The sequence below is a fragment of the Tenrec ecaudatus genome, chromosome 4, assembly GCF_050624435.1.
Source record: "Tenrec ecaudatus isolate mTenEca1 chromosome 4, mTenEca1.hap1, whole genome shotgun sequence".
Classification (NCBI taxonomy): domain Eukaryota; kingdom Metazoa; phylum Chordata; class Mammalia; order Afrosoricida; family Tenrecidae; genus Tenrec; species Tenrec ecaudatus.
This window is the reverse complement of record NC_134533.1, coordinates 104,500,462-104,572,550: the sequence shown is the minus strand read 5'-3', so window position 1 is coordinate 104,572,550 and position 72,089 is coordinate 104,500,462. Positions and strand designations below refer to the sequence as shown.

Here is a 72,089-nt window from a genome sequence, read left to right as displayed (position 1 = left end):
GAGTACCCTTCTTGGGGTTCAGCCCACATAAAGGAAAAGAAGAGATGATTGACAGACCCAAGGGGAATGCCGGAAAAAAAGCATCTTTAAGGTCCCAAACCATACACTTGATGTTCTGGGAGAATTTGACCGAGCAGGGTATAGGGGTTTAGGAAGGTGGGGTGGGTGGTTTCTACTCTTTTGTTTACTTCTCTTAAGTCTTGGACTGGCCTGTAGTCTTGGGTGCCAGGCTTCTGTACTGGCAAAAGTGGGGCATTACAGGGAGAATGGCAGAGTACGAGGATTTTTGGCTGCCATTAGTTTGTTACGTGTCCCGCTATCCCTGCTCTGGTTTCAGGCTTCATAAGATATTGTATAAGGTGAATTCTCATGGCTCTGAACACCAACTGGACCACAGTGTACTGGGGTGGGGTGGGGTGGTAGAGGGGGCAAGGAATGAGATGCCAGGCCAGAGGGGTTGGTTTTATCCCAGACTAGTGGAAACTTGGTTTGTAGCTCAGCCAGGTAGGAGATCTGTAGCAAATTGTCTGACCGTAAAAAGTGATATTCATCTTACAAAGGACAAGACACCAGGATCTTTGCAGGTTTCTGGTAGGATAGTTGAACTGATGACCCTCAAAGGCTCTGGTAGCATGCTTTCTATGTAGCAGGTTCCTTCCCAGCAGGGGATAAGGATAATTGGGGATGACTGAAAAAGAATGGGTAACTTGTACCTTCCCTAACTGTACAATCCTCTCCTGTTGTCCACGGATATGACTTGATTTTTCCAGTGGGTTCCTTGTGTCTGGGAAGCTTGAGCAGATACAAACCCAAAGGGGTGCTGTACTACCGAATGTGTAGCACCTGTGTCAATCAAAAAGTCCAAAATTGGGTGCCCCAATTTTAAATGTTACCACGGGTTCCTTGGGGCATAATGGGATGGAACACGACCCCTTCGATTTTGACCACTGAGGGCCAAAACAGTCTTTTTCTGGGGAGTCTTCTGGCAACACTCATTTTTCCAGTGCCCAATTTCCTTGCACTGATTTTTGCCAAGAGGTGAATGCTCGTCTGGGAATATTTGTCACTCCTGCCCTCAGGGAGGGCCAGGCTGTCCATTCAAAGCTGCTATGGTCACTTTTCCCAGCTTCTTTGCCATAACTTCTTCTGGGGTATCCTGCTTGTCAAAATTTTTCTGTGCTATTGCAACTAATTCTGACCTGTTCTTTCCATCAAATCCCTTCAACTTTTGTAACTTTTTTCTAATGTCTGGGCCTGACTGGGCAACAAAAGCCAAGTTGATTCCCTGCAAGTTTTCTGGTGGCTCCGGATCTATAGGTGTAAAGGTCTGATAGGTCTCCAGAAAAGCCAGAGGGGACTCTCCAGGCCATTGTATGACTGCACTTACTTTAGAAAGGTTGGTGGGTTTATGAGCTTCCCGTTTAAGTCCTCTTACCAGATCCTGGCAGTAGGCGTCTGGAACCCCTGTTTCCTGGTCACTATTGGGGTCTCACTCAAGACAGGTTTGGGGGGAGTATATGTGCCAGTCACTGCTTACGGTTTGGCAGAGTATCCCCAGATGGACCTATCACTTCTTTTCTGGCCTTGGACAGGACACATTCCCTTTCTTCAGAAGTAAAAAGGATGAACAATAATTGCTGACAGTTGTCCCAGGTAGGCTGGTGTGTAAAGAAAGTAGACCTCAACAAGGAAATTAATGTCTGGGTTTTTCTGAGAAAGTGGGATTCTGGACTTTACAATTGTACAAGTCAGAGGTGGTAAAAGAGACATACACCACGGTTGCCCCACCTGCCTGATGGGGGGGCAAGTTGGGGGCCACTTGAGGGAAGACTGAAAAAAAAGCCCAGATCAGGTATGGGGTGGGGACACCACTGATGGTTGATTTGAAGACAAATTGGGGGAGTAGAAACAGGGCCTGTCTCTTGAGGAGGGGTATGTGGAGGTGGCAAGGTTTTGGGTCATGTCCTCTTCCTTGGGGTCTTCCTGCAAAATGGGGGTCTGGTGTTAACCATCTCGCCTGATTTAAAAGCACTGTCTTTTGCCACTAAAATTTGGGTCCCCATTTCTAAAGAACACGTTTTTAACCCTGGAGGAGGGCTCAGAACTAAGTTGTAACAAATATCAATGTAAGAAAACTTATCAGGGTGGCCATGTCTTCCTGTGACAAAATGCCAAACCCGCTTGCTTAGTCACAGAAAACCAGGTCATTCCCACGTCTGGACGGCTAACATTCAAGTTTGGCTACTCAATTCTGCATAGAGTTGGGAGATGTCCTTTTGAAAACTTTACTCCGCAAATGCCCTCCTGCTCAGATCAACGGACCTCAAGGGAAACACGATACAGGCTAAGGGTTGTGATGATGAACTGCCGGTGGTGAGACCTGAAAGCAAAAGAAGCAGCAGACAGACAGTGATGAGGAGACAAAATAGACACGGCCAACAGAAACCAGTGTGAACAGGTAGGTGCCTCAATCATGGCATGGAGACGAAGGCTAATGGGGCCTTACCTCTGGAGGTGTTTTAGTAGGCTCCTGGTCCCACCCAGTTCAGGTGGCATGGCAGAAGAGCTGGAAGGTTTTCTGGGGCCCTGGAACATTTTAGGGCATGCGTCCTCTAGGAGGGGATTGAGGGTGGGGGATGTGAGTCAAGGGTCTTAATCTCACTGGGGCCTCCAAATGTTGGTACGAAACTGGACTCGAGAGACCACTCAAGACTCAAGATGTAAAATCAAATCATTGTGAATGAGAGGGAGTGCAGATTGGAGACCCAAGACCCATCTGTAGGCAACTGGACATCCCTTTCCAGAAGAGTCGCAGGGAGGAGATGAGCCAGTCAGGGTGCAGTGTAGCAAAAATGAAACATACAACTTTCCTCTAGTGCTTAAATGCTTCTCCCCGTACCCATCCCCCTATCACGATCCCAATTCTACCTAACAAATCCAGCTAGACCAGAGGATGTACACTGGTACAGATAGGAGCTGGAAACACAGGGAATCCAGGGAGGATGATTCCTTCAGGACCAGTGGTGAAAGTGGCTATACCAGGATGGTGAAGGGAGGGTGGGGTAGAAAGGGGGAACCGATCAAAAGGATCAACATATAAGCTCCTCCCTAGAGGATGGACAACAGAAAAGTGAGTGAAGGGAGACGTCAGACAGTGTAAGATATAGCAAAGTAATAATAATTCATAGATTATCAAGTGTTCATGAGGGAGGGGGCAGGGAGGGGAAAAATGAGGAGCTGATACCAAGTGCTCAAGTAGAAAGCAAATGTTTTGAGAATGGATGAGGGCAACAAATGTACAAATGTGGTTGACACAATGGATGTATGTATGGATTGCGATAAGAGTTGTATGAGCTCCCAATTAAATAATTTTAAGTTAAGAATCATATATATACACATACATACACACACAAATAATATTAACCTTAAAAATAAAGACTCAAGATGTCCAACAAATGAGTGTTTATTACCTGGCCAGTGGGAACAACCTGACTGTGACTTTTCGAGCCTCTCAGGTCGATGCTGCCTTGTGATGCTCCTCAAGCTGTCTTTATATTTAGTTTACATCTTTCTGAGCTTGAGAGTGTCTAACCACAAGATACTGTTATTCAGGGTTCTTGCAGAAAGAGGTTCAGCTGAAGCCGATTACAGAAGCCAAAATATGCAGTGGTTAGTATAGATGCAAGGCACAGGTGGGGGTTTTACTGGGTATATTTAGGTGCAAAAATGTTCCACTAAGCTAGCTCGCTTGGTGGGGTGGGGTGGCTGGGAAGTTTAGCCAAAGCTTATCGTGGAGTTAGGTTTGCTCAGACCTAACACAACATGAACTGAGTTGAAAGGATTTTTTTTGGTCCTGGAACTTTAAAAAAATATTATTGATTCGTTGGGATTTAATACATATATCATATCATTCCACATTGTTTGGAAACTGATTGTGGTAGCAATTGAGGGTATTTATTTTAATGAATGTTGATTTTTAAAAAAAGCAAACACCTTTTTATTGAGAATTGGGTGGAGGTTTGCACAGCAGGTCAGTTTTCCATTCAATAATACGCGCATGCTGTGCTTCATCCCATTGACTGCAATCCTAACAGTGTGACAGCAACTAGCCCACTTCCTCCCCGTGGTTTCCGTTTCCATTCCTCCTTCTTTCCTACCCGTTCTCAACTCTGGCCTTGGGGAAACGCTGCCATTACTGTCTCAGATGGCTGATTATTTTAAAGTGTGTGTACTTGTCTAGTGCTATTATTTCCCTTAAAGGGCTTCCTCTTGTTTGGCTAAAAATTGAGCCACTGAGGCGAGCTCATTTCCAGACTTGAAGGGGGTTGAAGGGTCACGGTTTTGTGGGTTCTACCAGTCTCAAGGTGACCAGTAGGTCTGGTCTTTCTAATGATTCTTCAGTGTTTGGGTGCAATTCAAGACAGGTAGGTTTTTTTTTCTAACTGTTAAGTAACATAATTTGTTTCTCCATCTGGGTGCCAACTGAAAATGAACTCAGCCCTGTACTAGGTTACTATTATAATTGCTAGTGTTTATAAACACCCATTAGAATGGCTTATATTTTTCTGGACAAAGAAACCCATTTCCTCAAATTTTGTTTGACTGCCACGTTCCTGAAGCTGTTGGGTTCTGTGGGCACTTTAGTTAAGGTTCTAGTGATGTTTATAAGTCATTGTCTCTTTTCCTGTATTTATGATTTAAAGGAAGATATTTAAAATCTATATTCTGCTGTTAGTTTTTCAAACTGTAGTCTCATCTTATCTTGTAATAAATTGCCATCAAGTGGATGCCAGCTCATGGTGACCCTACAGGAAGGAGAGGGTAGAACTGCCCCGAGAGGTTCCAAGACTGTAACTCCTTAGGAGTAGAAATACCTGTCTTTCTCCTGTGGAGTGGCTGGTGATTTCGAACGGTTGAACTTTCAGATCGCAGCCCAACATGTAACCACTATACACCACCCCACCAGGGATCCTTACTTTGTAATAGTGGCATGAAAATCAGAACCAGAAATTTGAAAGTACAAGTGTTGCCATCTGTAGGCACAAGACAATCTTTCTTAGAGATACTTCAAACAAACAAGCAAACCAACTCACTGCCTTAGAGCCAATTCTGACTCACAGCAAGCCAATAGGACGGGGTAAAACTGTAACTCTTCCCCAGAATAGAAAGTCATATCTGTCTCTCATGGAGCAGCTGGTGGTTTTTAACTGCTGATCTTGTAGTTAACAGTCCAACATGTAAGCCACTATGCTACCAGGGCTCCCCATGGATACTTAGGAATAACATGTCTGCCAGCATCAAGTTATTAACATATTAGTTTTACTGCACACTAGATAAAGAATTACAGATAAAAGAGAAAGAAATTTCATAATAGGGCTCACAATTTCTAATCTAATTTATACTAAATATTTGCTAGTTTTTATTTTTACCTATTTCAGGACCTATTTATATGAATAAGTGGCTGTAAGTGGGTACAAATTTTGGTATATCACCATTTGTCTTATCTCTTTCATCAGCAAAATCTCCTGGATCAAATTTTAAATGATTGGTTTCATTACTGGATGACTGCAAAATGTTTGAGATCAAAACCTCTGTGATTATATCTCTGTGGTTAAGTCTCATGTCGAAATTGAGGAGGTGATTGAGGCTACCAACAACCTCCTTCAACTGCAGACATGAAGAATGTTAAATTGGCAGATGTATTCTTTATTTTTTACAATAAAATACTTGAAGGCAATTTTAGCCTCTTCCCCTCCAGCCCCAACACCCCAAAGGAAAAGTAGAGAAGGACAAAGGGTATGGCTTGTAGTTTCCTGTTTAGATGTGGGGGAGCCATTTAGCTTACAAAAAGTACAGAATCATTTCAAATGAAAGCAACATATTGCGTAATATCCAGTATTTAAATTAGGACGCATGGTGTGCACACAGTGACAACCGAGAGGCCAGAGAGGCACTTCTAGAATAACTTGGGGTTCATTTCAAACAGAGAGAGTTTCCAGATTACCAGGCCTCCAGTCAGTTTTCTGGAACATTTCAACTAGAGAGGATTTCTTGATTCAACTGTACAATTTTATAGAGGAGACACTGAGGTTTAGAGATGTTAAGCAAATACCTATGCATTGTTAGTAGAAATGCTGGAGTGAGAAGCCAGATCCCTGATCTTTAGGCCGACATTTTTTCTACTGGCAATTCTAGATCACTGGATTCCTTTACTGGAATCTGCCTTCACAACTCTCAGATGGAGTGGGAAGGAGGAGGAGGCAAAGTCTTAGGCTGTGATCCAACAAGCATATCTCATTCTGCATGTAAACAACTGACGATGTGGGAATGTGTGTCATGCTATGGACAGGCAAATGCATTGTCACTTCTTTCTATCTAGATGTCCAGACACTTCTACTAAATATTCAGTGTTCCAGTAGCGCAGTTAATGTGAAAAAGGTAGGTTCAGGATTGTCGGAGTCGAGACTGCTGAGCGGTCTCAGATTCTTGCTTAAGGATATTTAGTGATAAATACTTTAGCTATCCATAGGACTGGAAGGAGACAGAAAATTTCAGCAAGAGTTGAAAATGTAGGTATGGGAGGAAGAAACAGGTCCCATGACCTCTGAGGTTTCCTACAATATCGTTGGATAGTTTCCCTAAGAACTTTCTTGACAGCCCACCGATTCAGCAACCAGCTGCTTGTAGATATCTTTCCCTACTCTCAAGGAACATGATCTGTATATGAATCATCACAGGCACCGAGATTTTGGCTAGAAAAATCTTCCTACTAACACAGTGTTCTACTCCTTTAGATGTGCCAGAGGAATTCTTTCCACAGCTTCTTCCTCAGAAGGGAAGCAGTTGGGCCTAGTGGAAAAAAAGACACTGGATTTGGCAATAGTTAGACCTTGGTTTTAATTATACCTAGGTCACTAGTTTAACTCCCTAAGCCACAATGATCTCATCCACGCATAAATGGAAATAAAATCATCCAACTAAAACCTGAAGAAGAATTCATGTATTTTAAGTACGATGTTGGTGAAGAATATTGAACATACCAACGGCTATCAGAAGAATGAACCAATGTGTCTCAGAAGAGTTACAGACTAAAAGTGCCTAAAAAACCAAAACTAACCCTTTATTGTGATTTGAGTGAAGGCTTATAGAACAAATTGGTTTCCCGTTCCATAATTCATACAAGTTTTGTTTTGTGACATTGATGGCTGTCCCCGCAATGTTACAGCACACTTCCCTCTTCCTCCCTCTGGGGATTGTTTCCATCTGCTCTTCTTCCTCTTCCGTCCTGTCTTCTGAGCTGGAAACCTGGAAAAAACACTGCCCTTTGCTCTCTTATGGTTACTTGTTTCTAGGGAATACGCATCTCCCTGGTGTTAGTCTTCACTGTATTGTTGTTGTTAGGGACCCCTGAGTCAGCTCCGACTCGTAGGAATCCTATGTACAAAAGAATGAAATCTTGCCCGGTCCCACGCCATCCTCAAAATCATACTATGTTGAGCCCACTGTTTCAGCACAGTGTCAACCTATTTAGTAGGGTGAGGTGTCTTCTTCTTTTTGCTGACCTTCTACTCGACCTAGGACACTCCTGATGACATGTGCAAAATACCTGCGATGAAGTCTTGCCAGGAACATTCTGGCTGTACTTCCTTCAAGACAGATTAATCTGTTCTTCTGGCAGGATTCTTCACCAACACCAAAATTAAAAAGTATCAATTCTTTCGTGTCCACTGTTTACCTTTCACTTGCCTATGAAGTGACATCTTAGCTTTTTAACACTTTAAAAGGTCTTGGGTAGCAGATGTTCCAAGTGTAACAGACCATTCTCTTTCTTGACTGCTGCTTCTATGATCGTTGATTGTGGATCCAAGCAAGAAGAAATCCTTGATAACTTCAATGTCTTCTCCATTTACCAAGGTGTTAACTATTGGTCCAGTTATGAGGATTTGGGTTTTCTTTCATTGAGTTGTAATCCATACTAAAGTCAGTAGTTTTTTTAAATCTTTATCAATAAGTGCTTCAAATTTTCTTTACTTTTAGTACATAAGCTTGTGTCATTTTCATATCAAAGGTTAATGTGACTTCCTCCAATCCTGATGCCATGTGCTTCCTCATATTTTCTAGCTTCTCTGACAATTTGCTTATAACCTGGACTCACCTTTCATGATTCTCTTTTTCCTTTTTAAAAATCATTTTGTTGGGGTCTTGTACAACTCTTATCACAATCCATACATCCACCCATTATGTCAAGCACATTTGTACATTTGTTACCATCATCATTCTCAAAAAATTTGTTTTCTACTTGATACCTTGGTATAAGCTCCTAACTTTTTCCTATCCCTCCTGCTCCCCCCATGAACCCTTGATAATTTATAAATTATTATTATTTTGTCATATCTTACACTGTCCGACATCTCCCTTCATCCACTTTTCTGTTGTCTGTCCCCCATGGAGGGGATTATATGTAAATCCTTGTAATTGGTTTCTCCTTTCTACCCCACCTTCCCTCCACCCTCTAGGTATCACCACTCTCATCACTGGTCCTGAGGGGATCATCTGTCCTGGATTCCCTGTGTTTTCAGCTCCTATCTGTACCAGTGTACATCCTCTGGTCTAGCCAGATTTGTAAGGTAGAATTGGGATCATGATAGAGAGGAAGCACTTAAGAACTAGAAGAAAGTTGTATGTTTCATTGTTGCTACACTGTACTCTTCTGACTCATCTCCTCCCCTTGACCCTTCTGTCAGGGGATGTCCAGTTGCCTACAGATGGGCTTTGGATCCCCACTCCCCAGTCCCCCTCATTCACAATGATATGATTTATTGTTCTTTGATGCCTGATACCTGATCCCTTCGACACCTCATGATCACATAGGCTGGTGTGCTTCTACCATGTGGGCTTTGTTGCTTCTCAGCAAGATGGTCACTTGTTTATCTTCAAACCTTTAAGACCCCAAACACTATATCTTTTGATTGCTGGGCACCATCAGCTTTCTTCACCACATTTGCTTATGCACCCACTTTGTCTTCAGTGATTATGTCCAGAAGGTGAGCATCATGGATTGCCAGTTTAATAGAACAAAGTATTCTTGCATTGAGGGAGTACTTGAGTGGAAGCCCAATGTCCACCTGCTACCTTAACACTAAACCTATAAATATATGCACATACATGTACTTCCCCATCATCATATATATATTTACATATTTATATGCCTGTATTTAGACCTCTACAAATACCCATTATCTCCTAGTTCTTTCCTCTATTTCTTTTTACTTTCCTCTTGTCCCACTATCATGCTCAGTCTTCATTTGGGTTTCAGTAAATCTTCTCAGTTATATTGCCCTTGATTAAGCCCAACAAGGCCTCTTACTCACTCCTCATCACCAATTTTTGATTACATACTGTTCTTTCTCCCTGGATTTGTTAACACCACTTCCTTTCCCTTCCTCTCCTTCTCCCAGGTCCCCGCGAACCATTGATCCCATTGTTTTCTCCTCCAGATTGTTTATCCCACCTATCTTACCTAGATAGACCTGCAGAGATAATAATATGTACAAAATCAAGATAGAGCAAAACAAAGCAACAAAAGAAAAAAAAACAACAATAACAACAACAAAAATACAACGACAAAAAAAAAAAAAGAAAAGCCTATAAATAGTCCAAGGTCTGTTTTTTGACCTTTAGGAGTGTTTTCCAGTCGAGTCTGTTGGGGTGCCATGCCCAGGCCCCAAAGTCTATTTTTAGTATTCCCTGGGGACTTCCTTGCTCTGCTCCCCTTGTTGTTCTGTTGCATGCCCTTAGTGTTTTGCCTCAAACATGTGCCACATGGGCTTGAAAAGAAAGTGACATTTTTTATATTTGGGTGGAGAACTCTGTAAATATCTATCAGGTCAAATTATCTAGTTGTAGTGTTTAGATTTCTAGCCTCCATGTTGAGTTTCTTTTCTGTGATCTATCTTTCTCAGAGAGCGGTGTATTGAAGTCACCTACTATAATTGTTGAGGCTGTGATTTCTTTTTTTTTCATTTTTGAAGTGTTTCATTGACATATTCAGTGGGTCTCTCATTGTTTAAGATGCTTATTGTTTCTTTGTCTATCGTTCCCTTGAGCATTATATAGTGTCCCTCTTTATCTCTTTTTATGGTTTGCACTTTTAGGTCTATTTTATCCGAGATTAGAATTGCAACCCCTGCTTTTTTTTTTAATTGCTGTTTGCTTGGTATGATTTTCTCCAGCCTTTTATTCTCAGCCTATTTTGGTCTGTAGCCTTGAGATGCGTCTCCTGTAGGCAGCAGATTGATGGGTTGTGTTTCCTAAACCAGTCTGCTAGCCTCAATCTTTTAATGCCTGAGTTTATCCATTGATATTCAGGGTTATTATCTCCATCTGTGGACTGTGTGATGTCATCTTATACCTACCTCCCTTTCTTATCAGTGTGTTGTGTGTGTGTGTTGGGGGGCAGGGGTTGATTCTTGACTTCTTTCTACCCTTAAGCCAATGCTATCTTGGGTGCTGTTTTCCTTTTGTTGCCCTCTGGGTGAGGTTGTTCTATGTGGTGGTCTCTTATTTAAGCTTGGTGAGTGCTGTTCTTCTTCTCATACTGGGTTGGTAAAGATCTTTTGAAGGGCTGGGCTTTTTCTAAAGTCTTCTTTGGGTTTTTCCTGTCTTGGAAGACTCTTACTTCTCCATCTACATTGATAATCAATTTGCCTGGGTAGAGTATTCTTGGATTTGTGTTATTTCACATCAATTTTTGGAACATATTACTCCACTCTCTCCTTTGATAGTGTCTGCTGATAGGTCTGAGCATATTCTTATTTGGGAACCTTTATATAAGATTGCTTTTTGTGTCTCTCTCTAGCTGCTCTCATGAGTTTCTCCTTTTCCTCAAAGTTAGATAAACTATTATGTGCCTTGGTGACTTCTCTTGGGATTCAGTCTAGCTAGTGTTCTTTCAGCCTCCTGAATGGTTGCAAGATTTTCATTCATTACGCTGGGAAAGTTTTCCTCCAAGGAATTCTCTCACTATTGTTTCAGATGACTTCTTTGTTGTGTCTTCCTCAGGTAATCCAATTATTCTGATATTGTTCCTTTTCATAGCATTAGACATAGTTCTTAGGTTTTCTTCAGTTTCTCTGATGGTTTTATTAGAGTTTTGTTCACATTTCTTAACGTCTGCTTGTCCTCTAGGTCACTGGTGCAGTTCTCTGCCTCTTCCAGTTGATTGGAAAAATCCGTGAGTCTGCTACTGGTTTTTGTTATCTCGTCCCTAAACTCTTATATTTCCCTTTGGTGAATGGACTTTATCTCCTCTATTATTTCATCCTTTTTCTCTATTGCTTCCCTCATATCCTGTATTACTCAAAGCAGTATTCTGAAAATTTCTTTCTTTGGCAGATCAATGCATTCTTCTATGCACATTGTTAGGTTCAGGACATCTGCGATTGCCTTTTGTTTCTCCTGGGTTTTTTTGGGTTTTGTTTTCCATTGAAGTCATTGGGGTTGATTGCTGTTTGCATTGTGTTATTTGATAGGAGCTCAGGGCCATTTTCCAGGGAGCTGAAGAACACTGGCTATCTCTGGGAGAGTCTTAGGAATGTTTCTTTGAACAGCCTGCAGCTAAATTCACGATGGAATTGGCGTACTACTTTGTCCTCCCGTGGCTTCATTCTTTCCCTAATCAACCACTATTTTGTTATTTGGAGGGCAAGTTCGATGGTCTTCTCAGGGGACACTGGTTGGGTTGTTGTGGACTCACGAGGATGGTGCTGTACTGGGTGATCTCACAAGAAGCCATAATGGTGTGACCCACAGCAGCTTGAGATACCACAGAGGGCATGTGAGGGTTCATGCTGCAATGGAAGTGCCACAGAAGGCTGGTGGGATGCCCTCTTTGGTGTAGAGCACTGCGAATGATGGGTGGAATTGCCCTGGTCAGGTAGATTGCTGAGGAGGTTTGGCAGAGGTTCCCGCAGCAGCATGGAACATTGGCAAGTGTTGGCCAAGTTGCCTTAGGCCATTGAGGCACTATGGCAGGTAGGAGGAAATTCCCTCAGTCACGTGGGACCACAGAGGAGGGGTACAAATTCCCCCAGCCACACAGGCAGGATTGCCCCCAAAGAAGGTGGGTAGGATTTCCTCTGGTAGAGGTTGGGTGGGCTTTCCCCAGCTTCTGGTTACGCTGCAGAGGCTGGGCTCTCCCAGGTGTGTGGAGGGCAGACTTAAATGCCCTAGGCTAATGGGAGTTGTCTGGAGGTCGGCAGTGGCATGTGAGAGAAAAAGGGAAAAGAAAAAGACAAAGCAAAGCTAAGCCCGCTGAAACTGAGAGAAGAGAGGGAAACAAAAGTAACAAGATAGTTGAGCCCTGATTCCCTGACCATGGGGCTGGAGAGGTTTAATCCCTGCCCCGAGGTGGTGGCAAGCTGTGGCTGTGTTGAGATAAAGCCCCTGCGCCAGATCCAAATGATCCTAGTTCTGGCTGAGACAGTGGCTGGACTAAGGTCAAACCCTAGTCAGTCTCTACTGTGGCAAACCAACTCCCCCCAGCCCCTTAAAACCTAGTGGATCTATGCCTACTTATCTTTATAATGCTCCTCCTGCGACCTCACAGTGTGGAATTTCCCTCTGAGTGACTCTCCTGGGCTAATTTCTGTGGAGTCCCTCTGGTATGTGTTACTCAGTCGCCATTTTCCCAGAAGTCTCACCTTTCCTATTTTGAACCATGCAGTATTCCCCTGTTCCGTTCACATGACTGCCCTGTGGTCTGTGTGCAGGTGCCTCATGAGCACGATGAAGTGTGCTAGAATTCCTATTCTTCTTAATATTATCTATAGTTATGATCCACATAGTAAAACCCAAGTAAATATCTTTCTTTTATTCTGTTCCAGTGCTGTATCAGATAATACTGTTGTGAGCCATGGGGTTGTAATGGGTTAATTTATTGACGTAGATTTCCAGGTTTACTCCAAGTCTGGCTTGGTCTGGAAGTTTTGCTGAAAACTGCCCATCAGGATAGCCCAGCTGCTATTTTAAACATTAGGGGCATAGATTCCAGCATCCCAGCATCATACAAATGCAAGTCACCCCTGTATGACAAATTGACAGGTGGAGTGTGTGTGAATAAAATTTTGCATATACATCACCACAAGCAGTTGTAGTGTTTCCTCCTGTCTCCTGCATTCATTAGTTGCTCCCCAAAGCCCCTCCCCTCCCCACCTACCACCATTCCAGGTCCCTGATAAACCATTACACCAGTTATTGTCTCTATGCTTCCACTCCTGACTCATCTTGGCTCCCAGCTTGCAGTTAGTTGGATGGGCCTTTATTGGTCTGTGTTAAATAGAGATGATTAGAACAAGGTCAATATCTAGGGGATGTTGTATATTAAGTTATTTAAATCAATTTTGGGGGGAAAAATTTTAAGGTTAACAAAGTTTTACAAAATGAAGAGAAACTTCTCACTCACTCTTCTTCTCACAAGTGTTCAACAATCAGGAAATAAGAGTAGATGTTCTTTTCAAACAAATATGCTTCTTTAGATTATTTGGTAAAAGGTGATTATAATGTTGTCATCTCTTTAAACATTTTCTTGACAGTTCTATATGATCATGCAATTGTGTTATATGAGCTGATTTAGAAAAAACATGGTTTCCATGGGCTTTTCTGGGAATTTATTTTCTGTTAGTGATGGAATTTTCCCCTTCTATGTGATAAAATTCCCAACCAATACACATTACACACAGCCACTATCTGTCAGTCAGTGGAGCTTGCATGTTGCCATGATGCTGTACAAACTTCTGCAGAACTTCTGGACTAAGATGAAGCAGGAAGAAAGGCCTGGTGATCTACTGCTAAGAATCAGCCAATGAAAATCTTAGGGATCACAGCAGTCTAGTCCACAGCCCGTCCTGGGACAGGCCCAGGGTTCGGCAGCTTTGTGTTCTATTGTGTATGGATGTTGCTTTGAGTTGGGAGGTAGAGACTGATTTGATGGCAGCTAAGAGTGACCACAAATAATTTGAGGTGCGTGTACATTTAGGCGTCTTTAGCTAAAATCACAAGTGAGGGACATTCCCACGTACAAAGTCACTTTCTCTCCTCCCAATGGGGTTTAAAAAATGGCAGGACGTGGGGATCTGCGACATATTCTTTCATGAACACCACCACCACTTTTATTACATCACTCCTTCTTTGCTTCCCAAGGGCTTATTTATGGTCTAAACAAGGCACAAAATCTGGGCCCAATGATTTTGCTTCCTCCTAGACCAACAACCACCAAAATTATGGGTGGTTGCAGATATAAACTTGCCCCCAGGTTATCATTGGGAGGGTAGTGAAAGCAACGAAGGTAGTTACACTGTAACTGAAGGATATGAGTTTTTTTTGCCTGGAATGAACCTGGCTGGAAACTAGTTTTACTTGAGTTCCCTCAGGAGTTTAGCTGCATACCCCCATGTGGGGACAGGCACATACACAGCAGAGGGCGCCCCAGCATAACACAAGAGCCTTGGGGCCATTGGGCTGCCTAGTAAATACTGAGCAAATATTGCTCAATTCTTGCACATCTGGTGATGTTAAATCAACTGATCCACAAACATCTGGTGGAGATCACATTATTTACGTGTTAGCCATTGTATGCCTGAGGTACTTCAGACCCAAAGATGAATTTGGCTCAGTTCCTGCTTTCAGGAAGCTTATGTGCAGCCAAGCCGGGGAGATGAACAAGTGCATTAACTGTCTGAAAATAACCACAAGGAGCATTTATTCGCTCCTTACTATATTTCAGGCGCCATGCTAAGGGCTTTGCAATACTTTCTCAGGGCTCTTTCCCAGGAGGAGGTCTTCTAGTTAGGATCTATCTATCTATCTATCTATCTATCTATCTATCTATCTATCTATCTATCTATCTATCTAATCTATCTATCTATTTTTTGTATAAGATAGAGTTTTATATAAAGGGTAAGTGCACATCAAGGAAACATTCCAACCCAGTGCTGCCCAAGCCCACAAATCCAACATTAACCCATATGTCTGACACCAATCCACAAAGTCCTCCTCTATCTGGCAAAACACACGCAATGATGTGACTGCAGGAGGAAAGCCGAGTCAGTGAACGTGTATGCATCCCAGCACTGGAAGGGGTCTGTTATTATAGCTAGATCCAAACTGCGAGAAGTGCTACAATGGAAGAAGGAGAGTTCTTGGGAAGCAATAATTTTTAAAAATCTTTCAGTAAGGCTACTCAAGAGAGAAGGAAGAATGTGACATAACTGTTTTCTTTTTGCCGTGTGTGTGTGTGTCGTGGGGGGGGGGGGGGAGAGAGAGAGAGAGAGAAGAGAGAGAGGTGCACAGACTGCTTTTTTCCTCATTGTTGAAACCTCGGTGTCCAGCCTCCAGAAATGCCTGAGGACTGAATGCATGAATGGTGTTTGAGCTTGAACTTGAACCGCGAGTAGATACTCACAAGAGAGAACAGAGAACACGGCATCTTGGGCAGAGGATGTAGCGTATAACAACGGCAGTGGGAAATGATTGCGAGGAATTGCGGAAGTGTCAAGTAGTTCTAAGGGAACGATCAAGGTTGAAGGTGAGTAGAGAGTAAGATGAACAAGCATCTGTTAAAAGCCTTTCTCTCTGTATTTTAATATTTTTTTCTTTGGGACTGATTCACAAGGTGAAGGTGAATCACATGCTTAAAAGCTACAAACATATTTTTGGGCTCAGTGGCCTTGTGATTTGATTTTTCTGGGTTTGCTGCCCACAAAGCTTAAACTGACTAATCACAAATCTCCACATTACTCTGAGTAATCACAGAACAAAGGTGTTTCGCGGCTGGCTCTCCTGCAGAGATGGAAGTTGAGTCAGACAGGCAGTATGTGTCAGCCAGGCAAAGCCATGACCCTGATTCTATTGCTGAAACCCACATGGGGCAGTTCTACCCTGGCTTACAGGGCTGCTGTGAGTCAGAATTGACTTGATGGCAGTGGGCTTTTTTTTTTATAGCTGTATCATGTAGTTTTAAAAATTACTTTTTATTAAAAGATCATTTTATTGGGGGCTCTTACAACTGTTATAACAATCCATACATCAGTTGTATCAAGCAAATAATGATGTTGCCATCAATTCTAAACATTTACTTTCTATTGAGCCCTTGGTATCAGCTCCTATTTTTCCCCTGCCCCCACCCTCATGACCTCTTGAGAAATTATAAATTATTATTTTCATATATTAAATTGACTGCTGTCTCCCTTCCCCCACGGTTTGTTGTTCAACCCCCTAGGACAGCTGTTCTCAACCTTTCTAATACCTCGACCCTTTAATACAGTTCCTCATGTTGTGGTGACCCCCAACCATAATATTATTTTCATTGCTACTTCTCAATTGTAATTTTGGTACTGTTATGAATCGCAATGTAAATATCTGATATGCAGGATGTATTTTCATTGTTATAAATTGAACATAATTAAACACAATTAAAGCATAGTGATTAATCACAAAACAATCTGTGATTACATATTGTGAAATATTTATGTTTTCCGATGGTCTTACGCGACCCCTGTGAAAGGGTCATTTGACCCCCCAAAGGGGTTGCGACACACAGGTTGAGAACCCCTTCCTCCCCTCCCCTCCCCATGTTGCCCCTACACTCCTGGTATCATGGTACTCCGATTCCTGCTTCTGAATTCCATGTATCCTGAGCTCTCACCTCTTATCTGTCCCTGTGCACAAGCTCCGGTGTAGCCCTCAGTGAAAGGCAGGACTGGGGTCATGATGGTGGGGGTGAGGAAGACTCAAGGAACCAGAGGAATAATGTGTGTTTCATCAGTGCTATACTGCACTCTGGTTGACTCATACCTTCCCTGTGACCCTTCTGTGAAGGAATGTCCTATTGTCTATAGATGGGTTTTGGATCTCTGCTCCAACCCACCCTCATTCTTGACAATATGTTTTGTTTCTTATGGGTCTTCTGGTGCCTGTTACCTGATCCAATCAACACCTTATGATCACACAGACTGGTGTGCTTCTTCTATGTGGGCTTGTTTCTTCCCTGCTAGATGGCTGATTGTTTAACTTCAAGCCTTTAAGACCCCAGATGCTATATCTTTTGATAGTCAGGCACCATCAGTGTTCTTCACTACATTTGCTTATGCACCCATTTGTGTTCAGTGATTGTGCCAGGAGGGTGAGCATCACAGAATGCCAGGTTGTTAGAACAAAGTGTTCTTGAGCTGAGGGAGGGCATGAGCAAAGGCCTAAAGTCCATCCACTATCTCAGTGTATTTCCATATAAATATATGTACATAGGCCAATACCTATATTTTTATGAATTAATGTATTTACATGAGTGCACACCTAGGTTTATACCTCTATCCATAGCTTTGCTTCCTAGATCTTCCCTCTGTTTTCTTTTACTTTCCTCTTGTCCCACCATCATGCTTGCCCTTCGTCAACCTCTTAGTAATTCCTATCACCTAGATTGCTGTTCCTTCAACACCCCTAAGATCTCTACGTCTTCCTCTTTGTTGATTTTAATTCTCTAGCTGTTCCCCTGTCTCTGGTGTTATTTGCTCACTGCTTCCTTCCATCCACCTCCTTCTCCCCCAAGTCCATTTGGAACCATTGGTCTCATTGCTTTCTCCTCAAGTTTTCTTGCCATGCCTATTTTATATGGGTAGGCACCCAGCAATAACAGAGACTAAACAAAAAGAAAACAAAAGATCGAATAAAAAGAGTGGTGTGGGGTAATAACTTGTGGGGAAAAAGCATACATAATTCCAGGTCTGTCTATGACTTTTATGGCTATCTCTTTCCTGGTCCTGGGGGAATTCTGGGAACTGCTCCTCCTAGCCTGAAGTCTATTTTGGGGGCTCCTCAGGGACTGTATGGCTTGACTTTGCTCCCGTTGCTGATCTGTTCTGTTCCCTTCTTGGTTCGCCCTACCAAGTGTCCCCAGTATTGTCCTCTGTCATGGTATGCACCAGTGAGGGGATATCGTGTCTTGAGCTCTTGTCGGCCCTACAGTCCTCTCTGTGCACTAGCAGCTTTGTGCAGGGACATCGTCCTCTGGGCTTGGTGTGCTGATATCGGGTGAAATTCATAGACACACTCATATGTATATCAGAAAGAGCTTTATATATAAGAGCAGTTGAATATGGAGAAATATCCCAGCCCAGTCCATAAGTCTGATATTAGGCCATATGTCTGATACCAATCTATAAAATTCCCTTCAGACTCATGCAGCACATGCAATGATGCTGAATGCAGGAAGATCACAGGCCACTGGGTAGGAAGTCTGTGGATCCAGTGGCGTTGTAAGCATCTCAGCGCTGGCAGGGGTCTCCATATGACTTCTCCGGCTCTAGAGGTCTGGCTCCATCAGCCCCTCTCCATGTGTCTTCTCCACAGAGATGTCTCACAGGGAGTAAGCATGTGTCCCACCTCCAGCGAGCTATTTATCTCCTTAGCACCTCCAAATGATGTCATCAAGCTACTCCCTGATTGACAGCCTAGACTCTGCCCCTTCACTTGGAATCCGAAAATTGACACCAGATGATTTAACTACCACATGGACTGTGTGGAAACTCATGGAAACCTCAGTGGGCATTGTGGGGAAGGGATCATTTTGTGAGCAACACCTGGAACAGGAATTCCCAACCTTAGTCCAGCTAGCGCCAATTCAAAGTCCTCAGAAAGTGGTCAAGCTTAATACTGTGTGCCCCGCTCTCTCCTTTTCTGCTCAGTCTCCCCCGCTCCCCCGAAACCAGGTGAACGAGAATGCAGGCCCTTCATATCCCTGCTATTTCAAATGTGGAATTATCCTCGTCAGGACGCCATGGCAGGGAAGAGTTACTTCTCCACAAGACTGAGTGCTCTTAGGAGGTGAGAGGATGCACCCGGCACCATGCCTGCCTGCCTGTCATACAGCCAGCCCTCAGTGAGGACGTGCCGATGAATGGGCGAAGGAGTGCATTGAGCACTGCTCCGCATCTCTGACTGCACAGGCAGTTAGTTCTGAGGAGTTTGTCACCAAAAGCAAGCCTGAAGGAGAATGTCTGGAACTGTGCCGTCAGGGAAACCAAGACAGATTATTAAGAGCTGAGCAGGGAGATGAAAGTAATATGGCTCCTTGCATTAAAACTGCCGTTCTTTGCAGCAGCGGAGCCAGGCATGAATATTCATGGCGCCATTATTCAGAGAGCTATGAGCTGTTGACAGATGATGTGCTGTCTGGGATTTTTTGCTTCAGTGCCTGAAATTATTACTGATAAAGTCGAAGAGGTAAAAAAAAGAGAAACAACTGATGCTCTCTCGGAGCCAGAAAGATAATGATAATCGCTCATGATATTTGCCAAATGCAAGGAGGGTCTCTGCAGGCCACACCCTGGCCAGCATCCCCCAGGGGCTTCCACCTGCCAAGGCTTCTATTGGGAATATTGTTAGGATCAGTTCCCACCGCTAGTGGCAACCTGGGCTTGACTGTGTCAGCCATTCAGACGTTCCTGTCAAGGAACATGCATGCATTCGATTCCCCAAGCCGATCTTCGTTTCTCATGCTATTATCTGATTAGTTATCTTATTATAAAAGCCATGCATGGGGGTAGAAGGCTATTTTGAAAATAGGCTTCTTACACTTCCTTTTCTAAACGAACATAGGAATTTGGAGTTGAAACTGGGGCACTACAGCAAGGAAGGGCGCAGTGGGGACTCGGGTTGAGTCAGGAAAACGGGGGTTTGTTTCATATCCTTGCCGGATGTTAGCTAGGAGACTGCCCTTGGCACTTTTCTCTGACTCAGTTTCCTTCTTTTAAAAGTATGGATCAGAACAGCAATGCACAGAATTTGTTTGAGGGTGAAAAGAGACGTTAAATCTAAGTTATGTGTCTCAGTGAGTCCCATGGAAGAGTGGTCAGTAGTTGGCAGCTAGCTCTCTTGCTATTATTAATATAGTTATTTAGTCCCAGAAGTTATCCTATATTTCCTCTCACATCCTGTTAACTTTACCTATTGTGTGCCATTCAAATATAGACCCTTCTCGGCATGCTTTCTGTCTTGGTCTAATTTAAAAACAAACAGATATGTTTGTTTTCTGCTGCAGAGTTAATCCCAACTCACACTGGCCCTATCTGTGGGCAGAGCAGAAATCCTCCCTCGGGTTTCTAAGATTTCAAATCTTTAGAGAAGCAGACGGGGTCATCTTTCTCCTGCAGGTGGATTTGCATGGCCGTGCTCTGAGTTATCAGCCCCGCATTGAACCCTCTGTGGAACCAGGCCGCCTGTGCAGGTTTAAGTCCTCACATTTTCTTGGTTGGGCATCACAATTCTATTTACTTTCTCCCTATTCTTCATATAAATGCAAGCGTAAACCTGACCATATCAAGCCCATGTCACAGCCCCAGAGTCACGTGTGCATTTGTATGACGCTTCATGCACTACTCTCCCCTTGTCCTGTCCGCATGACTGCCTCTCGGCCCACGTCCTGAATGAGCACATGAAATGTTCTGGGGTTCCTATTCTTCTCAAGGCTCTCCACAGCTTGTGATGATCCCCACAGTTGAACGCATTTGCATAGTCAATAAAACACAAGTAAACAGCTCTTTTGCATTCTCTGCTTTCAGTGACGACCCCGCTGAGATCGACAGGGAAATCCCTTATTCCAGAGTCTCCTGAATCTCGCTTGAATTTCTGGCCGTTCTTTGTCTATGTACTGCATTGTTGGATGATCTTCAGCACAATTGTACTTGCATGTGATATTGATGTTGCTTAATAATTTCCATATTCTGCTGGGTCATCTGTTTTTGAAATATGGATAGTTGTAGACTTATTCTAGCTGTTTGGCCAGCTCTCCCATATTTCTTGACCTAGGCGAGTGAGTGCTGCCAGTGTTTCATCAGCTGGGTGAAACATTTCACTTGGTTTTCTATCTGTTCCTGGAGTCCTGCTTTTCTCTAAGGCCTTTTATCCAGCAGGTGTACATACAAACTCGGGAAATCTGAATAGGCAGTGTGTGTCAATACCAATATCCTGGCTGTGGTATTATATACAGTTATGCAAGATGTGAACCATTGGGGAAAACTGGGTTAAGGAAATACGAGCCCTCTCGATAGTATTTCTGACAACTTCATGTGAATCTACAATTATCTCAAGTTGCAAAGTTTCATAAAAGCTGCCTTGGGATGCTTTTATAAAAGCAAAATAAATGACTACAATGCAAAGGTTCTGATTCTTTAAAAATTACCCACAGCATTCTCGAATGCATGTATTCCCCTGTACATAGTAATAATTAAAAAACAGAAGTCACCACATTTGTGAAGTATGTTCACACATGCTAATTCATTCATATTTAAATAGCATCAGGAGCATGTGTACAAGCAAGGGAAAAAAAACTAAAGCCAGTGAGTTAGCTATGGGGCTTATAGTAAGGACACATGGAAGCCGAAATGTAGCAGTTTCACAGAGACTATTTCCACAGCTTCTTATAACTGACCAGCATTTTAAATGGATTTGAATTTATCATCTTCATTCTAATTCAGTAATAAAGGTTCTGATGACTGAGAGTTTGTGTGTGTCTGGTTTATTTAAGAATGGATCGGCCCAGCTATTTTGGAATCCTACTTCCTTGGGGTCACCAGCTAATAAATTCTCCCTCTTTCAAGTTCTCCAAGAGTGTCACCCGGGCCTTCTTGAGTCACAATGTTTCTGTTCCATTGCAGCACACTGACCAGGAATCTCTACCATGCTGGCCCCTGTGTCACTGGTTTGGAGAGGCAGGAGACTGGACTCTCGGAGGAGCAAGGCCTTACTGGCCTGACCCACCTCCGAGCCTGCTGGAGACCCTGTGTTGCACCCCACCCAACTCAATGCACATCTTGAAGAGGCTTGGTTCATCTGGACAAGTCACAGGTACGCCCCATGAGTCCATCACACCCGAGTAAAAGAAGGCCATTCCCCGGTCGCCCCTAGTTGGACCTCCAGCCAGACTCCTTCAAATCCATTTAGACTGACCCTGGGGGACAGCCACCTGCTGGGAAAGATGACAGCCCTGCCCTGGACACAGTACCAGAAGCTGACTGGTCTGTGCAGGGCAGAAGCCCAAGGACCTGTGGAACCTGAAGCTCTCTTGAACTGTCACCTTTGGAGCACTGCCCCTCTAGGAGCCTGTGGTAGTTCTATCATCTGGTGCCAACTAGAGACTCTTCAGAGCGCAGGCGGGAGTTTAGCCTGTCAATCAGGTCGCAGCTTGATGACCTCATTTGGAGGCGCTATGGAGGTAAATAGCTCGCTGGAGGAGTGACACACTCCCAGCGAGACATTCCTGTTGACAAGGTACATGAGCCATGCTGATGGAGCTAGACCCTGGAGCTAGCGGAGCCACCTGGAGACCCACACCAGCTGGAGATGCTTCCCCCACCACTGGATCCACAAGACTTTCCACTCACTGGCCTGTGATCTTGCACTTGGCCTTATTGCATGGCAATGTGAGTCTGAGGAGGAATCTATAGACTGGTATCACACATATGGGCTAATATCAGACTTATGGACTTGTTCTGAACTGGGCTGGGATGTTTTCTTAATATGCAATTGCTCTTTGATATAAATCTTTCTTATACATAGTTGAGTACCTCTGGATTTGTTCTCTAGTCCACCCAGACTAACAGAGGGTGCGCTCTCACCTTGCCTCAGGACTAGCCTTAACCGCCCCTAAAGAATGGTTCATCTTTCTGCGGGTGCTCCTAGGGGCCTTTCACATTTTGTTTAGCCCTGTGTGGATCTTTAATCTGCCTTTAGTCCTCACAGCTCTAAACCTGGCCCTTAATGTTACTGTCTCAAGGGACCCTGTTGTCCTCGAGTTTGATGCCCTCCACAGGGACCGGGGTGGGTCCTGGAAAAGGGACCTGTCCTTTCGTGGCTCCCTTTCGTACCCTTACACTCACTGGGGAGACACTTGGTGGGGTCTAACACTGGCTGCAAGGGCATCAAAAGCACACTCCATGTGGTTAGGGGACATCAGCCTCCCCACTGCAAAGCCCCCTGTGGGGAACCATTAGCCACCGACCCCCTGCAAAAATAGTGGCAGCAGTTGCTCGGTGGCATGGTCTAGGGGCAGATGTCAGGGGACGATATAGGTCCCCTAGGGACCTTTCAAATTCAAATCCTCAAGCTCATCCAGTCAACTCCAACTCGGGCCCCAAACCTGCCCATCTTTACAGGTGCTGTTCCCCCCGCCCCCACTCCCCACCCCCGCCTGCAGTTGTCAGTGGAAATCCAACCATAGAAAAGGTTAAAAATACCGCCTCACCCGGTCTTCCAGTTTGAAACTGGGTTTTCTGACGCCAATGACTGTCTAGAGTGGGTATTCAGTCAACTCTGTTAGCAAAAGTGACTGCTACACCTGCATGTCCAGTCGCCCCTAAACCCAGATAGTGCCCTTCCCGTTGGGGGGAGGGGGAGACACAGACCCACATGGGCTGTGATGTGCTATGTCCTTGTACCAAGTCTGAAACTTAACCGGTTGGCATACCCTGTCCTTACTGTTTCCGGCAGTTACAAAGAAGGAGGTTCAACCCCCGAAACCATGAAAGCTCCAAGCGCCAGTTTTAAGTCTTCATCATCTTTGTGGGGACCTGGAGGAAGACTCCAAGTCATCGGCCTCAAACCCCGCATGTAGTGCCAGCCAAGAACACAGCACCCTAAATCGTTCGAAGGCCTTGCAGAAGCTGCGGGCTGATGTATGGTGGTAATGCGGAGGCCCCTTGTATGTCTCTCTGCCCGTTGACTGGACCAGCATCTGCATCCCGCCACAGCCTTCCCCCCCAATGGCCTTGACCATCACCCCTGAAAAAGGCGAAGCCTCCAGGGACATCCTTTGACCCACACTGATACCATCGGAGTTCCTGGGGGGTTGGGGTGGGAGCTGTCCTTAACGAGTTTAAAGCCAGGAACCAAATTTCAGAGAGTTCGAATCTGCTGTTTTGGTGGTCTACTCTCAACAAGAATGTAGACTGGATGAATTATACATTATTACCAACAGAGGCTTGTGATCTATACCCAGGATTCAGTGAGAGGGATAGCAACCGGGTCTGGACTAGTCCGATGGCATGGGAAAACAGGTTGCCCTTGGATAGGATCGTTGCAGGGAAAGGAGGTGTGTGTGTCATGATGGGAGCAACTTGCTGCACCTTCATACCCAACACTACTGCCCCTGATGGCGCCTGAGCAAGAGCTTTAACTGCTCTGGCAACTCTGGCCAATGAGCTAGCAGAATACTCGAGAGGATGGCCCCTGGACTAACCTAATGGAATCTTGGTTTGGGAAATGGGAAGGTCTCAGGGCAAAAAGCACTCTTTCATCATCCTCGTAGCAGTGTCCGTTTGATTTGGCCGCAGCAGCATCCCTTGTGCCAGGGAGTCAGTACAGCGGCGAGTTCTCGAATCTGCAATCACTAAGCAGAGCCCTCCATCCCCCAGGGAACGACTTTCTCCCCCACATAAGGAGGAACCTGAAAGTTATGCCCATGAGTAGCAAAGAATCATGGGCATCAAAAGGGGGGAAATTTTAACCTTTGCAAAAGAAACCCGAGGCACTGTCTCACCCCATGCTCTGCCTCATTCCTGGAACAAACTCGTCCCACCAGCCCCTCCCACATTGACCCAGGACCTGATCTGCACGAGAATTCCCTGCCTGTTCCACTTTATGACTGTGCTTGCTTCTGTGAACTTGCATGTGAAGATGAATTATAAAAAGTTGTGCCCACCCGACATTCAGGGCCTACATCTTTTCGAACGCTAGTTCCCCTGGGTAGTTCCCTCTTTCAAGTTCTAAATAGAGAGATAGATAGATAGATAGATAGATAGATAGATAGATAGATAGATAGATAGATAGACAGACAGACAGACAGACAGATAGATAGATAGATAGATAGATAAAAGAATGGGTTATGGCTTGTTCTCCAAGTGTTTTTGACAATCTCTTAATACACTATCAGACAGTTGGGCGGTAGAGACACGTTTTCAAAGTGTTCTTGGCATATAATCCACATACCATGCAGAGCTACACTCCGTAACGGCCATTCTCTTGGTGTCTTTAAGCTTTTGGTCTTTTGTCGTTACTAGGAGGCACATGGCTCGAACTTCCAGTACCTTCTATGAAGAGTCTCTATGCTATAACCAGTTGGCTTTTGATTTCAGCTCAGTGAGAGGGAAACTTTGTCTACTATTTACTTGTTTATCCCCAGCATTCGGGAGGCTGCCCGCTTGACAGACATCTTGAATGAAAAAACTCCCTGAGAAAGGCAGCACCAACTTTGGCTACTGCTCCCAGAAACGCCTCAAGAAACCATTATGGTGGGAGGGCGAATTCACTATCCCAACCCCACCTCCTCGCCCCTGCCAACCCCACTGTGTCCAGGGAGATGTCATCCTCTTGTCAATACACTGTCTTTTTTGCTCAGAGGTCGGCAAGGGTCAAGTGATAGGGAGCAAGTAAGTAAACAGCCTACCTAAAAACCCAGTTGTCATCCAGCTGACTCCCACGCACGTGGCCCTACGTGTGACAGTGGAACTGTGCTCCACAGGGTTGTCGGTGCCTGATGCTCCAGAAGCCCATCACCAGGCCTTTCTTTCAAGGGACCTCTGGATGGACTATAAGCCTCCCACCTTGAACTGTTTGCATCACCCCGGGACTTCAAAACCAGTAGGGTTGAAGCTAAACCTTGCCAGATTTCAGTGGAGGGGGACCAGATCAATGCCCCTGACAACTGAGCTATTCAAACTTTAATGTTCATACAAATCACACACGTGTATGTGTGTGTGTGTGTGTGTGTGTGTGTGTTAGAATGAAGATGTTGCTTCCATCGGTCTGGGGTAGTGGGCGGAGATGATTTATTTTTAGCAATGCTTCTGCTGGTGTTCCAAAGACTGGTCTCTGAGCAGCAAGGCCCTGGGCCCAAGATCCAGATGATGATGTCGATGAGTTCAAGGAGACTGCCTTGCTTCCTACTTTATCCCCAGACTTGGCATGATGCCCAGCACAAAAGTACGTTCTTAATAGATATTTGCTGAATTAAATTAGTGAGGGACACTGGCTGCAAGGGCAAGTTTTGTAGCATAATTTTATATTTGAGTAACCACACAGCCAAAGACCAACTGATTAAAATTAAACATGTGTTTGTTTAGCTAGTACTTTAGAATTCTCCACGTGCTTTAATTAGTGGTAGGTTATTTGATTATATATTCTTGCAATAATCTTCTGAAGAGGAGCTGTCATGATTTTTATGTTGTGGGTGATAAACACAAAGTCTGACAGAGGTGAAGTCTCTGAACCTAGTTGGGGCATCAACATCGGGATGTGTTGCTGCTGGGCGCTAGATCTCCTTTTATTGTTCTTTGCAGAAACCTTAAACACTTGACCATGCCATAGCTTAAGGCTGTTGATGTCCCCATTTCTCTACAATTGCTAAATACCCGGCCCCTACTATGTGCCAAATGTAAGTAGAGGGATATGATATGAAGGGAAGATTTGCTTTACAAGATAATGTGTGGGGTTCCTTCTTGGCTGCTTGACAAACCAGCTACCACCAAAGGCTCCTGCCTCTCAGACGGAAGAATGCTGGGCTAGTAAGTGAAGAGCTGACTGTTTTCGCCAGCAGCCGGGAGGTTGGCTCCTTGAGAGAAGGAGACTTTTCGAGAAAGGCATCCGAGCTCAGCTCCTCATCAACCCCACTGCCGTGGAGTAGATTTCAGTCCAGTAACCCTGCCACCGTAAAACTGCCCTAGCAGCTGCCAGGGCTGCCTGCCATCTGTACAGAAGCAGACGTGGAGGGGCTGGTGGTTTTACAACATTGACATTTTGGATTACGCCACCAAGTCTCTTCTAGAATGTTACAAGTTGAATCTGCAGCTTTCTCTTGTCAGTGCCACATTATTCTAGCTCCATAAACGCTCTTTCTCAAAGCACAGCGCAGTGCTAGGGGCATATTAGACCCCTAATAGAAGAGGATCGAGTCAATCTTTTAACCTTTGTAGCCTATCCTGACCCCTTCCTAGCCATCTCGGGTGGTTTTCTGTGCAGGGATATTGATGGATTCTCTTAGCTAAAGGCTAAAGGGTATCGCTCCTCATAGTTCGTCCATGAGCTGTAGCAGTCTGGAGTCTAAGTCAGGTTCACGGAACACGAGATCCTAGACATGAAAGAAATGTAATTATAAACTCCAAGTTCCACATCTCAAAATAAAAAATTGAACTCCTTGCCATCAGTTCGATTCTGACTCAACGTGACCTTATACATAGGATTTTTTTGGGAGATGATAAGTCTTTCTGGACACAGTCTCTTCTTTCTCCACTGGACAGTTGCTGGTTTTGAACTACCAGCCTTGCAGTTCGTAGTCTAACCCTTTACCCAATAGTGCCGCTAGAACTCCATGCTCTCAAAACCAAATAGCTTTGTAGCTTCTGGTCTGGACATACCACAGGATAGGCTTCACAAACCCACCTTGCTGAGGCTACCCACAATCCAGTGGAAGTAGGCAGGGGTACTCAAAGGTCAGAGAACAGCTTGAAATCTCATCGAAATTGTTTTGTGTCAAAGGGAAGAAATTCTGACCAACCGTGTGGGGGTCTCATGGGCAGCCTGGCAGCACCGTGATGTGCAGGCAGTCTTCCTTCAGGCCCTCAGCGAGAAAATATGTGTCCGTGCACATTATCACACGAGGGAGTGTGTTCACAGCCCACTAGTGCCCGGAGCAGTGGACAATCATCCCAACTAGGTAGGCAGCACAGCCCTGGGGGCATACTGGTTACACATTGGGTTGCTAACCAGAAGGTCGGCAATTCAAAACCATCAGCTGCTCTGCGGGAGAAAGCCAAGGTTTTCTACTCCTGTAAATAGACACAGCCTAGGAAACCACGGGAGCAGTTCCCCCCTGTCCCATAGGGTCACTGTGAGTCAGAAGGGACTCGATGGCAGCGCGTTTGGTTTGGGGGAGGTAGATAGCACTAAAGTAAGAGCCTGGGGCTAGGACCCCAGAGTCAAGGTCTAGTATTCCATTGACTTCTCTCGGGGAGGGTTGGCAATGCATCACGTTCTCTTGAGTCTGTCTGTTCACAAGAACAAGCAAGCACGCTCACAAAAGTCCACCTGGCATTGTGTGTTGTCGAGCAGATAAAAATGAAATAATACAAGGAAAGGACCAGCACAGCCCTGGCATTCAGGACAAGAAATCGCTCAAGCTGAGCTCTTCTCAGGGACTCCATTCCAGGCTCTCTCTCTCTCGTGGTCTAAGATCTAATCCTCTTTTCTGCCAGCTGGCTCTAGATTAGAGCAGTTCCTCAAACAGTTGGAGGTCTTGCTTGGATAAAGTCCACGTCACTGTGGTTCTAAGTGTCCTAGATGTGCCCGAGGACCTGACACTTGTCTGTCCTCTTCTGTCCGTCATCTCCCAGGCCCCAATCCCATCTTCACTCGGTTCGGTTGGAATCTGGCTTCCTGTGTTCACAACTCAAGAGAGTTTGTGGGGCTTGTTCGTCAAGTTCTACTTTCCTACAGTCAATTTCCTATTGGCTCTGAACTCTAGAGCCACATCTGCCACAGACAGACCATGATCACCATTGTAACGGGGCTTTCCTATTTGGGGTGGGAGCTCCGATTTCAAAACGCTGCCACGAGGAACTTCTCCAGCAAGAGGTTACAAAGTAAGAGACTGGGTGGAAATCGCCTGAACAGCTTCTTTCTCTCTCAAAAAGATCCTGGTTGGAAAGCTATAAGGCCACCCTATCTGTTGAGACTGCTCAGCAGTTCAAACCCACTAGCTACTCCTCAGCAGAAAGACAGAACTATGCACTCCTGTAAAGAGTTTGTGTCAGAAACCCACAGGGGTGGTTCTACCCTGTCCTATGGTTTACTGTGGGTTGGAATCAACTCCATGGCAGTGAGTTTGGTTTTTCAAATATAGAAAAGATAGTAAGCTGACAGACAAAAAATATGTTTTCAACTTAATAACAAGATTTGTGCAACACCAAGTCAAGTTGAAGTCACAATTTTCAAAGGATTTTATTTTTGTAGTGAAAACTGGAATGTGTTCTTTATCACAGCACGTAGTGTTTGGGGAAACTTGGAAGCAGCTTGCTATACATTTTACCTCGTGAGTGGTCAACCCTTGTTCAACTGAGTAAGTACAAGCAGGCTAAGAATGCTTGGGAGAGGGGGGGTCTCATCACACATTTTTGATGCTTTTGAAACTTCCCCCCTTCTTTTTCTCACCTCACTTGGTGTTCCTGGCTGGAACGCATCTTCACAAAGAGGTGTGAATGAGAAATCTAATAATACTCAGCACTAGAAGGAGCTGGCGGTTTGTTCATCCTAAAACGGTCCAGCCGGGATAAGATACAACAGGGCGAAACCATGCAAAGGGCTAGGAGGGAGCACTTCCAGGTTTGTTAGCATCAATGACCGACAGCTGAGCAGAAGAGGCAGGTGCCAGTGTAAACACCACATGCGATCAAGCCCTGTCAGGGGCAAAGAACCACGGTGGGTAGAAAGAGACAAGGCAATCTATGGCTGACCAAGGCTGCGTGCGTGCGTGCGTGAGAAATGACTTACACAGCGCATGCCTGATGGGGGCTCAGCACCGAGCACGTGCACGGCTCCCAAGACAGGCTGTTTGCCAGGGTGCTACGGTGTCACTCTGGAGAGGATGATGGGCAAGCTTCAAAGGTGCATGGAAACGTGGACCTGGAAATGTTCCCACACGTGTTTGAAGCCCCCCCTTAACTACCTTAGTGTGACACGCATGCCACACATCATTCTGTCACCAACTCCTCCCTTCCTTTCCCACCTGAAGAAAGGTCCCACCCACGGTCCTGAAGTTGGTTCCCATTCAGAGGACCCCTGCAGGGCAGGGTAGAATGGGTACATAGGGTTTGCAAGGCTGTACCTTTTCATAGATGCCGACTGCCTGCCACATCATTCTCCCAAGACATGGCCGGTGGCTTTGAACTGCCAACCTTTTGATTCACTGATGAGTACTTTACCCACTGCATCACCAGGATCCTCTTAAGAAAGATCACACGGCTGTAATCAATAAAATGCTGGCACCTGGAATACAGCTCAAAGGGAAGGGACAGCAAACTCCAAAACCCAAACCCACAGCCATCGAGTAAATGCTGACAAAGAACTGTCTGATAAATTCCCATATAAAGCTGTCCCTGTGTGTTTCTGAGACTATAACTCTTCATAGAAGTAGTTAGCCTTGCATATCTCCCTCAGAGGGACTGGTGGTTTTGAACTGCTAACTTTGTGGTTAGCAGACCAACGCTTAACCGGTACGACACCGGAGCTCCTAGTGGAGCTACACTGGTGGAGGAGACAAGCAGGCAGATTCAGGCTTCTTCTTTCACACCTGCCTTTCTATGTCACGATGAGGAAAAGTTCTTTCATTAAAGCACCACCACTGCTCATGGTGAACAAAAAAGGCCCCTCCAACGAGCTACGTCTTCATTTACACCTGGCTACTCGCGACAGTGGTGTGATTTATAGACAGCTCTGGGCCTTTGACATTCCACCCATGCACACATTTGCATATTCAGAAGCGGTGCACGCACAGAAAGATTGGCACGAAATCCATTCCATGTTACAGTAGAATGATGTGTAATTTATTCATCTAACCGACGGTTAGGCAGTGCTCAAAATTCATTTAAATAAGCCAGTGATTACACAAACATCTAATAATACTAAAATCGATAGTCAGAAGGTATAAAATACCATGGGTGTGAAATGCCATGGTAAATACGATTCAACAGACTACAATCATAATTCCAAACTAAATCATGGTTTTTAAAATGACTTTTCGCAGTTTTGGAATGGTTTGCTTCCCCCCGCCCGCACCCACCCCTGCCCCCTTTCAAGCAATTTACTTCTTCCACTAGGACAAAACAAGGTCATTATTTTCAAGAAAGACTACAGAATGGCGAAGCTTAGGTTCCTCTCTCGAAACACTTGGTCTTGCCAATTGGTTCTTTACAATTACCTCAACCTGGAAAGTAAAGCGGTTAGGACTCGGTTCCCCAAGCAAAGATACCTGGATCAGAACAGAGTCAGCATAGAACTCGGCGTTCAGCAAGAGGCAGGCAGTGAAGGATCTTTCTGCAGCATTGAGAATATGCAGACTCCTTTTCTGGGGCTCCAAGCCTCCTAAATGTATGTACGCATCAAGCCAGTGCGACCGTGGTCGGTAGACCATCAGATATCCAGGTGACTGCAGGGTGAGCAAGTTACAAATGGGACGCTGCGGCGTTGCAAACAAAAACAGCTTCTACCTAGGTTTGCGCGTCCCGAGCGCATTCTATTTAAAAAATATTTCTTGGAGCGCAGCTATGCTTGCAGAAACTGTTTGGCTTATCATGTGTCTGTCTGTATAGAATGAGAATGAGGTCCAAGCCTGAGCTGGGCTTGAGAAGCTAGCAGCAGTAGGTGTGAAACATTATCAATAAATTAAAAGGCTTTCACAGAACAAGATTCAGCTAGATTTCCTACCTACAAAACACAGCGAGAGAAATACAATTCTTTGATGCTGACTAATAAGGGGAGGGAGGGGGGAAAAACCAGAACCTAAAAAAATAGAAAACTCTCTCCATACCTGGGCGTCAGGGCAAGATGTAACACTGCATAATGCCACGACATGAGCAGTCACTAGGTGACGGATACTCCAGAAATAGTGGGATCAGGGGATGTGACGGTTATGACCAAGAGATGGGAATACTGTATCGAAGGGCATGCATACAACGCCTGTGTGCATTCAGTGTGCGCGCTGGGGCCTAAGCAGAGAACTAACAGGACCATGAGGCACCGATCCAGGGCATCCAGGAAGCCAGGGTGGGCAACTACATGTTGATCAACCCTTCCGAGGCAGCAAAATGTGGGCACAAGGCCATCTCTGGGTTCTGCAGCTGTTTTACGATCCTCTTGCGGAATTTCTCCCGGACACGATTGAACTCCATGATGTCCATGGGGTCCTCTTCGATCCAAAACTTATGAAACTCGTGCATCAAATAGCCTGTTTGAGAAAACACAGTGATCAGAAGGCAGGAGGAAAAGAAAGTCCTGGATCCCATTCAAGCTCACCCTGAGTGTTGGAAGCGAAGGGAGATGGCGTCCCAGGAGATCAGAAAATGGCAAGGGGGCTTGCAAACACTGCAGACACTGCTTCAAAGGCCAGTGCAGGAGAAGCTGCCGAGTTGCAGGTCTTTGCAAGTGGTCCTGAAATTACCCTCCTCCTTCTCCCGCAGGAAGACAAATCAATTCTGCCAGCTCTTGAATGTGAATCACACTGGGGACCTTTTCTGAAGGGCCAATAGCAGCTCCTTCCTCCTTCCTCTCCTAATTAAATTAGCATAAAGATCTGATAGACTGAAATTACTCTGTTCAGCCCCTTTTCCTCCTGATACTTGATTTGACTAAAATTTTGAATTACTCTAACAAATCACACAGATGCATTCTGACAATCTCTTAACAGATAATAACAATTGTTCACTCAACACAGCCCGGCCATTCACGGAATTCTTGGAATTCTTAATAAGTTTCTTTGCTCCGGAGCATAATTTCACCCTCAGAAACGTTCAAGTCTCGGAGATGTTATGTGTGCATGACTGGGTTGGGAAGCGTTTGGGAATAAATGTTCAGTATTTGGTACAAGAAAACCCTCTCCCTTGTGTTTGTTCCTTCTCCACCCCTGGCTTCATCTTTCGCACCCAGAGCGCTGGTGCAATTTTCCCCAAGTATGCAACACTGCCCACTATGGGGCAGGGCGCTGGAACGATCCAGGGAGACAGCTAAAGTCTCACTTGAGCTTAGATCAAGGGATATTGTATAAATGTTTTTAAATGCCGTGAGGCACTGAGTAATTTTTTTCCCCCTGAAAGTGAGGTGCTAAGTCAAAAAAATTGGGAACCTACAGGCCTTTGGTGAGTTTGAACTGCTGACCTTTTCAGGAGTAGCCCGAGGCATAATCTACAATAGCACCCTTTACCACCTTTAGAACTGAAATGTGAATCATTTTTTCAAAAGACAATACATTTACAGGGAGTAAATGCCTATCAAGTTCAGGTGTCTGTATTTTAGAAAAAGGGTTCTTTGAGGAAGTAATTCTGGTTTGAAAATGCACACACAAAAAGACTACATGGATCCTTCTTTGTCTTACTGTCCTGGGGGAGAAAGCTGCTATGGAGCTGACTATGGTTTGTGGTGACCCCACGGAGGCCCAAGGGGTTTTCAGTGACTGATTTTTCTCAGATAAAGTGCCAAGCCTTTCTTCCCAGGTGACTTTTAGTGGACTCGAACCCTCTACCTTTCCGTTAGCAGTGCAGTGTATTAGTCATTTGCACGGCACAGGGACTCCTGAGCACTAAACCCAAACCAAAATGAACCCACACTCCCTGCCATCAAGTCAATTCTGATTCGTCTTGACCCTACAGGACAGAAGTGTCCCTGTGGATTTCTGAGAAGTGGCACTTAACAGGAGTAGAAATGGTCATCTTTCTCCAAAGGAGTGGCTGGTGGCTTCGAATAGCTGATCCTGTGGTTAGCATCCTGATGCATAGCCCACGACTCCACCAGGGCTCCTTTGTAACTGGCTATAGATTTAAAAGCTGAGATCTTTCTTGTTATTTCATTATAACACAAACTTATGGCCTTCGCCCAACACAGTGGCAGATGTTGGTCACCCTTCCACACACTCCTCTGGTACACTGCTAAGTCTGTGGTCTCTCTACAAACACAGGAAGAAGCAAGAAGGCAAAGTAAAGAGAGCGGATTTAGTACATATTCCTTTGGGGCTGATTCCCATTTATCTCAGGACTGGTTCTCTCTTTGGGCTCTCTGTATATGTGAACAGCTATGACGTCTTTTAATATTTCTAATGGGGATATGTATCAACCCCCACACAAGTGGCCTCTGGCCTTCAAAGGCAGGGCTCACTACCACTGTCTGGGGAACTAGGTCACATCAGAGAGGCCCCAAATCAGGGCCAGCAGAGCTCCTGGTGTTGTCTCTGCCCCGTTGGTGCTTCCCTTCCCTGAGACTACATCCTACTTTGAATCCCTCTGTTGAGAGCACTGACATTAAGCCTGCTCCATGGATGACAGACTCTGATTCTTAAGACACTGGTCTCACTGGGCGCAAGTCTGTGGCCCTCTCCGACTCACCTCTATGTGAAGTTTGTTTTATGCACCCAAGTGTCCTGTGTTCCAGACAGACCATCCCTATTTCTCCCGATGTCTCTCGTGCCAGGGTTTGGAGTTCATTTACCCCCCTGGTTGCTCTGGTGTCCAGCAGCTGAATCTGATCTCGTCTCGGGTTCTCATTAACCAAAAGAATCCAGCCATCTGTCCATCTCAGTTATTGGTATTGACCGTATCTCGGATTTAACCAGAAATTGCAATTCAGTAAAGTGACTCGCGTGTCCCTAGGGTCTGAGAACCCCTGGTCTGGAAGGTGTCCCTTTGTGACACTTCTTTGGCTTTCTTCTCTATATGAACGCAATTTATGGCTTTAAATGAAACTGATGGTTATTTCTAATTTCCTTTTCCCACATTATGTAAAATATACACACTGTTTTCCTGAACTTGCTTTCTAGGCTCACAAAAAGAATCCCGAGTTCCTTTGTATGTACAACCATTTTTCCATATTGTGATTTAAAATCAGCTATGATATAGCTCTGTAATATCTTAAGAGTGACAAGTTCATTACTCTTAATGACAAAGGCCAACAGGCACTGTGGGGGGAAAAATCATCAATTAAGAATCCACTTTTCAGCAATGTGCATAAAAATGTTCACTTTTCTACAAGGGACAGGTACATGGACAACTCTCTGAAAAGGCAATCGAGTGGAGTACAGACATCTAGAAGAATGTAGAACCTGTGCATTCCCTATTTTTCTAACTTGTATGCAGAAAAACAACCCAAAACGTTTGGAACTGGGCAGGGTGAGAGTAGAGAGATGGGAATGTTTCACAAGCTGATGCCAATCTCAGGACACAGACCTACAAAAGTCAAGTTATAGAGCTTGCAGGCTGATTCTCTAGAACTGTCTCTCTACCCCAAGAGGAAAAGGATGAGAGACTCTCTCAAGGAGCCCTGAAGGCATAATAGTTTATGGGTTGGACCATTTACCACCAAGTCAGCAGTTCAAATCCACCAGCTGCTCTGAAGGAGAAAGAAGTTGTCTGCTCCCACACAGGCTTCCAATTTCAGAAATCCTGTATAAGGTTGCTATGAGTTGGAATCAAATTGATGGCAGTGGGTTCAGTTTTAAGATAATCTTGGTCAAAATGCCAAAATGGTGGCATGGCTTATGAGAGACGTGCTATCATCATAAAGGTTGATTCATAGGACATTAGAGAATATACAGGAAAGTTAGTTAATTCAAGTTTCAACAAATGTGCATGTATTAGGATGTGAGAAGTAGAGTTCTTAGGAGCTCTAATTCTTGGTCTCGTGGAAAGTCTGAGGCAAAAACAGATGATTTCATACAAGAAGGTAGCCAAGGGAGCTAACAGTGGAAAGTACAGAGCCGGTGGTCTCACTTAATTCTTACAAGTCAGTACTGCACCTATCATTTTTCATTTTCCAGGTGAGAGCACTGAGCTTAGAGAAGACGCTGCAATGTGCACAACGACTTAACCACAACTGGACGCTGATGCCAGGACCTGGAGTCGGTTGGCTTTCTACCACTGTGCTGTGCCAGGATCCCTTTCCCAGAGCATTCGCTTCCTCTTGTTCTCGTTCCTGTTGAAGTTTCTTATTGTAAAGGTCAGAGAAAAGGTCAATTCTTTTCCCTTTCCTGGTCATTGTACTTCCTTCTGCTCACTGCACCTAAGCTCAGTCTATTTCAAAGGGCTGGAGAGTCGTGGGGGAGCTTGAGTTTGTATGCGGTTTTTGTCACATCCTGCCTCGGCCGGGCAGTGCCCACTGAATAATACGATAGAGTCCGAATGATAGAGCTATTATATTCTTTCAGTCTTTCACCTAGATGAAATACTTGTTTTGAATACTAATTTGGTTTCCAACTCAAGACTGTAGCTGATTTTTTATTGCTTGAATGTGTCTGGTTCTGCTTCATTGCAGTCAGTTAGTAAAGGCCGATACAATGCAAGGACACAGGTAATGGCAAGAGCAGTACAGAGGAGCTGTGCAAGCCTGACCGTGTCTGGCGGAGGAGCAATCAATCCAGGACACAGTCTGACATCTCTAGAGAGGTGGGAGCCCCTTTGCCTATACTCCAATCCACAGGGGATTCTGTTGTTTCCCAAACCTGGTAGGGTCTTGGGCAGTAAATAATTTGGTATCATGCTTGATCATTTTGGCTAGCATTCTCTTGGTAACATATCAACCCAGGCCAAATTCCAGGGAAATTAGACTCCCCACAAAAGGATGCCATCCAATGTGTTAGTTAATCATCCACCTTCCCGTCCAGCCAACAAAATGTTATTGACTGAGCAGCTCCTCTGTACCAGGCTCTGGGATGGCAATACACCACAAACAAAATATATACCACTGCCCTCAAATGCCAATTCCTCTCCCCCCACTGACTCTTAGCACCTAAAATAAATAAATAAACCAAACCCACGGTCATCAAGGCGATTCCCACTCATACCAACCCTACAGGGCAGGGCAGAGCTGCCTGGTGGCAGCCTAACTTTTCATCGATGGGTCCCTCTACTTTCAGAGGGACTATCTTCTGCATCAGTAGGAAAGGCAATATTTTAAGAAAGACCAGTTGGCAACATCAACGCCCATCATCAGTTGTTGGTGTTAGGTGCCATCAAGTCAGTGACTCTGAGCGACCCTCTGTACAACACAACTAAACCCCACCGGCTTCTGCACCATCCTCACAATTGTTGCTGTGTATGAGCTCACTGTTGCAACCACAGCGGGGTCAATCTAGCTCCTCTCTTTGCTGACCCACTACTGAGCAGGATGTCTATTTCCAAGCACTGGTCTCTCCTCTAACATATTCAAATGATGTGAGACCATATCCTGCCATTCTTACTTCCAAGGAGCATTCTGACTATACTTCTTCCAAGACAGATTTGTTTGTTCTTCTGCAATTCATGGCACTTCCAATAAATTCAACTGCATCATCAATATCACCCACTAAAACAGCACTCTCTCGTTAACATTCACTGAGCACTAGGAGTCAATTCTGACTCATAGCAACCATGTACAGAGTTTCCAAGGCTAGAAATCTTTATGAGAACATAAAGCTTCAACTTTCTTCCAAGGAGCGGCTGTTGGGTTTGAACCTAAGACCTTGCAGTCAGCAGTCCATCTCTTACCAACAGTGCCACCAGGACTCCTTGAGCACTTAAATATGGAACTAACTAATAGGATTTTAAAAAAACAATTACTCATGACATCTTTATATGTTCCTAACAACTCTGTGAGGAAAGATTGAGTTTAAAGGAAAGAAAATAGAAGCTTAGAGATGTAGAGACGTTAGTAAACACAGATCTGAGAATCAAACAGGTTACCCATCTTCAGACCCAGCACTCCTATGTCTTAATTCATGCTGGATCAGAGTGAGAGACAGATTCGCCATATCTTCAAGTTACAAGAGAAGTATACTGCTCAAAAACTGAGAAAAAGAAAAATCCATGGTGCTTGAAAATATGAGCATGCAAGTGCATGTGTTGAACGAGAAAACAGACCAAAACTAAAGGATGGATTTCAAAGATTCTAATGCAGTCAGATAACAAAGCCTTGTCTGTCTACCCTTGCTTGGCGTATTCAGGAGAAACAAACTTATATTGATAACTGAGCGCCAGAGAACTTACAGAACGTTTGTTGGAAGTGGGATAATGTTGGCGCCTCTGGAGCGATGTTGTAGAAATGGGTCTTGAGAGCTCCAGTGATGAGCAGGTTATACGCCAGATCGGTTATATTGATGCCGACAATGGCGAATGAGTACCTGCAAGAGTAAAGCAGAAAACCAATGGTGTTTCCCCGACGGGAGAGCGAAGTAATAGGCACCCGCCTCCCATCTACTTCACAATTGGAACGTCATTAGAAAAAACCCAGGCCTTAGGTTTGGGTTATTTAAGTATTATTTTACTAATCAGCCTGGCAGATTGCCCTTCCTTCTTTACCCTGCCAGGACCATGGATTTTGTTTAAAGAAAATTTTAGTAACTGGTCTTAAGAAAACTGAGAGTCGTAGATGTTGACTGGATGAGTTCATTTCTAAGAATCAGATGTAGATAAAGCTTTACATGCAAGATTATTCATTATAGCCTTATTTATAATGACAAAAACTTGGGAAACAGTTAAAAATAAAAAAAGAAGACTGGTAAAATAAATCATGGCCATTTTATAGGATGCCATCAAGTTCATTCTGACTCACAGAGACCCTATAGGTTACGACAGGACTGCCCCTGCCCCTACTGTAACTGCTTATAGGAGTAGAAAGCCACATTTTTCTCTTTTGGAGTGGCTAGTGGATTCGAACTGCTGGCCTTGTGGTTAGCAGCCCAATGCATAATTCACCACACCACCAGGGTATGATGATGGCATATTAGAACCATTAAAACCCCTATTGTTAGGGACTAGTCTAGAAAAATATACAACATTCTGTACAGAACAAGCCAAATTTCATTATATAGACATAAATGTGCACAGAAAAAAGGGTTAGAATGGAATACTATGTGTATTAATAATGGATGTGATAGGGAAATTATATTGGGAAGATTAAAAACATTTTCCTATACTTTCTAAATTTTCAATAGTAAATTTTATACTACCATAAAAACAAGAACATTTTAATTAGGGATTTTTAACACTCAGAGTGTAATTTTTTAGTCCTTTTTCTACATGTCTATCAAAAACTAAAGGAGGTAGACTTTCTTTAGACTTCTCTGCTAATATAAAACCTGCACAGGAAAAAAATAAGTTCCTTGTTCAGAAATATTTTTGTATCAGACGTAAAAAACACAGCACTTCTAACATAAAATTTTATTCATACACTGAGAGTTAATAGAAAAAAATTAATTTTGGAAATTTAATTTATAGACATCATTAAAAGTGGAAATTACCAAAGGCAATTTTTTTCTCTTAGCAAACACAATTCTGATGATTCTGAAAAATCAGTGCAATGTAGTCAGCTTGATATTGTTAAATGTTGTCATGTCCGCTCCACCTCAGAGGGTCCCCATAGACAACAGAACCAGACCCTGGCCATCTCTGCCCTAGCCTCACAAGCGTGGTTATGTTCGAGGCGATTGTTGGAGGCACTGTGTCAATCTATGTCAGTGAAAGGGTTCTTTGTCACGGTCCCTCCATTTGACCAACCACAGTGTCGTTTCACAAGGACTGACCTTCCCAATGCGCACACCATGAAGGATCACCATTCTAGCTCTTAAGGAACATTCTAGGTGTACTTTCTCCAGACAGATTTGTCTGTTCTTTTGGTACTTCCAATATTTTTAATACATCAATTCTTCTCCAGTGTTATTGATTCATTGTCCGGTTTTCACATGCATATGAAGTGAATGAATGAATATACCATGGCTTGGGGCAAGCACAACTTAGTTTTCGTTGACACTTAAATAGGTCTTGTGCAGTAGGTATGACCAAGATTTCTAGATGGCTGCTTTCATGGGGGTGATTGTGAACCCAAGTAAAAGGAAATCCCTGACAGCTCAGCCTTGTCTCCATTTGCCTTGATGTGGGCTATTGGTCCAGTTATGAGGATTTTTGTATTCTTTACATTGAGTTGTAATTCACACTGATGGCTGCAACCTTTGATCTTCCTCAGTAAGTGCTTCATCCACGTCCTCTTCATTTTCAGCAAGCAAGATGTGTCACGGGCATACCGCAGGTTGTTAACAACCTCCCTCCGATCCTGAAGTGGTGTTTCTCTTCAGGGAGTCCAGCTTCTAGGCTATTTGCTCAGCAGACGGATTGAATCAGGACAGTGAAAGGACGCCATCTTGATGCACACTTTTCCTGATTTTAAACCATGTGGCATTCCCTTGTCTGTTTGAATACCCCCCTCCCCCATCCGTACGCAGGTATGCATGATCCCAATGAAGTGTCTTGGAATTTCCATCCTTCTCAATGCTATCCATAAGTTGTTATGATCCACATAGTTGAATGTCTTTGTGTAGACAATAAAACACAAGTGAGCGTCTTTCTGGAGCTCCCTGCTTTCAGCCAAGATCAAGCTGATGTCAACAATAATATTCCTTATTCCCCATCCTCTATCTTTGGCTTGGATCTCGGGCGGTTCCCTGTTGCCGTACTGCTGATTTGGTTATGTCTTTCTCTATGTTACCAGTTTTCCAAAGGCAAACTAGTGTCATATATAATCACATAAAAATTCCAAAATATATTAAGTTCTTTTACAGTTCCACCTGGATTATATATTCCCATCCAGACATGCAAATTTTTCTCCATTTGATCTTTCACACTGCTCTTAAGACACTTTTGTTGGCCAACTTCTGATTCTGGTTTACAAGGACAGCCTTAAAATATGAAAGTACACACTCACCCAATAGCTTTATCCATTCTTTTCTTCTCCCACTCTGTTTTGCTGAATTTGCTAAATGAATAAGTGAAAAAAATTAATCAATAAAAAACAAGATTAACTTTGAGTGACACTTTCAATGTCAGTCTTTCAATGTCCCCTTCAATGTTCAAGATAAAATGATTAGCTAGTTGCAGAGATATCTGTAATTCAGTTATCAAACCCTATTCAAGTCAATGTTACCAATTTAACAAATCACGGTGCGATTTCTATGGAGCCCCAAACTGGATCAACTGAGAGCCATGCTACTCTTTAAACATGGGTCAATTTAGTCCAGCACGAAGAGACCGCTCTAAGCCCACACTTTACAATCCCCTTTCACAGTATCAGTCCTTGTCAAACCACACCTCCTCCATGAAACAACAGTCTCCTCTTCTAAGAGATGTTACTACATTTAGTTCAGTACTGTCGCAGGGTGTTTATCCACTTTAGTTTACTTTGTGAGGCTTAGCACATAGTAGATACAAAAATAATGTTTATTGATAAATGAGTGAGTTAGTAAAAGAAAGAGAAGGCAGAAAGAAAAAAAATGAACAGAAGTAAATGAAAGTTGTAAAGTTTGGGTTCAAAGAAGGTCCATGAGATTTTATCTGATTGATGCTGAATTAGCGAGGCCACAGGAAATCCAGGAGAGCACTTTATAAATTTTAGCTTCTCGACAAAGCTGCTTGAAGAAAGGGTTCCATACAAGAAGTAATGCAATGTAATTCCTACCTTACAATGCATCACTTTATATACTTGCTCACTGCCCCCATTACCTCGATTCTGGATTGCCACGTGGGCAGAAACCATGTCCCACTCACTTTTCTGTGGGACTGATGTAATCTTGATTTGGTGTTTTGTCTTACAACCTGCCATTAGCATTTTAACGAAGTAAAATTTAAATCTAGATTCACTATGAAGACTTAGCTTTCACTGAAATAGGAAAAGAGAAGAGTTCTCTAGAATGCACTGCAAACATTTTGCTAAAAAGGAACACAACCACACAACCACAAAAACATGATGCAAAACTGACATTTTAAATTGGGCTTTCTACTCTGTAAATAGTCATAATTCAAAGCAACTGCCTTTCATTTATGTTGTCATCTGCCACTCCATTTTAAAATATGACTGCCAACCAGGCAATGAGATTTTTACTTCAGAAGACTCAGATGCAAGACATTTTATATATACAAATTGATAAGCATCCATTTTATCAGAGAAGCTTTGGTGGCACAGTGGGTTAAGCATTGGGTTGGTAACCACAAGGTCTAAGGTTCAAAACCATCAGCTGCTCTGTGGAAGAAAGTTGTGGCAGTTGCTTCCATGAGGATTTGCAGCCTTGGAAATACGGGGGAGCAGTTCTACTCTGTCCTGTAGAGGTGTCATAAGTCAGAATCGACTTGACAGCCCTGGAGTATTCTCTCTTCAGCAAAGCTTTACAAATACAAAACAGTTTTGTAATTGTTAAACTAAATCTCTACATGCACTGGAGGTGCAAGGAAAGGCCAAACCACTGCTACATGATTGGCCACTTAATGTTGACCCAAGCAGAACAGATTCCTCTCGTAGGAAAGAACACAATTAAACAGGCAGAATTCTCCTTCAAGCCCAAATGCACTGTTACTCATCAATTTACTTGAGGACTTGATAAATTGATGTTTCCCAGAGCAGTCGCTTCTTCAGTTATAAACTGATTTCTCCCTGTGGAAATCTGAAATGCTCAGGCCTGACAAGAACCTATGCTGTCAACACACTGGCCAATATGTGCCTGGTTGAAGGGCAGAAGCATTTCCAAGCCATTTAGATTTGTATAGAAGCACATAAGCTTATGTAGGTGTATATATACTTATATACATATATGTATGTGAACACAACTCCAGTGCCGACGAGTCCATTCTAACTCGTAACCGCTCTATGTAGCACAGCAGATGGATGTCTACATAAACAGTCAAACTATTCCTTTTGAGAATGTTATGATCAAATTTTAGATTTATTTAGCAAATATAAACAATATCCAGCAATCTGTCGGCTGAGGAGAAATAAAAGATATAAAACTATGATTGCAGAAAATCAGCAACAACAACAACAACAAATCAACACCCAGAGATAACAGATATGGGTGAAGATAAGGAGAAATCGGCACCGTCATTTCTGGTGTGTCAGGAAAATAACACTGACGTCAAAGAATATAGAAGTTCCTCAAAAAAATTAAACAGAATTATCATGTGACCCACAATTACACACACACACACACACACACACACACTAATCTAAAGCAGGAATGCAAACAGACACTTGTACACTAGTCTTCATCTCAACATAATTCACTATAGTATATGGTATACATAATCTTTGTGCAATAAGACTCCCAAATAAAATGTCCCCTGTTAGAGACTAGATGGAGTCAGGGGGTGAGTGATGAGGTGCTTAGAGGATTCTCCTCCCAGAGACTTTCATGACTACAGAAGAACTCCGACGGTTTCCATTCAGGTAGCTAGCCTGGGTTTTAGTTCACTACAACACAGCCAAAATATAATTAAAATTAATAGTTGGAAAATGATTAAAAGTTGGAAAATGTTTGGTTTGGGGAACATTTTTAATGAGTTTAATTGCCTTTAAAAATATTTTTTTTTCTTTTTTTACATTTTATTAGGAGCTCATACAACTCTTATCACAATCCACACATATACATACACCAATTGTATAAAGCACCTTTAAAAAATCTTACCAAACTTATTCTAAAATAAAAGCAACAAAACACAAAGGCAAAGAAAAAATACCTTATTTCCTCTTTAGTGATATCCCTTCATGTAGTCAGAGGGAAAAAATTTATAAAGGTAAATGAAATGGAAAGTTATCCAGAATCTAGAATTTTCTATAGCAACAGTAACAATAGCTTCAGACATTCTTGACTTTCTCAGATAGTCCTGGACTTCATGACTTCCATTCTCCTCTCTTCTCCATCAGGCTTCCTGGTCTCTGAGCCGTCTCCTAGATTCTGCTTCCTCTTTTTCCATGCCTACCTCCTCAGTCTTCCTGGAAACCAGTGACATTATTAGTCCCTTAAAGTCATAGCTCACAGTGTGTGCCCTTTAAGTCCTAAGTGCAGGATTTAGGTTAAGTTTTAACCATCCTATTCAGCTTTTGCTAACAAGCTTATATAAAAGAACTCTAAGCCTCTCCTGAAGGCTGACTCTCCTGAGAATCACATCAACTGATCAGCGTAGGAGATAAAGTTCATTCTACCCAACTCCTTGAGCTGGTTCCCCCTCAACAATTACCTGCATTTTGGATGAAGAGAATCAGAGAGGACCTGCTGAGCTGCTGCAGAATCCCTTTCTGCAAAATACCTGCAATTGGAGGGAAGAGAGATCAGAACTCCATAACTATGGAATACATTCATTTCAACTCAATTTCAGGTCAGGTTTTAAATTTCAGAGATGAACACTGACACCCAAGTATCACTTGTTTCATCTCCTCCAAAAAAATACCCACTTAGATTTAGACAGCTCTCCAGGAGGTTTGAAAATTTAATTATGAGCACTGCCATAATATTCCGATTTAGAAGAGTTGACGGATGAGACACTTCAGGCCTCTCAGTACCTGGCAGACATCTGGGTGAGAGAAATCTTGAGGGACTTGGACGTAAGAAATGGGAGATGGTAGATTTCAAATGTGTTTTTTCCTTGAGAAATACTCACTGCATATTTGACTTTTGGATGAATGGATAATGTATATTATGGTGCTTAAGAAAATGCAATTCTGTTTGGGGGGAGAAAGGGCAGTGAGGTTTTCTAATATATACAATAAAAATTATATACATTCAAAAACACTATTATAAACTAAAGACACCACATATATTATCCAATGTAATGGCTACTTTCCCCGCATAAATCTAATAGATTGCTTAAAGTTCTGGAGTTGTCTCTGAGAAGATTTCACCCAAAACTCAGCAATTTTAAAACATATGTTCAAGATTATTAATGACATTGAAGTTCTTTTCAAATTTTTGTTGGTTAACTGTGTTTTCTCTTTCATGGCTCGTCTGTTTGCATTTCTTGATCCAGCATATCTAAAAAGTCCCCCAATGGGCTGGAAAACTCTACAGAGAATATAGCAGATGCGGCTGTGCCAGTCTTGGCCTGTCTGTCTTCTTACTTTGCATCATGGCTTATTTTATAGAAGTTTAAAAAAAATTTGAATGTATGACATTTGCTGCATTTTTCTTTTACAGGTTTTGTACGTGTCTTTAAGAGATCCCTCCATACTCAGTATTTAAACAGTTTCTTCTTAAAAGTAAAAGAGATTTTTTCAGAGAAAGACACACCTATTTTTCTCCAAGTAAAAGTTCAATCAGCCCTGCTCCATTTATTCAAAATACCACCTTTGACCCACCTATGTGTAACTCTGACTTTATAGTTTATTTTCTATTTATCCACCTTGCATCCTAATACAGTTTTTAACACATCAGAACATAATGTGTGATTATTGAACTTCGCAAATTTAAAATAAAGAGAAGAATGGGTGCCACCAAATCTGGCAGTGTGCGGCTGAATCTCTTTGAAAATGGCATCGCAGTGCTCACAAATAGGGTAGTGCTCGAGGACGCCGGAAATGACTGGAAAGGGCTCTAGTTGTCATTAAAAAAAAATGACTGCAAATGACTCCTCGTAAACAGCAAATAATAATGGAGACAATAAATTGACTCGCATGAACCATATTAAAACATATGCGTTTTAAATAACACTTCTGTTGTGTGTCGGGTTGCTATGGGTTGGAACCGACTAGATGGTACCTAGCAATGACAACTGGGGAAATGTATCGGACAACAGTGAAGCAAGCTAAGATGCTAACTTCTCACTCCGGAAATTGGTGACTAAGGGGAAGAACAGTGTATATTTTGCCAATATGTTATTGAATCAAATAACCTTAGTTTTCACAGGAAATGGTTTTTACAAAATTCCAGCTAAAACTGGTAAAAGGAACAACGGGATGAGAAACGTGCTTTTTGGTAAAGTTCACTGAGTGAGTGAGGGTCACGGAAGGAAGTCACCAGACTAAGGATGGACGGGAGCGTTACGACCCCTCTGACCCTTCTCAGCACAGCGTTGGGACCGGTGGGGGTAATGGACACGCTTTCCCCAGTCCCTCCAATTCTCAGGACATATGGGGGAAGGCGCACAAGTATAAACAGACAAAGCAAGACCATGGAACAATTTTATAATAGGATAACTGACCTGGAATCTTCCATAAGATTCCAATCTTTTCAAGAGGCGTTCAGTATGGGACTTCAGAGGGAGAGAAAAGTTTGCTCTAAATCGGCCCCAAATGATCTAACTGAAAGCAATTTGTAGACCGTGCATGAGTTTAGATGAGCTCAAGCCAGTTGTAAAAAGAGTTTTGAGATATGTTTAAACTTTGAAAAGAGGTTGGGTGTAGGAATTATTAATGATGTTAGGTGTGATAATGGCACTTGGGTTAAATTATTGAAATATTTTCACTTTATAGAGGTGCATATTAGCGTATGAGGGGTGAAAAGACAAACTGTATACAATCCTCAATAAGAGTATTTCACCAAAAACAAGCATTGCAGTAATCTGGGTGCTCAATATAAAGAAGCTCTTTACAATCCCCTTGCTGCTTTTGAACATGCTGGGAATTTTTCATAATAAAAAATAAGCATGTTAGCGATTTGTCTCAAGGATTCAGGACATCTGCAAAGGAAAAGCACGATGGAGGCAGGTTTAAGAGTTTTATGAATCGGGTGACTTCCCTGGGAACGTGACTATTTTCTCAGCATCTTCTAGGAAGTGATTCTTGGAACGAATAACTTTGCTAGCTCACAGTAACACGAGAAGACCAGAGTATCACTTTATTACACAGCCATTCTTCATTTTACTTACTGCAAATTGTACAGCCCCAGAAGGCCCATGCCTCGGAAATCTGTCTTCGGATCATCACCTTGGAAACCAATTTCACACCACTGCTTGGACACCCGAGATTCCAGAGGCGTGTTGGGTTTCAAGAATTTCCATAACTGAAGATTAAAAAAGAAATTACCCTATGATATGATATTCACACACACATGCCCTTGAGTTTTTGTGTGTGTGTGTGTGTGTGTTCAGATTTTGTAAACTACATCCTTTGGAGGAGCCTCAGAAAGCAGATTTTATGCAAATAAAAGAATTCAAGATATGATTATCTTTTGTCTTCAAGGAGAGCAGTTCTTAAAGTATCGCCTGAGAGCTCCTGAAGATATGCAAGTCCTCTTTCCCTTTCCCTTGAATTCCCTCGTAAGTGTTCAGTGGAGTGTGCCCAGGGTGTGACATGTGATGATGCCATCACTCTGAAGGCAATGTCCTTGTACACTTTACACTTGAACTTCCAGAATGGAATTCTCAGACTCACTGACTCATAGTGATCCTATAGGACACACTAGAACTGCTCCTGTGGGTGGGTGTCCAAGGCTGTAAATCACTGCAGGAGCAGAAAGCCTCATCTTTCTCCCATGGAATGCTGGTGGGTTTGATCTTGCAGTTAGCTGCCCAACTGGGGATCCAAAAAATAGAGTTATTGACATATATGTAATTTTATGATAGCTCTATGAAGCTCTCAAAGGTATGGGAGTACGCAGGGAAGGGAAGAACAGTGAAAATGCTGAGGTCATTCATCATTCAAATTCTCCAATCCTGCTTCTCTTGGAATTTTAGCAGAATTGCTAATAAAAGGAAAAGCTAATTAACTTGACTTTCATTTCTTAGTTCTCGCCCACAACACAAGGGAGAGTAAATATTATCATGCAGTAGGTAAGGAAAGATCAGTCATGTTTTCAAATGAACCTTAAAATATACCAATAGTATCAGCTTTAAGAGTTACCTAAAAGAACCCCAACTGCAACCAATCACATACCTACAAACAAATACATATTCTAAACATAATGCTCTTTTGAAAACAGGGCTGGTTCTATTTTTCTAACATTTCTACAGAAAGGTTAACTATAGATTCATCATTTATCATTACTTTATGAGAACTGAGATCAATAGTTTTATGAATAAGTAATGCTTTATTAATCCTACTAAATATAAACTCTTTAGATTACTAATATTACTTCATATTGTTACTTTATTATAAACAGACCACCAACACACATAGACATTTTCCTTTTTACTCTTTCTGAAATAATTCCATTTTTAAATTGCTGCTTCCATGCTATATGAATTTTACCGTGTAAACTGAATGGTAGCTCATAAACAACTTGTGTGTGGTATAAAACGATAGGTAGTGATTTTTAGAAAGCCGTGATTCATCACAGTTACTCCAGGCGCTAATCCAAAATTACTTATTATTCACACGATATCGTTTATCTTACTGGCACAAATGGTGAATTCAATTTATCTAATGGGGGAGAGAAAAACTTCAGAGTAAAGAAGGGAAATCCACCATGTTTGAAACAAAATATAAAAATTATAGATACCAGAAAGCTCCCTTTCTGTCACATTGGTGGTGAAGTGCAGGAGCCCTGGTGGCATGGTGGGTTATGCCTTGGGCTGCTAACCCCAAGGTCAGCAGTTTGAAACCACTATAAGATCACTATTAAGTCAGAATCGACTCAATGGCAGTGAGTTTCAGTGATGTGCGTTCATCAGAATGGATAATACTTCACTATTCTTGGTAACAAGAGACCAGGTTCTCGGTGATAGGGAAAGATCTCTTTTTAAAAACTCTTTAGGAACTACTTTGGGGGAAAAAAACCCCACAAAATCCAAATGGAAACAATATATAACAAATATCATGAAAATAATAATAATTTATAATTTATCAAGGGGTCATGAGGGTGGGGGTAGGGAAAAAGGATCTGATACTAAGGGGTTAATAGAAAGTAAATGTCTCAAAAAGTATGATGGCAACATATGCACAAATATGCCTGATGCAACTGATGTTTGCATTGTTCTAAGAGTTGTAAGAGCCCTCAACAAAATGATGTTTTAATAAAAATAAAATAAAACAAACAAAAAAAACCCAAATGTGGGAAACAGAAGGATTTCTCCCAAGCTATCTCCCCAAATATATGCCAAACTTAGCTGCTTGCAAATGACTATACACTTGGAGGTCATCGGGAGTAGATCAGGGGTCATTCTCCCTGAGAGCTATCAGCCATCTAGAGCAAGCAGTCACCTCTGTTTATTCCACAACAAGTAGGGCCCATTCCCTTCTAATAAGGATAGTAGAGTTGTCTGTTTCCTTGTAGGAGACCCCAGAGAGGTCAAACTCGCCCAAGGATGACCAAGATTAGGCTGCCATCCTGACTCTAGGATCCGCCCACCTTGTCACATGTATACCCCCAATCCCTCCTCCTCCTGTTGCGTGTATTTCCCTAGACTACCCCCTCTCATTACTGTATTACCTATAGCACAGCCTCTTCCTATGATCTATGTCCTCACCTGTAATCAGGGGGCTTGCATGTCCCCAGAGAAGATAAAAGCCTGGGCCAGCATTAAACACTCTCTCTCCCTCCACGAGGACTACCGAGCGGGGCTGAAGTGAGCAAACTACCATGAATTCATTTATTTCAATACTTCTCTTCTATCTCATGCTCTCTATAACTTTACTATGATCTTTACTTATCATCGCTGTACAATTGCGCCTACCGGACCCGTAATGATGTGTTAGGGGCTGGCTTCCCCTGACACCCCAAATATCATATTCACTTGAACAATGACTTAAAAAGTGGTCTCAGGGTCATGCCTATTTTAAACATAACTGGTTTCTAGTGAGTGAATGCAGAGCCCTTGTATTTAATGAGTAAGCCCTTGATTAGAAACATCTTAATATAGACATCATTTTGGATAACTCAGATATGCAATGGTACACGAATATGCTCACACAGTGATATTAAATTTCATCCCAACTCATGTCAGATGATCATAAAATCGCATCTTAAAACTCTCCATTAAGACTCTAAGTAGAAACAGTGACAGCACTCGCCTATTGTAAGGCAAAGCATGAGGCTCAAATGGGAATATACTACCTGAGCCTCCACACCAAGAGTGGCAAAGCTTGCCTCCAGGTGCAGAAACTGTAGGCTCCGAGGACTTCGCAGTCTCTGTTTCAACCACGTATGTCTATCGGTGCAGTAGGACAGCCCTACAGACGATACGTACACAAATGATCAGGGCTGAGCTCCAATAAAGCTTAATTTGCAAAGCAGGGTAACTCAGAATTCGCACATAGGCCACAGTTTGCCCTGAACAAGTTGTGAAGCACATAGTAAGGGCTTTATTACTCGTTTGGAAGGCGAGCAGCCTCTCCCTGAAGAACGAGGGTAGAGCTGCTGCTAACACTCCTCCCAGCTTTGTGAGCTTGTGAGCCTGGGACCGTGGCTACAAAAGGAGAGTTCAAGTGCTCCACTGCAAGGTTATGGTAACGATGAAAAGATGCTGTGAAGCACTTACAGCCATGGCTCACATGACCCAAACCAAAGTCAGGACCATCACGTAGATTCTGACTCCCAGCAACCCTATGGGACAGGGTGGACCTGCCCTCTGGGTCTTCACGACCTTCAAAGCTTTACAGAAGCAGACAGCCTCATCTTTTTCCCTGGGAGAGACTGATGGTTTCAAAGTGCTGACCAGGGGTCCTACAGTAATGACTGAGACATATTAAATATGCAACATAGTTTTTACTATTACTAACGTATTATTATCATATCTGGCATTTGAATAGACTGAAAAGGAGAATAAAGGACCCACTTCTAAGACTGCTTGGAAAAGCTAGGGCAGATCTACAAATGTACGGACTAGACTTCAGGCAGGAGCAAGCTTCTGCTGTGAATAACGGCCGACAGAGACAAGAGCATGCGCAAATCCCGGATGCACAGAGGGCACGGACCTGGGCCATGCGGAATGATGGGAGCCTGGTAGAAATGGGCTGTACGGGGCTGGAGGGAGCTTTGAGAAGTAAATATAGGAAAGTATCCAAAACGCCACACTAAGATACAAGGACTTTCTACTACAGGACAGGCGGAGCCGGAAGTGTCTGATCTAGGGAACAGCACGACTCAATTGGTGTTTCTGAAAAACTCCTCCAGCAGGGTTTCAGAAGATGCACTGAAGGGCGGGAATGGCTAGTGGCAGAGTCAAAAGGTGACCATAACAGCCCGCGTTGGAAACGGTGCCTGGAGTAGGGCAGTGGCCTGGGAAACCTTTGAGAGATGTTGGAGGGTGGTGGTGGTGTCTGATGGATAAGAGTTCTGGGAAACCTTTGAGAGATGTTGGAAGGGTGGTGGTGGTGTCTGATGGATAAGAGTTCGTGATTTGAGACACCAGGCCTTTCCTCAAAGCACCTCATGTAGCAGTGGGCAATCAGACTCGATAACTTAGCAGTTGTGTGAATCAGAGCCCGGATGAAAATGCTTATGGTTTGCTCACCTATACGATGCAGATGATAACTATCTCCTTGATGACCGATAGTGGGACAACGAAGAATGATAATACATACGCACTTAAATCATGACTACAGTTAAACCATATCCTGAAAGTCTCTGACATTCAAATATGTCTATTTACCTTGATTAAGTCGCACATGCACTCGTGCTTGTTGAAAACCTGCTCTGTGCCAGCACACACACAGCAGATTGGTTAAGAAGGGAGCACAGAAGGAAGCCCAAAGGTTGGTGGTTGATTCGGAGGGTGTCTCAACTCTCGCAACGGAACTGTTCAGGGGTGGCTAGTCTGTTAATTTACCACTCTCTTCTCTTTCACTCACCTCTGATTTCCTATCGTTAGGTCATTTTACTGAACCCAATTAAATCTCTGTCAGAGAATGATCAGAAAGAGGGGGGACCAAAGTCAATGGAAGGAGGTGAAACTCAGCCAGTAGGTTAGCTAAAATTAAGCAGAAAGAATTGGAGAGAGAAAAACTATTGCCAAGAATGAGAGCTCTTGAATTTTTAATGATTCACATCAGATCCAGCACTAATTTAGCAGGGATAAAATGAGTCATCCGCTTAAGTACTTATACAAAAACATACTCTCCTTTACATAAAAACACACCAGGAACCACTTTTGAATGACAGCTTCCATGGACATTTTCCAAAAATAAATAAATAAATAAACGTAAGGCAGCTAAACAAATGTTTCTTTCATATTTTGTTACTACCACTTTGAATTCTATGGAAGGACAAGGAATATTCTATCCTAAAAGCATTGAGTGTTAAAGTGAAATGATGAAATATTTCAGATGCGTAATTCTAAAGGTTGATTTTTTTTGGAGGGGGGGCTCAAATTCCATGTTTTGAGGTAAATTTCAACATTGTGTCTTACAGAATACATATCATCATACTCATATAAGAGCCTTAAGGTTTTGCTTTGATAGCTAAAAGGACGATTTGTAACTCTGTATTCTTCTAACAATTCAGCGATGTCAGATATAAACGTTTACCTCCTCTCCAAGTTATCATGAATAAATAATCACCATTAAGATCTCGGGTAATTTCCCAAGAGGGCTATTGCCAACATTGAAACCAACTTCATCTTCTTTGATGTGTATTAAAAGTCATAAATGAAAATCCCAGGTCACTACTTGACAAATGCTATTTCTCTTAACTGGCTTTTAGCATATATTAATCATCTAAACTTGAACCAAATGTCAGAGCCCAGAGAAGTCACCTCTGGTGCTTTCTGTGATGACCAACGGCTGTAAGCTTCATTGGCACATGCATTTTCTCATGAAAACTTCACCTCCAACATCCAAATCTGCAAGAGAGCCACACCTTCTCAAATTCTCAACCACCTCCTGGGTCCATTCCTCCGTCTTCTTTGTACTGCAACGTCCGGCACAGTGCTTGGCACAGAGCACAGGAGCTTGGCAAATGTGAACAGACCTAGCCACATGCCCAACGTGGATTCACAGACTAACCTTCAAAAGCATGTCTTCATGTTGGGGATTCTCAGAATCATACGGTTCTCGGCGCAGTTTCTCAACATCTGCAATCAGGTTTCTGTACCCAACAATTTGCAGGAGGCAAGCTTGTAGAGAGATTCCCAACCTAAGATGTTCAAAAATGGAAGAAATAAACATGATGAAAAAACACTCTCTGACATTTGTTCCCTGATGTGTGCTCAGAACTGTTCAAATTTTTATGCCATCTGTCAAAATGCTCAAACTTATTTAATAGAAATGTACAATATGACATGTTATATAAGATAGTACAATATAAAACCTGTAATGGAAGCAAATATATTTAATAGGATATAAGAGCAACTCCTTTCTTGCTGAAACTCCACCTGGACAGTTGTACAAACTAGCTAACATTTATCTCTAGGCCTTTTCTTAAGCGAAGCTGCAACGGGGTAACTTAAAAACAAGGAAGTTCACTTTATGGGTAACTTGACAGTCATATGTAGAAAATATAGTCAACAACGGGTTCTTAGGGCTCATGCAGACCCCCTCCTGCCCACGTATTAGTTTTTCGTATTGTGGTGCTTGCGTGATGCTGTGGTACTAGAAGCTATGACATGGTTGTTTTAAATACCAGCAGGGTCCCCTATGGTGGACACAATTGAGCGGAGCTTCCAGACTAAGACCAGCTAGAAAGAACATCCTGGTGACCAGTTGGTTAAAATCAGCCCGTGGAAAACCTATGGACACAATAGGCCACAGTCCGGTTGGATTGCTTTGGGCACATCATCAGGAAAGATGAATCACTGGAGCGGGTCACAGGGTGTGGTGAAGCAGAGGGTGAGGGAGACCCTTGGTGAGACGCACTGGCCCAATAGCTGCGGTCACGCACTCAAACGTGCCAGCGCTTCTGGGGCTGACAGAGCGCTGGGCAGTGCTTTCTTCTGTGGCACAGGAAATGGCCATAAGGCAGAACTGACTTGACGGCTGCAGTAATTATCAGGTGGTATCTCAACTTATCCCAGAAGGGATGAATAAATAAACCTTTGGTGCTTAGGGCAAGAAAAAGATTTACAAAACAAACCAAAAACCCTTTGCCTGGGAGTCCTGGTGGGCTAGGCACCGAACTGCTAACAATGAGGTCCGCCTCAAAACCTTAGCCAGGGTGGCTGAGTCAGAATCAATTTGGTAGCAGGGAGTGTTTGCTTTGGGAGCGTCCCCTAACAGATTCAGCTTGTCAGGGAGAGAACTCACTACTTTGTATAACTTCCCATTCCACTCTGATGACTTGGTTTGTTTGCGAAAAGTATGGTTTAAATTCTCTCCTCTGAGCTACACTCAGTGTAGTTATTTCCACCTTTTCCTTATCATGAGAATCGATTTTAAGATAGCAATTCTTTCTACCTCTGACATCTCAAAGGTAATAATAATATTCCCTAATCCTCCAAGTCCCCCATGGGCCATGGTCTTCAGATGGTTTCCTGTCTTGCTTAGCTTGTTCTAAATGTACATTATTTGGTTAATGACTTTCATTCTTTTTTAAAAATGGTTTTACTGGCATATACTTCCATATCTAGCTACTATCTCTACAGAGCTACAGATATTGGATTTCATTTACAGAAAACCACACAAAACAAAACACAACCATACAAAGCAAAAAACCATGGTGACTAGACAAAGCATCAAAGAGAAAAACAGAAAATATTGAACACCGAAGCAGCTTTAAAATGGGTCAAAAGGAGAACAAATGACAGGGCATTACAGCTTAACTTAACTCCATCTGCTATGATCGACTTTACAATGCTCTCCGATAGGCAGGCTACCAGACAGAGGAGCACCTGGGACTTTAAAGCCTTGGTCCTAAAACAGCATCAGTCTAAGTGAGGCAGGTGTCAACTAGGAGCTGGTGTGCTCTATTCTCTATCGATGATAGATAATAAATAATAAACTTCAAATCTCGAGGAAGGAGTGGTATCAGAGCTTAGAATCTGAATGCCCAGTTGCAGAGGCTATCAGTGACTGTGGGAGCAGTGTTTGCAGGGAAGCAGTTTGCAGGGTCCCATGAGGATTAAGTCTCCGGTGAATCCCCTCTGGATATAGTCCAGGGATGGGATTAGCCTTGCTGTCAAACAGAGAGCATCGTAATGTCAATATAGCAGATGCAGTTAGGTAAAAATGAAACAGCTTATCATTTGACCTCCCTTTTGACCCAATTTCTTCTAATTTTTAATATTTCTGCTTTCTTTTCCATTGAAATTTCCCTCCTCTTGACTTGGTCATTGATGTTGGGTTTTTCATTTGTTTCTTGTTTTTGTTTTGGATGCCTTTCTGTATATGAAATCCAAGATAGACAAATCTATAGAGACAGTAACTGGACATGATAGGGAAGGTTGGGAGAAGATGACGAGCTAACAATTGTAATAAATGGAAAAAGAAAATGTTCTAAAATTGATGGTGACGATGGTTGTACAACTCTTCTCAATATGACAGAACGACTGAATTGTATGATATGCATGATATTTTTGAAGTTGGGCATATCAGAGTTAGAATTATATATCTAGTCCAAACATAGGATTCCACTGCCATCCAGCCAATTCCGACTCATAAGGCCCCTCTGTGGGGTTTCTGAGACTGCAGGCAGCCTCCTTTTCTCCCTCGGATCCCTAACCCAGAGCTCCACCAGGGCTCTGTGGGACAGCGGATCAGACCAGTTAAGCCAGAGATACTACAATTATGAAAACCAAAAGGCTAAAGCTTAGGAAAACAGTACAGTGCCATTGGTCATGCAGAGCAATCGATGTAAGTCTGAGAAGAGACTTAATTTTGAGGAAAAGAAGAGAGTGGGAGGAATGAGAGAGGAGGGATCAAGAAAGGCCAGTTCTCTCACTGCAGTAATTCTTACCACCACCGTGAGGACCATATTAAGACAAAGTGGGTTTAATAGTAGTATATTGTGATAAATTATAAAGGGTCTCCCCCATCCCTCCCTCCTATCTCTTTGTTTTTCAGAAAAGTATTTAATTTTTAAAGTCAGAGTTTGTCAATGTCAGTCTGGGGAAAAAGCACATTAGAATCTATGCCAAGATGTAAAACACAATAGAAAGAGGTTTTTGTCTTCCCTACAGAAAAAAGAAAGACAGAAACTTCTCATATAACTTCCCTAAAATACTCACAGAAAAGGTGTGCGCTGAAATCTAATCTCTAACTGGGGTTAGTCAAGGCAGGGAGAGCTACTAGGCGTGTGGCCCTGAGACTAGTGTCCCTTATTCCTCATGCCCAGGTGCAGTCTCAAAAGTGAGGCTCCATCTAATTTAAAAGAAACTGCCTCTTATCACTTGCCCGGAGGAATAAAACCTGTCAGAGGTTTTCAAAAAGACAGCTACTGTATGATTGCATGGGCCGTTGATAGTTCAATATGGAAGAGGCCAGGGATGGAGCGGAAGTGGCTGCAGAAGCGTGCTGTGGCAACCAGGCCGCGGTGGAGCTTTGTGCGGAGCCCCGCTTAGCTGACACTGAGCGTCCCTTCCAGAGACAGGCGTGCAAAGTGAGCTCTCGTCAAGACAGCTCCAGTTGGGGCAATGAAAAGCCTTTCTCGGGGCAGCATTTGATGTTTCAGAGCATGCACACTTAAGAGACACTTTGATTGCTACCTACCTAAGCCATCTCTAAATATATCTGCACTCAGAATCCATTCTACCCAATGTTCTTAGCCCGAAACTTAACTGAAAAATTGCTCAGCCCAAGAGAAAACACGCGGCTAATTTTAAATGTCATGCGCATTGCCAAATGCATTTTAATACTTCCAGGAGGAGCTGACTGTATTACAAAGTTCTAAAGTCTCATATCAAAGCCATCTCTCCCTCCCACACATGCTTGTCTGCTTGACAGGCAGGTCGGAACTGTCTCCAGCAGTGGCAGCCTGTCACGAGCTGAAGGAATGGTCTTGCTGGGGCAGAGTCTGCTCAGGCGCATCGACGATGGGAACATTCGCTATTAGGTTAAGACGGACGCACTGCATGGAGTGGCTGTTGATGGATGGGCTCCTTTTGTCCCATCTTTCAGCATCAGGGCATCCATCAGCATCCCCGCACTCATTACACTGCAGAAGCTGAACATAAATCTCAACCAAAGTTGCTGCCAGTTACAAACATGCAAAGCGACTCCTTGTTCTTTGTTCGTCCTCTGGAAATCAAAACACTGCAGTGATGTATGCGAGGCAGAAAGACTAAGTATGTGGCCCCAGGACCTGCGTCCTGTATCTTGGCCTAAGAGCCCATTTCTTACTGCGGGTTCACGTCAGGGTTGATCCGCTTCAGTTCCATGATGTCTTCTATGGTTTTCTCGATGGCATCAGGGTGAACGCTCACTGATGTTTGCAGCAGCTGCAAAACAAGTTTCCATCAGCGCCCTCGCCAGGAGCCCCAGTCACCGAGTCAGCCTGCTGGGATACAGGCTGCAGACACCTGTTCTATTCCTCCACATGAAGATTAAAAAAAACAACAAAAAAAACCTAAAAGCAAACATGGATTAAGTGTTCTTGAATTCTAATAAAATTAACATTGGACATTTTCCCCATTGAGGGGAGAGGCAACTGCCCTGATCAAGACAACTAACCTGAAACAAGACCACCCATGGCATTCTTTGGGGGGAGTTGTTGCTTTCACCACTTTCATCTGTTTCATGTCACTTTCATTGAATATTTTTTTTCTTTCCCTCATCCCACAAGGTTTCCTTTGTTGATGGGCATTGCCGTGTATACTCGTGTATAAGCCGAGTTTTCCAGCACATTTTTACATACATAGATCATATTTTATTAATTTTGAAGGATATTTTAATGCCAGTCCTAGAGTTGTTTGCCAATGTATCTATTATGCATGACTGTCCACTATCAGTATGAATATGTTATAGTAATATTCAATTGCATACAGTTGGAGAAAAACAATGGGACAGACAGTTCCAGGGGGACATGGGATAGGGGGAGGTGGGAGGAAAGGAAGTGGTGTTAACAAGCCCAGGGACAAGGGAACAACAAGTGATCCAAATTGGTGGTGAGGTGGGAGTGGCAGGCCTGGTAGGGAATGATCAAGGGTAAGGTAATGAAGAGGTATAGCTGAAACCCAGGTGGGGACGGAGCATGATAGTGGGACAGAAGGAAAGTCAAGGGAAATAGAGGAAAGAGCTGGGAGGCAAAGGACATTCATAGAGGTTTAGACAAAGACATGTACATGCAAATATATATATGAGGTTGGGGAAATAGATCTATGTGCCTGTATTTATAGGTTTAGTATTAAGGTGGCAGAGAACATTGGGCATCTACTCAAGCACTCCCTCAATGCATGAATACTTTCTTCTATTAAATTGGCATTCTGTGATGCTCACCCTCCCGACACAACCAATGAAGACAAAGCGTGTGAACAAGCAAATGTGGTGAAGAAAGCTGATGGTGCCCGGCTATCAAAAGAGATAGTGTCTGGGGTCTTAAAGGCTTGAAGGTAAACAAGCGGCCATCCAGCACATTTTTAATGCAGCTTTTGTGGTAAAATTGGGTGCCCTGGTTGATATTTGGGTCAGCTCCTATTCGAGTCTATACAATATATCTTTGACTAAAGAATGAGATACAGGTATGTGTGTGTGTGTGGGGGGGGAGTATTCTTAAAGATACCTTAAATTCATAATAAAACAAAATCCTCACAAGTCAAAAGAATGCCCCCAAACTGCAGATGCCATTTCTGTCGGTGGGTGCTCAACTAGGTGCCACAGAGGCTAGCCAGTGGCCTGTTGTGTTATGCTGGAAGATCGTGAGCAGAAAAGGAAATTATTTGGAGAGTAAGGGAACACCAGAGAGAAATACTCAATATGTGGCCCCAGGACCTGTGTTCTGTATTCTTGACATGAGAGCCCATTTCTTACTGCGGGTTTATGCCAGGTTATTCTTTCCAGCTCCTCAACGTTTGTCTTTCAAGGGATATTTATGTCGTGACTTTGAGAGAGGGATAAAGAGGATTGATTTAAAATGAACAAAAGCCTCACAAATCTGATTAGAATCCGCATCCAGCAATTGCCCTCACATTGAACAAACTGTGACTCGTGACAAACAATTCTTTCTTCTCACTTTTCATTCGTTTTCATAATTGGGATATGTTTTTGTTCCTTAAATAAAAGGTTTATATACTACTTTCCTCTAGTTCCTAAATGCTTCATAACCACCCCTTTCTCCCCACTATCATGACCCCAATTCTGCCTTACAAGTCTGGCTAGACCAGAGGATGTACACTGGTACAGATAGGAACAGGAAACACAGGGAATCCAGGACGGATGATCCCTTCAGGACCAGTGGTGTGAGCGGCTATACCAGGAGGGTGGAACCGATTATAAGGGGGAACCGATTACAAGGATCTCTATATAAACTTCTCCCTGGGGCCGGACAACAGAAAAGTGGGTGAAGGGAGACGTCGGACAGTGTCAGATATGACAAAAGAATAATTTATAAATTATCAAGGGTTCATGAGAGAGGGGGGCTGGGACGGAGGGGGGAAAACGAGGAGCTATTGCCAGGGGCTTAAGTGGAGAGCAAATGTTTTGAGAATGATGAGGGCAATGAATGTACAAATGTGCTTTACACAATTGATGTATGTATGGATTGTGATAAGAGTTGTATGAGCCCCCAATAAAATGATTTAAAAAAAGGTTTTGTTCATCTTTCAGATGGAGTGAAAAGTTGCTGGACATACAGAAGCCGCGTTACTTACCTTGCTTTTGGAGTCCCTCAGCGAAGTTTCTGTTGAAGCAACCACAAAAAAGGACATTCAACAATTACCCTGCACCAGTGGCTGAAATCACGAGACTGCGTCCTCAGTCCCCCACACCCCGCCGCCCGCTCGGTGCCCCGCGCCCTGCTCACCGATTTTCCTGGTTCTGGAAGCTCCAGGCTTGTTGCTGTAGCAGATGCGTTGCAGCTCACATCTTCCCGTCAGCTTCCTCATGACAAATTTCAGACAGCGCCACAAAAACTTACAGTAAAAGTACAGGCACACCTGGATCAACATCCTGTCAGACACAAAAGACAGCACCTGCCAACCGAACTCTGCCAGACATTAGAAAGCGACCCCCACCAGCCAGCAGGGAGAGAGCCCGGAGAAAACCAGCCATTAGCCTTCTGGGTGTGAAGCCATTATTTCATTTATTATTTCATTATTTCACTTCCTAATCCCATGGGCCCCGACTGGAGGCAGCGCCACACCCCTCACAGAAGCCCGATGTCTGTGTCATCACACTATGGCTGCCAGCAGTCCCCTACCCCCAAATGCCCAACTTTGAGTAAACTTCACACTCCAACAAAGTTAAGGTGAAGAACCGGAATTCTTGATCACGCCACGTTGGGATGTAAATCAGCACGGAGCCCTTGAACACTGCTTGTGCTTCAGCAGTGGTGTCTCCCTGAAATCTGGCCTTTCCTGCCTCGGTGACGACTCTCACTAGGGCTGATGTGTTCTAGCCCGTCCGCAGTGCGCTCTCTCACAACACAGTCATAATCTGATCTCTCTCCTCATCCCAGGCTTGCTCCCCTCCCTGCTTCCCCCCTAGACAGCTGTGCTTGAGGACTCAGAAATCAGTACCAATCCTTTGCCTCATGAGAAGGAAGCATGCTCTTGGCTCCCGCTGGTTTTCTCTGCTGTAGACTGAACCTCTCTCTGATACGACCGCAGAAACTATGAGCTAATAGAATCACTCCTTCTATGCTGACTCGTATGATTGCGGCCCATGTGAATTTGTCTTTTAAGCTGACTTTTAATTAAAAGCTGTATGTGCTCACTATTTCAGAGCACAACTCCAAGTACCAAAGCGACTCACCTAGTCAAGGGGATCTACCAACCAGAAATCTATCAGCTAGCTGTTGCCAACCCCCTCCTCTTCCTAGGAAGTAGAGTTGTCTGTGCAACTTCCTATCAGTGTCCTTTAAAGAGGTATTGAGAAGAAACTGTTAGTCGGGTGCTCATGCATTCCCCCAGCGCTAGCAGAGATGACCACGTGACTCAGATGAATGTGGCTAAGTGCCTCGATGATGTAATCAAGCCCTGAAAAGGAACCAGCAGCTTCCAGCCGGTTGTTTCTAATATTTTCAATATCCTTGTGTTCAAAATAAGAATTCTAGCAGCCTGCCTTGCACAAAGGCACAAGGTCTCTTTCTTACAAGGGCGATAGAACAGAGTAGAAGGAAGCGTGATAGGAGGCCAGAACGCTAATATGAATAACATATCATTAAACTTTTCCAAGCAATAACATTATGTCCCAGAATATCTAGCACCATAGAAAATGTTCACAATATGCTCATTGAGTGGGAAAATATGCAGAAGGATCTGTATAAAATGGTTTGCCTCTCCTTGGGAAACTGAAATGGAAACCTTAGTGGCCACATATAAATGGGGATGGTTGGAGGGGAGGTGGACAAGACTGCCGGGACATGCACCGAAAGGGTTTACGGTGGTGGCGTTAGCCAATGTCTCTCTGGACAATGACATCATGAGTGAGTTTTCTTTTCTTTTTTATATTGTATTTTTCTACAATGACTATGAATACTTTGACATTTAAAAAAACGTATAAAAATGCAAATAAATACAATGATCACTAAAAGCCACTTCAAAAGTACACATAAAATTTCCTTACGAAGTCAGTTAATATGAAACCAGATTCTGTTAAAAGATGATGAATCAATTTAATATGCTTGTAAAGCCTGACATTTGGCTGTCCTTAGAGTTAAATATACTCTAACAGATGTTAGCATTTAAGTTAACAGCTTCCAAAGACTCTCCCCAAACAAAGCCATCGCCATGGAGCCAATTCCAACTCATCACAGGAGGGGCCCCTCCTCAGGGGGCAGGAGCTGCTGGGGGAGTGAAACACTGGTCTTGAAGTTAGCAGACCAACGCTGACTGGACAGCACTAACGGGACTCTTTTCCAAAAGAAAAGTAATCCTAGAAATAGATCTAATGGATCACTTTAATTAGAGGATTAAGAAGTGTCATAAAACATCAATAGAAGTTTTCCTCCCCCCCACTCCCACCCGCCCAATGACACTCCTCGTTTATCAACTCTCCCATCTGACATTTCACATTGGCAACAATAGTCAAAAATATACATCCAGCTATTTTGTGCATGGATGAGGTCAATAGGACAATAACAAATACTGAGGAGTGAGGTGAGAGCAAACCCGACTGCGATGCTTAGAGTTTATGTGTCACCTTGGCTGCGCCATGGTTCTCAGTGGTTCTACGGTGACGTGCTTCGCCTGCTATATAATGACGGAGTCATCCTCCATTCGGTGACCCGCTGTTCCCATCCTCCATTTTCACATAAGCCTGACCTCTGCTAACTGATTGTTAGTCAAATGCCAATGACACTAACTACCGGGAGGTATTAAAACTGTTATTAATTTAAGAATAAATGCCTTCCATGATATCTGTCCTGATGGTACTCAAGTGCCAAGTTCAGTCAAGACAGTCTCGCACGTGGGGTGGCACCTCCAAGGAAGCTTCTTTCAAAGCTGGGCATCGAGACTGCAGGGTAGGCAAACCATGCAATAGATGCATATGGTTCCAAATCTTCCTGGAGGAAAGGGTTCTTAAAATTATTATCGAGCTGTCTTTGTCTTTGCCCCATTTGGCAAGCAAGCCGGACCACATTATACCTTAAAATAAAGCTTTAGAATGTGGCCTGAGACTGAGACCTGTTGTCCTAGGTGTTAGCACGTGTCCAGATGTAAAGGAGTTCAAGTGTAATTTCTTCTACTGGCCTCCTTGCGCATGTGAAAGAAAAAGTCTGAGGAACGAGTTCATATCAAGCACTTACATAAAAGGAGAGAAATGTCACCCTGCTATCTTTCGCTTTCTCCTAAGGTAGTTCACTTTACCAAAGAGAGTGAAACCCAGCAGAAAGCCAAATTTCTTTTTTAATGAAGCATTCTTCCTTAGGGCTTGTCACCCAGTAGTGCCATATATCATATTCCTGTCATGTAATCACATACAGAGTTCACAAATCAGGAACGACAAATGCCCATTTCAATGATGACGTGGCACTTATAAACTTTCCCCTTTTCTAATTTCTAGGCCAAGAGGCCTAGTGCAATAATTTGTCATCTAGGGTTTGTTTTAATTTTTCCTTTGCTTTTCTAATGGGCCTCTGTGTCCACAAATATTTCATTGAAAGGCCAATTTGCTATGCTACATGCTATTTATTTTCAATAGTAAGCTCACTTAATCCAACAATATTTTGCTATATATAATTCATTCTCTCTTTTAGCCATGTCCTGCTTCAGATCCGGCTGAGTATGAGAGATGGAAACACCCTTACTTTGGAAGGCTCATTTCGATGACTGAAAAAAAAAAAAAAAGTCTCACCTGTCTCCTCATTAAAAGACCAGATCAGCATAAATTCCAAATGAACATCTCAGAATGGCTGTTATCACCTGCTGCCAGCAGCTCACTTCTTAAATGATTTGACCCATTTAAGCCCCTAAGTGGTCAAGTGAATGCTGAGAGCTGGAAGCAGAACAGCAATGATTAGAGGTTTTTAGAGAATGTTCGGTTGGTTTGGTATACCGACCCTGAAAAGAAAGAAATGGAGAAATGAATCTTCAAGTGCTCTGAAAGAAATCAGCAGTTGAGTTAAGAGAAGTTAAGGAATGGAAAGGAAGGGGAAAAAAGAAAAGATTTATCTATTTCCTATCGGGATTTAGACTTTGGGAAGTCATTGGTACCCTCTCCCCCTTTTAGATCCTTTGTTTCACCTTCTTACAATCCTGAACAAACGCTCAGGGAGCAGGCGCCTCAACTCGAACCTGTGAGACAGATGTCATCTGCTTTTTCTCGCGCACAGGCACGAACCCCATTCTTCTGTTCCTGCTCTAAGAGAACTACAGCTCCACCCTCCCCACCACTGGAACCCTACATTCAGGAGGCTTATTTATGGTTCTGCCCCGTATTTTCTCGCTGCCTGAAGTGGCAAAGGAGTAAGCTTGGTTTTAGTTGGTGAAATATATGGCTCCTCCTAGACCTGGTTTTCTTAGTTCTGATGAAAGAATCTCAACTAAAGACTGAAAAAGATATTTTCTAGAAGCAAAAATTACATTCTCAAGACTACCAAGAGAAAATATAGACTGCCAGCTCCCACTTCCACTAACTGTGGGCCCTGAAAGCAGCCATGTTTGTGCGTTTCTGCTTGTTAATCGCAGCTCCTTGGTTGTGTTCCAACAGGCGCCAACTGTAGCTTCCCAAGGGGAACGCAATGCTTACACCCTGGGAGAATCAGATGCCACAAGAGCTGCTGCGTGCATTCCAGTCCCAGCATTTTCTGTTACAGCGGTGTTTATGAATGCGCCGCAGAGGGAAGGGTATGGCCCTCCGGGTGGAGTTCACAGCACCAGTCTTCCACTCAGCAATTAGGACCACCTTTATTATTTAACATCCATTCTCTAGCTTGAACCAGAATAGACACCCAATGGAAATTATTCAAAATGGATCCTTTCCTCCGCCACCAAATAGAAGGGAGCTCCTGCCTGCCTCGTGGCGCTTGGTGGGGGACAGAAGCGGGCCGGGAATCACGGCCTCTGTGCGGCAGGGCGAGGGGTGTGGATACCTGTCGTGCAACACTACTCCATCATCTTAAATTTGTGACTCTGGCGTCTTCTTTTAGACAATAAAGGAAAAGTGGCTTTATTTTGGACAGGATCGAGGAATGTGCTAGTGAAAGTTAGTTCTTGCTTGGAGAAACCCTGTAACAAATCAGAAGTACACTCTTGGTGAGGCAGGAGATACACATAAGCAATCACAGAACCTGGCTCAGACTACAGCTTCCTAAAGGCAGTGGTTTCCATCTCAATGACCCTAAAGAAGAACAAGCTGGTCCGCGTTTCCAGTTCAACTTTCTGAAAGGAAGTTCTACTCCTCTTGTTGCTCCAATGGCATTCCTAAGGAGGGGACAATGGCAATCCACTGGCAAAAACTTCTCAACAGTTCCTTGGCCTTGGAAACGAGACCCGCTCTCTGATGAGGTCTTCCCATGAGGAAGAGAAGCTGGAAGAGGGTTTGATACCTGAACTGCAAATGTGAAGCCCCACAGAAAGGCTACCTGTGCACTTCTAGAAAATCAAGTCTATTTCCCACCCAACCCTGCCTTCAAATAAAGGAGGGCAGGGACCCCAGAACTCCTGCTCAGCTGTCTTGGGATCCTAGGCTCTTGGCCACCATTGAGAGAGAAGGTCTGGCGAGAGCACACTGTCTTCTGAAATCAAGGGGTTGGTGGGTATCAACCCATCCTGGATCTGTATTAATCCAAATTCTATTGCTCTAGCAAAGGACACTATTTTCACCTTCTAGGGAGATTTTATCTGAGGGCCTAGGGAGCAGTAGCTGATTATAGGATCATTAAACTCTCACAAATAAACTAACAGTTCATTCCCACCCTTTCAAAGAAAAGGAACCATGTGTTTACCTTAATTTAAAAGTGACTTCTCACCCCTGGTTTAAAACATGATCTTTAAATACAGACTGCAAAATTTATTCTATAATATTGACTGCTTTGCGATTTAAATAATTTATCACTGGCAGCAGAAACTATACTATTCCTTGATATTAGAATAGAATTTAAATGTGATCTCAAATACTACTTTTATTAGGAAATAAGATATTTCTTTGAAAGAACCAAAGTTTGAATATATATATAAATAAGAGTCATCAAAAGGCTTCGTGAATATGTAACATCCCTTCTAGGCTCAAAATCTTCTGCAGGGATGAGGAGTGAGGCTGCAACTATTTAAAATAAGGCCCTAAACAATGTAAAATTTAAAAATAAACCAAGAGGTCAGAGAAAATCATCAGTATGATGAGAATTTGTTATTTTTACTTCCTGCTGAGTTAGATATATCACAGATAAAGGGCAGATATCTAAAATGAATTTTAAAATTAATAACTTTAAATATAATACAAAGGTAGTTCACTGAATAAATGAGAACACAGGCTGAATAGTATAAGGACAAACAAACAAAAAACACCACCCAAAAAACAAAATGGAGATTTTACAGGGAAAAAGGAAACAACGTAAGTCAGGAATTTAATTTCACTGCAAACCATACAACATCCCTGCCCACAAGGAACTTAGGGTCGAATGAGGGAAATGACCATAAAAATGTCAAGTTGAAGAATGGTGCAATAATTCTCGAAATGAAAAACGCCCATGTGTTTGGGAGAGAAAGGGCTTTCCTTAGAATTGGAGCACAGAGCCAACTCTTGCTCATCCTACAAAGGGTGCAAGAACGACGTGGAAAACTGGCATGCTCCCTCATGTTGGAGCCGGAGTGAAAACCAAATCAGCTTAAATGATCATGGTGCCCGCGACTTCCATTCACCTTGCGTATTCTCTGCTGGAAGGCTTAGTAAACAATGAGGTGGCCAAGGAGTTGGGCCTGCAGGAGTGGGGTGGGGGTGGGGGTGGTGCAAAGGGGCAGGAGGTGTGGGAGCTCTGACTGTGGCTCGCTGGCACAGGGCAGGAGGTAGTGAGTGCCACCTGTGGAAAACCGCCTGGAAAAGTACTTAGGTTAGTGTAGTTTTTGTTTAGTTTGCTAGTTTAGTGCAGGGAATAAATAAGCTTTAAATATATGTGTGTATAGACACATGCTTGTTTGTACATGTACATAGCGTGTGTGTCACGTGCCAAACTCAACCCACTGCAATTGAATTGATCCTGACTCCTAGTTGATCCCATATAGGGTTTCCAAGACTGAATCTTTATGGGAACAGACAGCCTCATTTTTCTCTCAAGGAGTCATTAGTGGGGTTGAACAATCGATCTTGTGGTCACAAGTCCAATGCCTAGCCCACAGTTCCAGTAGGGGTCCTATGTGTTTACATTAAATATATATGTATGTATTTAAATATATATTTACATCAAATATATATTTATGTTAAATATATATTATGTTAAATATATTTATGTTAAGTATATGTGTATTATATATTTCAACTGCATTATATATATTTAATGCAGTTGAAATATATAATATATACATATACCTATATGTGTATAGGTATATGTATGTTTATATGCTTTGTGTCACTCCTGTTCATTATAAGCCTTTATTTATCTAATAGTATTAAACATTAAACATTTTTTCCACTTCTATGGCTTCAAAGTCTGTTTCGGACCCACAAAGTGACTCTCCTTTTTTAGTCACACAGGGACACAGCTTCTAAGCCACTTAATTTTATCCTTGTTTTCTTCTCAGCAAGCCAAGAGCATACGTCTAGTTTCAAATGAAAACATGGTTTTCTGGTGGGTATAGTAATCCCATTGCATTTATTTCTAATGCCTCGTGTAATTTTTCTAAACAAACATCAACTATGTTCCCATTTCTTCCAGGCTTGTGCCATCACCAAATCTGATGGAGGTAACAAAGAGGGGGCTGGAAAGAACAGAGTACAGGCATCTTATACTTTAAATATGGATTTTTAAAATCTCTTCCTGGTTTGTGATTACCCTAATTTCTTCTGGGGCCGTGAATAGAGTATTCCATTTTAGAACACCTCGGATTAATCTGGGGCTTTTGAATAATGTGGAATTCTTTTCGCTGAAAACCAACACCTCCTTCTTTATCTTATAATTACCAAACCCAGGAATTAACACCCAATTTATTCAGGCAACGCTTACATAGCCTTGTCATTGGTTCCAGAGTAATGACTGCCAACATTGTCTGACATCCATGGAAATGGTGGGCAGGGTCTAAAAGGAACCCTAAATGCCTGGAGCTTTTAATGCAGGAGTGCTCCTTCCTACCCACGTTAGCCTTCCAATTTCTATGAATGTAGTCATATAATTTGTCCATGCATGCATCTATGTATACATACACACACACACACACACACACACACATATATATATATATATATATATATATATATATATATATATATATATATCTTCATTAAAAGCAAAGCCAAAAGCCAACAATAACACTCAACTCACAGGGTACAGAGATAATAATTGAGCTTCCTTTTGTTACTACAAAATCAATTGTGAGGGAAAATCCCCGTGTTTCTTTCTTCACGCGTAATCTGCCATCCTAAATTCAGTCCTATGTAAATAACCAGCACTAGGGAATATTGACAAGGTACATATGCCAAGTTTGACAAACATAATCTGAGCACCTCACTGAGGGGAAGGTGCTGATTCCCCTCTCCTTGGCCCTGGTCTGTGTGGGATTACAGTGAGAGATTTTCACTGTGCAAGCTCTGAAGCATCGAATGAAAAATCATGTGAAAATAGTATAATTGCTACAAAATACGAGGCTGTACCGATTCAAGTTCACAATCGAAATGACCAAATAATTGCTGGTCGTCCTCCTAAAATGGCCGGGTTAAAGGCCGTTCACATAGTTCTAAAATGAGAAAGGAATTCAGTTGTGCGGGGCTTGGTGCTCAGCTCCCTTCACAGCCCTTCCCTCCTTCTACAAAGGAAGCTCCTGGCCGCTATGCTCTAGCTCAAACTAAAGCTTTCTATTAACCTGATTGTATAGTTAAAAGACAACACATTTACACGTTCAGGGAGGATTCATAAAGACCAATTTCTTTCATGAACGTGTAAACAGATGGAAACCATAGCAACAAAAAACAGCAGGTCAAATACTTGACAGGCATACATCCTGGTGATTTTTCAAATGCTATCTTTTTACACAGCTGAGATCAAGGGGCTGAGGACTACTCTGTATAGTAATGTGCATGCTAACGTCTGCAAGCGGCTTCATTGTGACCCCTGAGAGGTTTCACAACACGAAAAGCACCAGCAGACACCCCAAAGCACAGTGAGCCCCACACCAGCAGGTCTGGCTGCTGCCGAAAGCACGCTGGAACCACAACTAAGGGAGAAGAGAAGAAAATCCTAGAAACAGCAGCTGTTGGAGGATCGAAACCATTCCTAGAAGAAGCAAGCGTATTGGTGATCTGCTTAGAGAAAACAAGCCAGAGCAAGGTGCAAGGAGGGCTAATAGAGGCAAGCTGCCAACTTGAGGCAAAGAACCCTAGCCTGCTGGGAAAGATACTTTATTTTCTCACACTCAGGACCAGTCTGATAGCATTTGTCACATTCTAACATAACATGAAATGTCTATGAGCATTACATTAATATGCGATGAATATGGCAGGGGGCATTTTGGGAAATAATTCTCATGAAAGGTACAGTCTAATGGCAGACAAAATCAAATCAAATCACACCGACATCTCTGGGACTTCGTGCAGCCCCACTTCCAAGGAATTTTAATGGACTCAGTGTTCGGCGCTAACCCCAGGCAGGAAGAGCACACGTTTACAACATATCCCATAGCCAAAACAACCTTCTGAACTGCTTGTATGGATGGGCCAGTTGACCGAAATCTCAATACTTTAAATGACTTATTTTAGGAAAATTGTTCTATGCAAGTTGTATTGAGTCCTTGACTGCTAATTACTCCGGCCATCAGAGGAGTAAGCTGGCAACATCTGTTTAGAAATACACAGCCTCGAGGTGGTCCCCAGGGCTCCCTGGCCCGTGGTTTGTGCCCGTGCTCTACGGAAGTCTCCAGGTGGCCTCTCCTGGCACCAACGTGCATGCTGAGCTAGCAGAAGCCTCTCCTGAGCCAACTATTCTTTACCAAAGGACCAGGCTGTTAGGACACCTGGCCAAAGACTCACATGTGAAAAGAAAACCCTCTTCCTCATGGGAAGGAGCTTTCTCTGGTCCAGGTGAACCTACCTCAGGAAGTGCTTCATGGTGCCTGCTTTGACTGTCCAGGTGCTCTGCAGAAGCCTTCGCAAGGAACTACTCCGGATTAGGCGTTGTCCAAGTGTTAGCTGTGAGGAGAAGTCAGATATGTTTACTAATGAGAGAGTGGGAAATCACAAACCCAATTTCTGCTCACTGAGGGGATAACGTGCTAGACGCCGAGTGGGCGTTAGCGGAACGGCCAACAAAGCAACACAGTCCAATGGATGAAGACTCTAGCTGTCCCCTTTCATTTCATAATTTATGCAATTAGGTTTTCACTTTCAGTCACTTGCCGGAGAAATCATTCATTTTACGAGCAAGCTCTTCATTGATAAGTTTTCCTCTATTTGGACTCTTTTTCCTGTCTCCGAGGGAAGAGTCGTTGACAAGGGAAAACAGCAGCAGCAACCCCCACATGAACTTAACCATCCGGATTCCCAGTTAGTTGGTAGACGGGATTCTGGCCACCTCAGCCTTCCAGAAGCACACTTCAAAATTCACTAAAAATAACCAATAATGTCTTCAAGCTACAGAGCAAAGCACTCCAAAGAAATTAATAGCATGCCTGCCCACCCGCACCCCCCTTAATGTCCTGTGAAGAGAGACGAAAGCTTCATATCTGCATTTTTTCCATTTTAGCTTGCTTCCACGAGGACTACAGTATCTGGTTAATGGCTTTCTTTTTTCTGGTACGGACCCCGGAGCTATCTACACAACAGCAAGTTGGGATGAGGCAGAGAAGGCAGCGCTTCGAGAAGTTCCCTCACAATAGAAGAGGCAAATGGATCAGGAGCTGCAACAGCGATGCACAGACAAATGGCTGTGTACAGACAAATGGCTGAGGGAGGAGAGGCGTCTGCACACCAGAACAGCCAAGGAGTGCTAGGGACGCAGCCCAAAGACAAGCCAGCCCTTCAGTTAATACCTATTTGTTCTTGTCAATATTCCATGCATGCTTGGAGAACAAAACACAAAAAGGAAGTTTACATGCCAAATTTAGGTTTGTGGTTCCTTCTGGCAAGGGAGCGAGATGTTTAGAATTGGAGAAGGGAAAATGGCTTTCGACTTTGTAGGTGATTAATTTCTTCATATAGCTCTGAAGCAAAATAAAGGAATAATAAATGATCCTTTTTGCTAGTGGAAATATGTACTATTCTTTGTATTTTTTACGATTTTAGAAATGAATTCCCATTTTTACTTAGAAATGTTCATGTTAGCCCCCAATAAAATGATTAAAAACAAAAATAAAGAAAGAAATATTAATGCTGACCAAGCACCCAGATCTTAGTTTATTTATTTATTTATTTCAGATCTTGGTTTCTAATGCCATTATCCATTGGAAGAAGCCATGACTCTTTGGAGGAATTGCTAATTCTAGGTCTGGGACAAGGACCATACAAGATGAACCTGGAGTGTCTTGTAGCCTCAGCAAACAAGGAATTGCTCAAAAAAAGAAATCAAGTGGAGATGGTATCTGGATAGCTGAAAGCTCTCCGTGGTTGAAACGGAAACACTTTGGGTAACGCAATAAAGTAGTATTAGATAATAACCCTCACTGCCAGCAGTCAACTCTGACTCACAGAGACATTAAAAGCAGAGCAGAATTGTCCCTGTGGGTTTCCAAGACTATAACTCTTTATGGGCTGAGAAAACCAAGTCTTTCTCTCTCGGAGTGGCTGCGAGTGGGTTCAAACTGCTGACCTTGTGGTTAGTTGCTCAATGAGTAACCACTACACCACAAGAGCTCAGATTATAATCCATAGTATGAAATAAATATCCATAAACCCATGCTGATATAAATAAATGACTAATTACATTAAAATTGGGGGGATATAAATCTCATATGCAAAAGAATCCCAAATAATTTAAGTAGATACTCCTAATACCTAAGTAGATAACCCTGGTTAATCACTTGCTCCTAACCAAAAGGTTAGTGGTTTGAATCCACCTAGCACCTCTATGGGAGAAAGACCTGGTGTTCGGATCTCATAAAGATCACAAGGTAGAAAACCATCAGAGCAGTGTTACGCTGTCACCTGGGGTCACTCTGAGTCGAAATGGACTCGAGGGCACAACAACTCTACCTTCAAGGAGGTAGAACATAACTGTCCACCCCTTAAGTGTACACAGGACATGACTTCTTTTACAAGAGTGCATATGGAAAGGGGTAAAGGAGTAACAGCTATAGAGAAACATAGCAAGCAGGTGATGAAGGTTAAGTGACAAATCATGTTAAATATTATGTACCCTTGATATGCTACAATGAGAATGGTCCTTCTCCCCAGAATTTATGACCCCAGTCTAATAAGACTCTAAATGAAACTTGAACTGATAAATATTCTACTGATCACCACACAACAACACTTACTTAGGTTGTGATAAACAAGCAGAGACCGAGGAGACTAAAAAGCTATGATAACAAGATGATGTCGTATCCTGAATGGGATCTGAAAACAGAAAAAAGCACATTAGGCAAAACTAAGGAAATGTGAGTAAAGTATGGGCCTCGATAAGAATGTATCAGTAGTGGTTTATTCATTATGACAAATGTGTCCTATTAATGTGAGATGTTAACAACAGAGGAAACATCTATGGGGAACTCTCTGTGTAGCTTTTCTATAAATCTAAAATTATTCTACAAGTGAGAAGTTTATCAATATGTTAGTGCCTACTAGGCTCCAGATTACTAGGGGAACAAAGGGGCCATGGTCCCAAACTCCAGAAACAGGTTTCCAGAAACAGGTTGAGGGAGGAGAGGAAGGAAGATGATACAGAGAAACTAGCAGGTACTTAAACATACTACTACAAGCAAAAGATGGGTGCTGAGATGATGAGTACTCGAGAAATCGATCCCAGACAC

General features: G+C 43.1%; 1 protein-coding gene across 2 annotated transcripts; it reads right to left on the bottom strand.

The window, feature by feature from the left end:
* Positions 1 to 31,027: 31,027 nt before the first annotated feature.
* ELMOD1 (ELMO domain containing 1) lies at positions 31,028 to 69,234 on the bottom strand. Of its 2 annotated transcripts, XM_075548746.1 has the most exons (11): positions 69,218 to 69,234; positions 59,345 to 59,490; positions 59,193 to 59,221; positions 56,728 to 56,825; positions 52,462 to 52,591; positions 46,449 to 46,582; positions 43,827 to 43,895; positions 43,326 to 43,349; positions 40,528 to 40,578; positions 37,818 to 37,951; positions 31,028 to 32,041 (listed from the first exon to the last, which is right to left on the bottom strand). In XM_075548746.1, exons 1-11 carry the CDS (start codon positions 69,232 to 69,234, stop codon positions 31,869 to 31,871), a joined length of 1,005 nt encoding a protein of 334 aa, XP_075404861.1. In that variant the 3' UTR covers positions 31,028 to 31,868. The 2 variants fall into 2 exon arrangements, with proteins under 2 accessions (XP_075404861.1, XP_075404862.1); XM_075548747.1 differs by lacking the exon at positions 43,326 to 43,349.
* Between the last annotated feature and the right edge of the window lie 2,855 nt (positions 69,235 to 72,089).

Bases quoted from the DNA above. Each gene is read 5' to 3' on its own strand.
- ELMOD1 (XM_075548746.1), bottom strand. The intron at 59,222-59,344 runs GTGAGCAGGGCG...TTGCTTCAACAG, and splicing joins TTCCAGAACCAGGAAAATCG to AAACTTCGCTGAGGGACTCC. The intron at 43,896-46,448 runs GTAAGTAAAATG...CTCCAATTGCAG, and splicing joins CTGGGGCTGTACAATTTGCA to GTATTTTGCAGAAAGGGATT.